Source organism: Tachypleus tridentatus, chromosome 13 (genome assembly GCF_004210375.1).
Source record: "Tachypleus tridentatus isolate NWPU-2018 chromosome 13, ASM421037v1, whole genome shotgun sequence".
In the NCBI taxonomy this organism is placed as follows: domain Eukaryota; kingdom Metazoa; phylum Arthropoda; class Merostomata; order Xiphosura; family Limulidae; genus Tachypleus; species Tachypleus tridentatus.
Window position 1 is genome coordinate 67101060 of NC_134837.1, and position 72089 is coordinate 67173148.

A 72089-nucleotide genomic window follows, 5' to 3' on the forward strand; every position below is an offset into this window, starting at 1 on the left:
CCATCGTTTGAATGATTTGTGAGGACCAGAAGTATTAGTGAACACAAAGTTGTTGTAAGAGGCAAACTTCGGGAGTTATAGTCCTCTTTCTTTTGATTTAGTATTGCAGAACTGTCTGCAGAGATCTTGCCAGTATGTCTGTGCATCCTTACCGACTTTTGTATTTAGTTTCCTTGTAAGACAAGGACGTCCATTTTGGGTGATTTCGCGCATTAGGTCCTGCAGTTGTTTGTAAACGTTTTCTATCTCATTGTCGTCGTAGTAGACGTTGGGGCGTACACTGTATTATTGTGATGTTTAAATGGAGATGTCCTCAGGTGGTTGATGGTGAACCTGCTGTAGGTTGTGCAGCAACCATAACAGTGTTCACGACATTTCTGTGTACAAGAAATCAAACGCCATATTCATGTTTATCCTTTTTGCCACTGGAGTAAACCTTGTGTTTGATGCTTCCCAAAAATGTTTCCTACACATCTCACAGAGTTATGGAGATTCCAGAAGTATTTGTCTACTTCATATGTAAGTTCTTTCAATATCCATGCGGCTGTCAATATCCTCAAGTTTTGTGTACCGATGAAGACGTTGTTTCTTGCACGGAACTTGGTGATAGAAGGGTCAGGAACATACTTATAACCTCCAACTGGGGTGGGGAGGAAGTGGTGGTCATTGTTAACTCGTGCTGCAACCGATCTGTAATGAGTTCATTATTGGTTGTCACATTTGGTGTCTTATGCAGTTGGAGCCTGGTGGCGTCCATCTCATTCCCTGGTTGTTTGACCATAGCCGAAACCCACCATACAGTGTAACCATTGATTTCATCAAGAAAGACGTCCATCCAGTGATGTCATGTTACTGTCACACGTTTTACAAACGGTTAGCAGACTTATGGAGGTGAGGGAACACGTAGTAAAAGTAAAATTGCATGAAATAAGATATCCAGAGCTATAATTTTCAAAAGCATGATTACCGGTGGTATAATCTCCAGGACTATGATTAACAGTGGTATAATCTCCAGGACTATGATTAACAGTGGTATAATCGCCAGGACTATGATTAACAGTGGTATAATCGCCAGGACTATGATTAACAGAGTTGCAGTTAATGTTGGATCTCATCATCTATTTGTCAATATAGAATATTCATACGTTGCCACAACACCTATATTCGTAATGACGAGAAACCCACTTGAAGTGAAAAATCTATCTCAAGACGGTTGACATGGATATTAACACTTTTATTAAAATAAAGAAGTAAAGTAGAAAACAACGTTTTTATCTTTTTAGTTCATCTTCAGGTTAATAAAAAAAAAGTTTAACAAAAGATGACCTAAAAATGTCGAAATGTTGTTCTCTACTTTATTTTAATAAAAGTTTTAATACCCATACTAGCCGTCTTGGAATATATTAGAACACCTATATGTTTATGCAAGATATTCATACAGTTAACATACTTATAACCTATAACTTATATCTAACAACTGTTGAGGTGACGATATTGAGTGAAACTTGAACTAGTGATATAACTAAAACTGTTAAATTCTAACGTCAGTATCCAGGTGCTACGTTCATCGATTTAGATGGATATTTTTTCTGTATTAAGTTGAACATAAAACATACTTGAAATTATATATCTAAATTATATAGATAAATTATCTAATTAAATTATGTAGCTTAATTATACAGTTAAATTATGTAGTCACATTGTGTGGCTAAATTATATAATCAGATTATGCAGTTAAATTATGTAATTACATTGCCCGGTCTAAATTATACAATTAAATTATGTAGCTTAATTATATAGCTACATTGTTTGGCTAAATTATATAGTTAAATTATGTAGTTATATTGTCTGACTAAATTATATAATTAAATTATGTAGCTTAATTATATAGTCAAATTGTATAGTTACATTGTGTGGCTAAATTATGTAATTAAATTATATAGATAGCTTACACGTTTAAATTATGTAGCTAAATTATATAAATAACTTCTATAGCCAGATTATGTAACTTAATTTCCAAAAAAAAACTTCATTTATCTTCCTTTCGAACTGTTTCTATCTCTAAGATTATCGAATCAATAGAGAAAACAGAAAAACAACTTAAAAATGGTTTCATATCAATCATACTAAACGAATTTCGTTACAAGTAATTTGTTTCGCCTTGGAATTCTCGTGCCATGAGAGCTTTCTCTCTGTTTACGTAACTGCGTGGGCTCGTTCTCAATTTTCCATCGTTACTTACAATGATATTCCAGTTTAATCACAATTGTGCTTGTCGTGTCAGTAGCGTGAAACATAGTATTTACTACACAAATCAATTTCGAATTTTCAATAAAGTTCACAACGATCTATATCTAGTACCAGGTATCAAGTCACATAAACAGAAGGCATCGCTGAAAATTAACTTACATAAGATATGGTAATTTAAGTCCATAGTATCTTGTATGATCCTGAAATACATATTACCTGTAGTAACCTGTATGATCCTGAAATACGTATTACCCTCTATGATCCATAAGATACGTATTAACATGTATGATCACCAAACGTTTTTTTTCTTATTCGGAATATTTATTTTATTTTTCATCAGATTATGCGTGTGTGTGTTTTTTTAATAGCAAAGCCACATCGGGCTATCTGCTGCGCCCACCGAGGGGAATGGAACCCCTGATTTTAGCGTTGTAAATCCGGAGACATATCGCTGTACTAGCGGGGAGCTTCAGAGTATTCCCACAACTCCATTACAAGATGTCTGTATGCAGCCCTCCTTAATTTCGAACAAACAGATCCAAGAGAAAGCTCTTTATTAAAGGAACACTACTCTCTCTTGGGCTACCCTTATCTGAACATGTAAACCATCAATTACAGGATTGAAATGAACATGGTTGAATCGGTAAAGAATTCGTTACTTTTTTAAATTCTAACATAGGTTTCAATGATGGCAAATAGAGAATAAAATATTATACTAAGTAACCTGATATTGTACAAGATGACTCGTGTATATCTGAGAATACTAAAAATATGTAATCTAATCATGATACATACAGAACTGGAACCAGAATATGTCCTATAATCAGTGTTAAACACAGAACTGGCACTAGAAAATATGATGTAATCAGTGTTAAACACAGAACTGGCTCTAGAATACATGATGTAATCAGTGTTAAACACAGAACTGGCTCTAGAATACATGATGTAATCAGTGTTAAACACAGAACTGGCTCTAGAATATATGATGTAATCAGTGTTAAACATAGAACTGGCACTAGAAAATATGATGTAATCAGTGTTAAACACAGAACTGGCTCTAGAATATATGATGTAATCAGTGTTAAACACAGAACTGGCTCTAAAACATATGATGTAATCAGGGTTAAACACAGAACTGGCTCTAGAATATATGATGTAATCAGTGTTAAACACAGATCTAGCACAAAAACATATGATGGAATCAGTGTTAAACACATAACCGGCGCTAGAACATATGATGTAACCAGTATTAACTCCATATGTATATTATAGTAACTTTGTAACTAAAGTACTAACTCTAATATGTATACTTTTTATTTCTAAAGTACCTATCTATCCAAACAGCAGGGCAGTTTAAGTTATTCAGTGATTAATACCAGATGGATAAATTACCTATTAAACTACTCAGCTATTGCTACAATCGATTTCACAGTTTTGTCTTACAAATTTAAGACAACTTGACACCACTTCTTTGAGTTTTCCATAGTAATAAGTATTGATCTCTGTATTGCATGTTAAATTCACTAAGATAACCAAATCTGTTCAAATACTTGATAATGATATTAATGAAACGACATTTCAGTTTGTTCTTCAACAAGACGTGTACGTTTAATGTAGCGACAGTTCTTCTTTTAACACTCAGTATTTGTTTATCCAACCATATACTATAATAATTTGTTCCTAACACAATATGGGAAGAGTACTTTATCACCAGTGTCATTAATTATTTTTAAGTCATACAAATAAATATATATTCACAAACAAGTAGAAGGTATTAATGCTAAGCGTTGTAGAATAATTTTGATGAACAGTATTTATTCTGACCTTATTTTACCACCACTTTAAAGTAGTATAATTATTTACTGCATCTAGAAGAAAACAATGTTCTGAGTTGAGTCGTGGCTTAACTCCTCTCTTATAGTTACTGGTTTCAGAAGGTTTCCTTTATTTAAATAAGGCTGTGGATTACTTTATTGGGTCCATTCATGACAAAATATCTCTTTACAGAACATCCCGTGGGTTGTGGTTATAGATTTATTTTATAACAATACTCACGTCGAAGAAAATGTTCAGAACGAGTCAGATTTCCCAAAACGGAGTATATAAGTAAATAAAAACGTTTCTTCATTTGTTTAGATTTGGAATGAAACGTAAAAACTAGGTATAAGTTTAGCTCATCCCTTAGGGAATAACTGTCGTAAAAAACTTTTTGTAGCACAGAGTTCCCAGAATAACAGTAATAGCATGAGATCCCCAAATTTCTGTATAAATACGTACTGAGAATTTAACGCAAATACTGCACTGTTTCTATTGAATCTGGTGTGGAGATGCAACATAAATTCACTTATGTGTAACTTGCGCGAAAAGAAATAACGCCCCAACCAGAAAATGTTTATGCTCTCGTTTCTTCACAAGAACATTTCTTCTCATGTTTTGTTATCGATCTCTACTTACGAAAGATCCGGAACGGAAAAACAGTTGTATGGTAGTCGATCTTAGGTTTTAGCTCTTTCTGTTGATGGAAATGATATATCTCACTCTTGTGATATCCTTACTTGTTAAGGTTTACAACTCAGATGAATACAGTTGATACAGGATGCATGGACATCTCACTTCGGGCAACTTTGATTACACCAATACGGATCTTGTATTAACAGACGAAACCTCAAATAAAAAGACTGAAATACGGTGTTACTTATTGTTTTACCCATTGAAAACACTACAATCTACAGAATACAGTACTACTTACTCAATACGGTAATACTTAGTGAATACAGAAGGGTAGAAGTGATAGACTAGAACTAGAGGGAATATCTACTCCCGTTGCTAACTTCTAGGCTACTCTACTCCTACCGGTGAGTAACTGTTACACTTACAATACAATTATTGCTTCATGAGATAAAGAACGATAATTGTTTTTATGATAAAAGGAAGTGAAATCTTGAAGCAGATCCACAGTCCGGACATATTAGCTACTGGGTCATGACCCGTTCCGAGATAGCTGATAAACTCATTTTAAGATTATTTTGAAAAATGGCATGTATTCTGTATTTAAGTCTAACAGTTTTTCTTGTTTTCATGTGCAAAAATCTTACCGAAATCCGAACGACAATGATTTCCTTGAAAACAATTAACTTTCGTTAAAACTGTTGCTAAAAATGTGAAAACATTTAAAAATGAAATTATCAGCTATTTGCGAACGGGTCGTGGCCCACTGACTGACGTGTCCGCACTGTGGATCTGCTTCAAGAATTCACTTCCTTTTATCAAAAGAAACAATCATCATTCCTATTAGGATTTAACCTTTTAAACTACATTTTTGACTGTGAAAGACATCGGCCAACGTATAGTATGACAAAATGTATTATTCAATAAACTAAAATAATAAAACTATTAAGTAAGGATATATGTAGATGAGAGTGACGATTATTGAACGACAGTTTCCTAATCGTTTGTCTTCAATATGATGATATATAAATGACAAAGACAGACAATTATTTCCTTCTTTAACGTAATGCTACTCTCACATGGAAAAATAGAATAAATTCGGCCCTTACACGAGTCTCTTAAATGACAGCGATTACTCTAAAACAAATAAACAAAAATAATAAATGAATTGTATTTTGAGACGTTTTATAAAGAATCAATTAATAAACGTGACTCAGGAACAGGTATTATATTTTATAAAAGGAAATAGTGAATTTAAAAATGAAAAGAATTAGAGTTTCGAGTTTCGCAGAAAATATTTTGGTTTCTCCTTCGACAAGGCGTGAAACAAAATTGTTTTCCTGCAACTGTAGTCATACTTTACACTAAACATCACTTCTACATTTGTCTTATTTGTTCATACTTTTCTTAACACGTTCATGTATTTCACTGAAGGAACGATATTATTTCTTCCTCAATTATACTTATATTCCAGAATAGCAGCTACTTTTATTTCTCTCACTATACCTTTGTTTTACAAGAGAAACGTTTCCTCCAACTGTTGCAATATTTTACCAAACATTGTTATCTTTTCTTCACATATACCCATATTTCACCACACATTGTTGTCTCTTTTCAACATGTACTTGTATTTCACCAAACATTGTTTCCTTTTCTTAACAGGTACGTGTATTTCAAGAAACATAGTAGAGTTCTCCTCACATACGTGTATTTTACCAAACATTGTTGTCTCGTCCTTAACCACAGTGTATGGCACATTTATATACATTTCTCTTTATTGCTTTAAACAGACACACAATTTGCATACAAACAGAAAGTTAAACATCAAGGTAATTTTTTAACTAAGTAAGTACTGGTTTATTAGCTGACTAAAAGAAGACAAAATAAATATTAAAGAATTTGTAATAATTTAATGATTGTTACACGCGCCGGTTATTGTTCTATGACACAACTTTAACTGTTTAATAGTTTTTATTTGTAAAAGCTCAAGACTGACCTGGAATCAGGGAAAATTTAAAATATATGTAGTGTGTAATATATTATAGTTACGAAATCAGGTTGTTAACTGTTGTGATATAAAAATGAATTAAACAGATTTATTAATGAAAACCACACGAGTCATATTCTAATGCGCCATCAATGAGATTCTTAATAAACAAACTAATAGGGAGTCACTAAGATTTCGGTACTACTTTGACATCATTAAAATGTCGATTATACATAGGCACCACTAAGTTATCATTTTAACTTTGACATCACTAAGATGCCATTTTTATTTTGGATTCAGTAAGATGTCAGCTTTATATTATCTATCACTAAGATATCAGTTTTACTTTGACATCACTAAGATGTGAGTTTAGCTTTGGGACCACTAAGTTTATTTTAAATATCCTTCCTTCTCTCTTCTGGAATATCAAGATAGTAAATGTAAAACAATGACTGTATTCTGGTCAGCACATATACAATAGTTGGCGGTCCCTCGATAATCGAAAATCATTTAGAGAATGGGTGGATGAAACCATCAAGGCACCATATGATTCTTAAACAAAAATTTGGAGTTTTACAACTCAAACCGCTTAAGATGACCAACTAGTGTCTCTATCACTAGCCACCAATCCACTTTTTTCTTCATTCCCAGCCTTCACTGGTGTTTAAGGTGGAGGAACAGCAGCAAGATGTAGATGTGCCCTCAGACTGGGCCTCCGTGGACCACCGGGACGCTAGAGCATGATAGTTGGATTGGAGTGAACTTTTCATAGACCAGTGGTTCTACTTAGCTATGTAATAGTTTCGATGCTAAATTATATCAGTGAACAAATTTCTGACGTTTTGATTTATTATATTATCTCTTCTTTTTCGTATTATTGTTTTTGGTTTCATCTCTGCTTCAACATGTGCTTCTTATTTCGGATTATGTCGAGTTTAATTGTTAGAAATCAAAGTTGTTGTACCATACGTTGAATTATCTTTTCTAAGGCCTAAAACAGTTAAAATATATGTCATATAAAAATCTTTTGGCAGTTTAACTATTTGAACATTCGACTGGATTAAACATGATTTACAGTCATCTGTAACAAGAAAACCAGAAAGGATATCACTTAAATGATTTATTAAATTAAAGAAATCAGACAAAGGCGTTTGTGAAACGTGGATAAGTTTTCTAATAGATTCCAGGGAAAGTGACCAGCTGTAACAAGCAGGGCTGTTTTTTACTTCCCGTTCCTCAACAAATTGATTTCTGGAATTTTGTTCAGCGAGTAGAAATGAAACACTCACATATACTTTACAAAATATTTTCTATATCGTAAGATACTCTTTCATTTTTATGTCCCCGAACCCATAGAATTGTGGATTGTAGTAATCTTCTGTGAATTTCAAAAAGTTAATAGAAAATAACATTGTGTAGATGTGACCAAAAATTAACTAAGTCTGGTATATCTCTATATTTTAAACAGTACGATTTTTTGCTAAATACCTTGTATAAATCAGTTTTCGATTTTAAACACAGAATATCTTTGACTTAACCCTCCTATCTACCAGTTTCTGGTTTCAGAAGGTGAATTTAGAAAAAAGAAAACTCTGAGATGAGTCCTGGCTTAGCTATTCCCTAGCAGTTTCTGGTTTCAGAAGATATATCTGGAAACAAAGTATATCCTGAGATGAATCATGGCTTAACTCCTCTCTTATAGTTACTGGTTTCAGAAGGTTTCCTTTATTTAAACAATGATGTGCATTACTTTACTGGGTTCATTCATGGCAAAACACCTCTTTGCAGAATATCCCGTGGGTTGTGGTTATAGATTTATTTTATAACTATACTCATGCCAAACAAAATGTTCAGAATGAACCACCGTTCCAAAACGGAGTATATAAGTAAATAAAAACGTTTCTTCATTTGTTTAGATTTGGAATGAAACGTAAAAACTAGGTATAAGTTTAGCCCATCCCTTAGGGAATAACTGTCTTAAAAAACTATTTGTAACACAGAGTTCCCAGAATAACAGTAATAGCATGAGATCCCAAAATTTCTGTATAAATACATACTGACAATTAAATATAAATACTACATTAGTTCTATTGAATCTGATATGGAGATACAACATAAGTTCACTTATGTGTAACTTGTGCGACAAGAAATAACGCCCCAACCAGAAAATGTTTATGTTATGGTTTGTTTAAAAGAACATTTCGTGTTATGCTTTGTTATCAATCTTTACTTATGAAACAGTTTTAGCTATTTCTGTTGTTGAATATAGTATATCTCACTTTTGTGATATCGTTACTTGTCAAGGTTTATAACACAGACGAATACGATTGATACACATTACTAGGTGAACACAGAAGGATAGAAGTGATAGACTAGAGGGAATGTCTACTCTCGTCACTAATTCTTGAGCTACTGTACTCTGACCGGTAAGTGACTGTCACACTTATAAAACACTTATTGCTTCATGAGATAGGGAATGATAATTGTTTCTGTGATAAAAGGAAGTGAACTCTTGAAGGAGATCCACAGTCCGGACACGTTAGTCACTGACCACGACCCGTTCCGATATAGCTGATAAAGTCATTTTTAGATGTTTTCATATTTTTAGCAACAGTTGAATGAAAGTTAATTGTTTGCAAGGAAATCATTGTCGTTCGAATTTCGGTAAGATTTATATACAGGAAAACAAAAAACTGTTAGACTTAAACATAGAATACGTCTTTTTTCAAAATAATCTAAAAATAAAATACACATCTTGTTTTGACAACCTTATTTTGTTTTACTCTAGCACCTTTTGACACGACATTATTAAACTGTTTCATTCATATGTTGAAACAAACAATGTCACACTAGATGGAAAGAACGTTGCATTCAACATTAGTTTGAAACAACGTCCGACTAGTTGGAAAGCGTTGTATTCAACACTAGTTAAAAAACGTCCCATTACTTGGACAGAGCGTTGTATTCAACACTAATAAAAAAAAACAACGTCCGTCTAGTTGGACAGAACGTTGTATTCAACACTAGTTAAAAACAACGTTGCATTATTTTGACAAAGCTTTGTATTCAACACTAGTTGTGGTCGTGCTAAGAAAATATACATATTGAAATTTCTTCAGGATCGATTATTTTATATTTCTAAGGGAAAAATCTAGAAGTTATTTAAATGAAATTTCCATTTGATCGTTTAAATCTAATAATAATTTTATGACAAATTGATTAAGTCATTATTATATGATTATGTATTTTTAAAACACATATTATACTTTATATATTTTTTGCTTGGCTTATTTGTGTACTGTTTGTTATTATATCAAGACAAACCGTCTGTTGAAATTATCAGTGTACGGGTAAGGGGGGATTGGAGAATATTGTTAATTCACAAGAATCAGGGCTTGATTATTCTATATGATGTCACGCGATCAGACGATTCCCCGAACTTGTGCGTTCCGTCTCCATGATGAATTTCGTAATTTTCATTTTGATAAGACATTTTAGGTTCACTAGAAACTTCATGAGACAATCGACGGTAGTTTTCAAATAAAAAATCAGTTGAGATTACTAAATTAGTAAACAATTATTCAAACTGTTACAGTTTTTAATGTGACGAATTCTAAGGCCATAAATATTAAACCCGGCGATTTTTAATTTACCTGAAATAAAGATATTAAACATAAATTTGTTTCCATAAACGAGAAAAGTGGGATGAAGCTAAAGCTGATATAGTTTATTTTTCTGTAATTAGAAACTGAAAACAGTATATCTTTATTGAAGTTCATTCTGAAATAAAGAAAGTTATATTTTCTAAGCCTTTCTATGAACAGGATGTAATTAGTAATACAATAATGTTAATTCTAATCTTAGGATAAAGTTACACGCCACATCGATAGAAGTTACACTTGTCTGCTATTGCCGATAAGTCATTTTTCTCATATCTATCATATGGATGGTACAGAAGTATGTACAAGTCACTATGAGTCGAGAGCACGTAAAATGCGAGTCTAGGACTGTGAGATATGACACTGGGGCTTTGGCCTGAATTAAACACTGGGCGTTAAACAATGCGTTTGCTTGTCTTACAAAAACACACTACCAGTACTGTTCTCCTCCTGTAGGTAATTAGATCCAAAATACAACAAACACTGGACTCAAACATAAGACGTGTCAGGTGTGTATATATTTCTCGATGTCTCATACAACCCTTTCTTCATTTTAATTACAGAATTAATCTCACTTTTGGCAAAGTAAACCATTTTGATCATAAAATTATTGCTATTTCAACACTTATCAGTTTGTCAGTGACATTTGAGAGTACATTTCGAATGAGTATTCAAGTTACCAACTTACCCGTTAGTCCACTATTGCTTCCAAATACAACAAGTTATTCAGTGCAACCATTCATTATGTTAGAATTAAACAATATTGTTATTAAGTGCAACCATTCATTAAGCTTGAATTACACAATATTGCTATACAGTCCAATCATTCATTATGTTTGAATTAAAAAAAATATTATACAATCAAACCAATCATTTAATTTGAATTAAGCTAATTCATTATACAGTCCAACCGTTCATTAAGTTTGAACTAAGCTAAATTATTATACAGTCCAGCCACTCATTAAGTTCGAATTAAGCTAAATTATTATACAGTTTAACCATTCATGAAGTTCGAATTAAGCTAAATCATTGCATAGTTGTCCAACCATTCATTAAATTTGAATTACACAATATTGTTATACAGTCCTTCCCTTTATTATGTTTGAATTAAACAAGATTGTTCTGTAGCCCTAAAAGTATGCAGACTGTTATTATAAGTAATCTCATTGAAATATGGGTCGGCTGGTAGTTTTACTTACGAGTAACTAGCCTTGTCAGTGATTCTATCAAACAAACGTTTTAATTGAGTGAGTTTTATAATCGCGATTTGAACACCTTAAGTACCAGGTTATAACTAAATCGGAGAATCAATGAATACATTGGGCATTTTGCGAGTATAAGTTTCAGATGAAGAAATGGTGTTTTGTGTTATAGTTAAGTGAATTGATTGTCCATTATTAATTTTGTGTATAATGAAAAAATATCAGTTTCGTCATATACGCTTATATTTACTCAAAATACAAATGAAGGTGAATTATCGTTTTAATACAACTAGGGTTTTATAGATACAGTAAACGAGAAAAGGAAATAATAAATGATCCATGAACATAGCGATAAAAAAATAGAATTGTGATTTTCTTACAGCAAAGCCACATCAGGCTATCTGCTCAGCCCACCGAGGGGAACGAACCCCTGATTGTAGCGTTGTAAATCCGGAGACATACCGCTGTACTAGCGGGGGCAAAAAAAAAAGAACTTGCTATCTCACAAACTGATTAATTTGGAGTATGAAAACCCATTATTCGGACCTTCCTGGAATACACCATATACCTCAGTAACCGTAAGTCAAGAAGTTCAGCAACACGGCGCCATCTGAAAAACAAAAACTATGATTGATAGACATCATATGAGAAGTTTGAGACTCATTTTAAAATAATTTGCAGAGTGAGTGGATGAAATAGTAAACAGAAATCTGTTTAACTTGCTGCATGTTTAAGGATAATAAAATTAAAAATGTTAAACAAATTTACTATTAACAACTTTAACAACTTCGAAAAACTGGTGACCGTCTCAGGAAAGAGGTTTGAAGTGTTACATCAGAAGAAAGTTTCTAAAGAAAAATTTAAAAGTGTAAGTGAGGAAGTATGAGAAGTGTGGAAGAACCGGTTAAAGCATTGTTATTGTGCTGGAGAGTGGTTCACTGATAAATCATGATAATAAAAGAAGTATTCCTGTCAGGAACTGCATAGATGTTTTTAGAAAGTAAGAACTACCTACAAGCAAATAAACTCATCGGTAAAGAAAATAAAACCATTTGGAAAGTGGGTAAGTGATTTATGGGAACCTTGTAGCTTGTTGACATTTATTCTACAGATCTTTGGCGATATAAGAAAGAAATCTCCCTTTAGAAATGAAACAAAATCTCGGATTGATGCGAAGTTATAAAGTTCCAGAAAAAGATGATTGAAGGCCATTTACATTGTAAAAAGATATCACTCTCCTGTGTTAGAATATTACCCTTACTGTAAAATGATATCACCTTTACTGCATGAGGAAGTTATCCTCACATGATATGTAATTAAAGAAGTGTATGTACTGGGAATATATTTCATTAGTAAACACACACACGAGGTCAAACTAAATTCAAATCGTTATACAGATTATAGCCAAAAAATCTCTACGAACTGCATAAGACTTGAATAAATGGATAACAAGGAGGGAAGCACAAGACAACTAACCATAAAGTGCAAGAGAACAGAATCTATTATGACGAGTGGTTCAAGTTAAAGGTTATCCACAGTCATGATGGTCTTTTGAAGTACAAATCGGGCAGTTGGCTAGCTTAAGACAAGACAGTCAGAGGTAGAAACACCAACCGAAAGACCCGAAGTTCCTGTCACAATCACTTCTAGTTCATCAAAGAGGGAACCACACCTTACCTGATAGAACTACCCAAAGTTTCTGTCATAATTACTTTTAGTTCTAAAGGATGGAACCACACCTATTCCAATTGAAGAGTGATTGTCCCAGTTTTTCACCGTAAGCCATGGAATGAAGAAAACAAGAAAAGACAACAAAATGTTTCAGTTACTGGACATTTTATGAAAATCAAACTGAAGAGAATATTTTCTGTGTTAGCCAAACCTGTCATTGTTGCCTAAGTTTCAACAATTATAATGTTTATTAATTGTCAAGAGTTACTTTATTTTGTGACGAAGAAAGCTCAAGTTTTATCTCCTATTATTTTGTATGAGGGGCTCCATGGTCAATATTGTAGCATTTTAATCTGAATTTTAGCAATGTCATAAGGCAGCTTTAATGTTTGAAACTTTCTTTAAAGTTTAGGAAACAATATGAGTTGCATATGAAAACGTGAGTTAGGCGAGGGTTAGTGAGAGAAGTATTAAATTAGTTAGTTCAATGCTGTGAATATTTGTTATTGTTTGACAAAGAAACAGGGGAAGAAATCACGAATTAATCAAAATTTCTGTTCAGCAACGTTTTATATTTTTGTTTATTTTTCAAAATAACTGTCTACATAAAAATACATGAAGGTTACGAAAAATTGTACACATTTTTTGAGCTGTTTCATGTAGTTAATGGTGCCTTTTAATGTAACTGTAACAACAATACACATCAAACAAACTATAACAACGTTAATTAAACTAATAACAAATTAGTGAAAAATATTTATTTTTTAAATATGTCAAATTTATTAAACAAGGTTAAAACTTTTATAGGAATTGATTTTACAACGAAATTATCTCTGAGCCTAAAATATGGAGGTACGGAATAATCAAAATAATGTAATTAGAATCCACCCAAAGTCTGTTGAAAGTTAATACCATCAACCTGTTAATAAGACTTCTAACTTATGTTTGACAAAACTAAAAATGTACCTCATTAAATTAAGAGAAAATAAAATTATATATTAACAGTTTCATTGTTATAGGGTTGGTTGGAATGATTTATGTTAGAAATATGATTATTTGATATTACAATAGCGTGATATTCGGGTTCAGGCTTTACAGTAATCATGTTGCTAATTTCGGTCGGTAGAGAGACACTAGATAACCAACTGTATTTTACGCATTATTTACTTAAGAAGAATGCTATAATACTTACTTTAACACAGTAGCTATTTAATATAGTGGCCACTCTCTTTCAAATAGTTACTTTTAGTAAGACACACCAAACATGAAACCAAGTGCATATGGTACCAAACACTATACCGAACATAAAATAATAACTTACATGGGAAAGATATCTATATGTTTACCATAAGTTGAAATTAATCACACCGATTTAAAGACCATAAAAACAGTTCTTTAACTTGAAGACACAGAAATAGTAATCATTAGTATTTTACCAAACTTCAGAAGTACTTTCGGCATATCCTTCATCAGGAGAATCTGTCGGTGGACGTGTACTGTCCAGAACACTTAACTCACTTCTCTTCCGGTCCAACTGTTCTCATGAAACAGGAGGACCAACGAAACTCTCGCTCTCATCTCGCAGTATCCTAATCCTTGTTAATTCTGGATTGTAAAGGTCGCTGTTCTAACAGTGTGGGTAGTAGACGTTATCTCCGACTCCAAAGTCGTTCCAGGAGTCAGGAGCATTGAAACAGTCTTCTTTATTACAGGACAAGCATGTTACCTCTGAACTCTGAAGTAAGTCTAGTTGTGTCTGTTGAATGTTGCGGAACGGTAAAGACGAGACTGTTTCACTTGTCTTAGCAGTCTTGCTAACAACGTCTGGTGTTTTTCTATCTGGACCACTACTTCCGCTCTCTTGCCCTTTCTGGACATCATGTTCGCTCTTCACGACATCATTTTTATTTCTGGATATCAAGACCTTCAGACAGCTAGTAGTGGACAATTTGTCGCTCGTTGAAGCTGCCACAGACCTCTTTCGAATGATGAATATAAAAAATGACCCCAAAAGTATCGTCATCAGCAAGAAGATTCCAATGACCGCTCCAAGAACTTGACTTTTAGTCCAACTGGATAAGTGAACTAAATCGACAATAATGGTGAAATTTTTTCGAGAGATTCCAGCATAATTTTCAGCAACACAAGTGACAACATTCACGTCTGTCTGTCTGTCTGTGAGGGTGAGAATACTGATCTGGACGTCGTTCGAGGTTTTGTACTGAACAAATACATTTGGATAGGAGGACTTTTTCAGAGGAACAGTCTCTATTTCCCAATATACTGTAGCCCAAGGCGAGGATCGCACGTTACAAGAAACGGTAGCATTTCTGCCTTCATTCAAAAGAACCTCCGAATTATTTGTAATGATTTGTGGAGCACAGGCAAAGGCATTCAAGTCTAAAACATTCCACAATTTGCCGGCTAGTCGGAGTGGATCATTGCAGGTTGGAGGTACACCGTAAGGAACGTTATTAACTGAAATCCATGTCACTAAGTTACGAATCCTGCAATCACAGTTCCAAGGATTGGTTTGAAGATGAAGCATGTCTAACGGAGGAAGACCTTGAATGACTTGTGGTGATATTGTATTTAACATGTTTCCATTTAACTTTAACTTGTCAAGTCTCTCAAGGCCAGCAAAGGCATCTGGCTCGATATTCGATATCTGGCAATAACTTAGGTCTAAGCTACGAAGACGAGACACATGCGTGAAAGAGTTATTTTGGATATCTTTAATAGGATTGTTGTTGAGTACTAGACGACGGAGAAAGGGGATGTCTGCAAAAGAAACTGAGGGGACACTCACGAGCAAGTTTCTGCTTAAGTCTAGTTCAATCAGATTTGTGACTTGGTAGAAAGTGTCATCTGCAACTCCAACCAGGCTGCAATCCGACACGAATATTTTCTGCAAGTTTACTAGTCCTAGCTGTTGAAACACACGACTTGGTAAATATTGCAGGTTATTGCTACTAATTTCCAGAACCTGTGTACCAGGATTTAGTCCCTGGGGTACGTTCTGTAGATTTTGAGATTCACAATCTGCGGTCTCTTTCCCATGTTTCCACTTTGTGGGACACTGACCAATCACAGTGGAGTTGAAAACACAAGAAAGATACAACAGTAGTTTAAGAACAAGTAAATGTTCACACATCATAAACTGAAGTAACTAACCAAGCTAACAAACTGAGCGAAGAGATTTACTGACATGATCCGCTAGGATATTTTTACATGAATTGGAAAAGCCGCGAGACATTCTACTAGGATATTGACAAGATTCCTAGATTTTAAATCGGAATAACCTCAGAACTGTATTTCTCAGCATCAGAAAACTCTTCAATAGCTTTACTCATCAGGAATATTCTCAGACTTAACAACAGGAACTTGAATATTCTTCAACAGTAGTCTGATCCGTATGATACCAGAGTTAACACTACACAGGTAAGATTTATTTCAGCATGTGAGTATAACACAAAGAATATTCTACGCAAACCTTACGGAAACACGTGGTGAAGAGTTGAAAGTTGTTGTGGTTGATGTTGACACATGGTGAAGAGTTGACAGGTTTTGTTTCAGTGGGTAATCTGTCAGATGAAATAGTGATCATATGAAATTACGATTCACTTAAGTACATGCAATATCGGCTACATGTAGATATAAATTTACCAACAGTTTGACAGTTTTTACATTTAACTCATTTCGTTAATAATTTTATCCCTCAGAGGGACGATAGTATGGATAAGTATGGATGTTGATATTAATATACATATGAAGTATTCAAAAACATAGTAGCATACCTAGTTAACAGAATAAATAACACTTTTGTAATCACACTTACTGGTGCATATTAACAGTAGAAAAGTTAATATAGAATCAAAAGCTGCAGTTAAACACCGAAAATGATACATTTTTATTTTACTAAGTGATATATTTTAAACAATTTAGTGCCAAGTACAGCCTCTTTAATAATAACACATTTATTTTTCAACGTTGACTGTAAGCTATTATCTCTTATAGACAATTTTAAGACCTAGTCGACAAATAACATTCGGCTTTTAAATTCAGAGATTTACTCACTTATGGTACTATGATTAACATAAAAATAAACCTACTTGTGCAATTTAGCAATTCATTACTCAAATATATGAACATATGTGATAGATAATCATGACCCAAAAACTTTAAATAAACAGTTTGTTTCACTGAATAACTGGAACTCCACCAACTAAAAACAGTTTCAATGTTTTAACTGATTCTCGAATTTATTACTGAGCTTTGTTTCTAGATTCTTCATAAATATCTCACTCACTAATATCTATTTAACTGATGTATTGAGGCTGCATCTCCAGTTTCAGTCTTATAAGAATTTTTATTCTTTTGGCTTAATTCACAAGTCTCCAAGAGAAGATATTTTATTATCCTATGAACAAGTCATGTAATCTCTGGTTCTGGTCAGCTGAAAGACTTTCACAGCTCAGGTTATAAAGCTCTTGTAAGTGAAGTATTACACTACCCTTATGTGACAATTTGATTTATTACTTCTTTCCTTAAAGGTGACTCCTTCTCTACAGCTGTAGGAGTAGTTGGAATAGATGAAGAACAAATATGTTCATGTATACCAAATATTGTAACAGACTGCATAATAGTTTGGAACTAATGGGCAGTGCAGTAAAAGTATTGTTGACTTAATCTTTGCAATATCTAAACCGTTTTTCAGGTGTTTTATTAATTCAATAATATTACTTGCTACTCAATATCTCTTTCCTGAGCTTCTTCGACTTTATTGTTACACCCTTTTAATACTTCGATCATGTTTTCTGTATTTCAATCTCATAGTTGTAATCCTTCTGTATATGTCGCTTCATCAGTCTTGTCTTCAGACAGATCTTTGTTTTCAATTGTTTTAAAATATTGAATAATCCTTCTTTTAACTCTTCTGCTAAATTCTTACCTTTTACGTATTCATCTTTCTTTAAGTTTTTTATATATTTCTGCCTCGTTCTTTCTGTCTCTTTCTTCTTCATTTAATTTTTGGTTTCTTACTTTATGGTCTTCTTTCGTTTTCCTAAACCCCTTTAACTTTCACGTTCCATATATTTTTGGTAAAATTTTATCTCTACTCTTGTTCGCGTCACAATCTTGAAATTTAAAACTATATTTTAGTTTCACCATAATAACAGCCATTACACTGACACAACTGCTGTCCCGTATTTTCTCGTTGAACGCGTGATTTTGGAAAATTAAGTAAAAATTTAGACAGAGTTTGGTCTAAATACTGATAACTAATTAATTCATTTCTTAAACGAATGCTTGCTACAGCCACGTTCTTTTTGAGGCCTAATATCATAAACGACTTTTCAAGGTAAAGTTCACATATAAACGTAGCCCTAGCTTTAAATACAATGTTTCAATATAAACTTGATGACGTACGACTAACTTAAATAACTCACCATATCACAGAATATATCTGCGAGCTCTTGATGAATAAGAGTTCTGACAATGAATTAATTGACTGTCACTGATAAAACTGACCATTTACTGATTATTTATGAACATTCAATGACTTCTCATTCACCGATTAAATGTATTTAAATAGTAGATACCTTTTTACAAATTACAGGAATCGTAACCTTCATGAACTATCTTATCCTTAACATTATGATACCTATAGCAAATATCTAAATTAAACATTAGTAGTGTTTAATTTGCGTAAATATCTCGGAAAAGTTAAACATCAAATTTCTATAAAACTAATTTTTTTCTAAAAAACATACGGCTTCACCTTAATTAAAACCGACTTCAATATCTCCAAATAACAATAAACACTTGATAAACTCCTCACAGAAAGAAAGGTGAGGAACAAGGCAATTATAAATTAGTAACAAGTTATACTAGATATCGACTTCAACTATTTCTACTGATTTATAATAACTCTTCAATATTCTCAACAAACAGTACTGTTAAATTGTGATGTTAAATTATCAGCATAATAGGTCTAATACTAATGTTTTGTGATCATCAGTTTAATAAGTTTAATACTAATGTTTTGTGATCATCAGTTTAATAATTTTAATAACAATGTTTTGTGATCATCAGTTTAATAAGTTTAGTACTAATGTTTTGTGATTATCAGAATAATAAGTCTAATACTAATGTTTTGGGATAATAAGTATAATAAATTTAATACTAATGTCTTTAGATTATCAGTATAACAGGACTAATACTAAAGTCTTTTAGATTATCAGTATAATAGATATAATACTAAAGTCTTTTAGATTATCAGTATAATAGATATAATACTAAAGTCTTTTAGATTATCAGTATAATAGATATAATACTAAAGTCTTTTAGATTATCAGTATAATAGATATAATACTAAAGTCTTTTAGATTGTCAGTATAATAGGAATAAGAGTAATGTCTTCAGATTATCAGTATAATAAATGTAAAACAAATGTTTTGTGATCATCAAAGTAACAGGTCCAGTACTGATGTCTATTAGATTATCAGTGTAATAAGTATAATACTAATGTTTTGTAATTAGTAGTGTAATAGGTATAATACTAGTGTTTTGTAATTAGTAGTGTAATAGGCATAATACTAATGTTTTGTAATTAGTAGTGTAATAGGTCTAATACTAGTGTCTTTTAGATTATCAGTATATCATGTGTAATACTAAAGTTTTCTGATTATCAATATAATAGATCTATTATTAATGTTTTTAGATTATCTGTATAACAGGTCTAGTACTGAGGTCTGATTGTATCAGTCTGATCAGTATAATATTACTAATAATAATGTGATGTGATTATCAGTATGAAAGGTCTAATACTAATGTCTTTAGATTATCAGTATCATAATTCTAATACTAATGTTTTACGATTATCATTTCAATATGTCTAATACTAATATTTTGTGATTATGAGTACTATAGGTCTAATACAAATGTCTTTAGATTATCAGTATCATAGGACAAATATTAATGTTTTGTGATTATCAATGTAACAGGTATAATACTGATGTTATGTTAATATCAGTATAGTAGGTCTAATACTAATGTTTAATGATTATCCGTATAATACATCTAATACTAATGTTATGTGACTATCAGTATAAGATTATCAGTATAATAGGTCTAATACTAATGTGTTGTGATAATCAGTATAAAATGACTAATACTAATAGTTTGTGATTATCAGTATAACAGGTGTAATACTAATGTTTTGTGATTATCAGTAAATAGGTGAAACACTAATGTTTCGTAATTATCCGTATAATAAGTCTAATACTAATGTTTTGTGATTATCAGTCTAATAAGTCTAATACTAATGTTTTGTGATTATCAGTATAATGGGACTAATACAAATGTCTTTAAATTATTAATATAATAACTACGTTTTATAGTTAAGTTGTTTATATAAGAAACAGAATAGAAACTAATTATAATTAAGTTTTGAACTTAACATGTTTATATAAGAATCAGAGTAAAAACTAGTTATAACTACGTTTATATGTAAGGTGTTTATATAAGAAACAATAAAAACTAGATATAACTACGTTGAATACTTAAAGTATTTATGCCAGAAACAGAATAAAAATTAATCATAACTAAGTTTTGAGCTTAACCTGTTTATATATGAAACAAAATAAAAACTAATTGCAACAACGTTTTATAGTCAAGGTGTTTATAAAAAAATGGAATAAAAACTAATTATAACCAACTTTTATGCTTAGGGTGTTTATATAAAAAATAGAATAAAATCTAATTATATGTTTACCTTTTATACTTAAGGTGTTTATATAAGAAACATAATAAAAACTAATTATAACTACGCTTTATACTTAAGGTGTTTGTATAAGGAACATAATAAATACTGATTATAAATACGTTTTATACTCAAGGTGTTTATATAAGAAACAGAATAAAAACTAATTATAACTACGCTTTATACTTAAGGTGTTTATATAAGAAACAGAATAAATACTGATTATAAATACGTTTTATACTTAAGGCGTTCACATATGAAAGAAAATAAAAACTAATTATAACCAAGTTTTATACTTGAGGTGTTAATGTAAGAAACAAAATACTAATTATTAAATAGGAACATAACATAAAACAGCTGATAACCAAGTTGTACAGTTACAACAGTTAAAACAAGAAGAACATAAAACTACTGATAATCAAGTTGTGTAGTTACAATAGTTAAAACAAGAACAACATAAAACTACTGATAACCAAGTTGTATAATTAGAACAGTTAAAACCTAAACAAATGATAAAAACTAACACTAACCGAGTTGTTAATACACTTAGGCTATTACTTCTGTTGTACAATAGTTTTAACATTTTATTCATACGTTTTTAACAGAACTGTTTAATGTTAGTTGATTGTAGAGGTGTGGGGTTGTGTTAGGCCTGTGCTTGTTGGTCGTGACTGTCATCTATTTCACTAAGTTTCACAACATTGTTTCAAGAATTAATTTGTATGAAGAGATTTTTACTGTCGTAATCGTTGGTGTTAATAATTGTTAGTGTTTTCTTTATCCTGAGACAGATGCTCAAGGAGATTCGTCAAGGAACATTCTTAATGTGATTCTTCACGTGAAGTCAATCACTGTTGAGTTGTACAGTTCTCAGTGATTTATCTACAGGGTGGCCCGTAAGTCTCTACCCATCCATATGTTATAATAAACAACGTTATAATACTAATGATGAGTTGAAGGCAACTGTTACCGCGGCATTTGGAACAATAACCCCTGCTATGTTGAGGAAAATGTCTCACAGAACATGGCATCGCATAATATTATGCAGCGAGAATGAGGGACAGCACACAGATACACTGGATACATAAGATATATGGATGAGTAGGGACTTACGGGCCACCCTGTACATGATATTACACTGTTAAGAAGTAAACCGCGTTCTGATCTGTGGAAACAGAAAGTTTCCACAAAGTCTGCATGATTCTCGGTTTCGTTTGTTTCGAATTTCGCGCAAAGCTACTCGAGGGCTATCTGCGATAGCCGTCCATAATTTAGCAGTGTAAGACTAGTGGGAAGGCAACTAGTCATCACCACCCACCGCCAACTCTTGGGCTACTATTTTACCAACGAATAGTGGGATTGACCGTCACATTATAACTCCCGCACGATTGAAAGGGCGAGCATGTCTGGTGTGATGGAGATGCGATCCCGCGACCTACGGATAATCAGTCGATTGCTTTAACCATCTGGCCATGCCGGGCCTACGTGATTCTCGTCTTACTCGCTTGTATTACTTGAAAAGTATGATATTTGAAACCAGGGATAACGACTGTCAAAATAATATAAGAAATAGGAAATAAATAACGTTAACAATTTAATGCAATAAATATAAACAATTAAAGTTTAATGTGATAAATTTAAAATAAATAATATTATGGGTATAATAAATAAAAAACAACCATAAACATAGAATATAACACATAAGAAAGAAATAATTTAAAAAAAGTTAATATAGATTTGTTGTTAAATGCATAGCTATACAATGGATTATCTGTGTTGCGTCCACCACGGATATCGAAACCCGGATTTCTGAGAGTTCTTAATAGTAGTAGCAGAAAACATAAGTTGGAAGTAAATAATAATAATAAAATATACTAATTAAAACGTAAGTAACAAAAGACTTAATTCAATAAATAGAAACGAAATAGCTGTAAAAATTAATTTAATAGCTACGACAGAACTGTTTGTTAGTTTTAATGTTGTAAGTCTGTAAACTAATTGCTGTCCAACCAGGAGATAATAAGTAGGAAATAAAAAAATATAATTTTAATGTAATAAGTAGGAGAGAAGTTTGTTTGTTTGTTCTGAATTTCGCGCAAAGCTACACGAAGGCTATCTGCGCTAGCCGTCCCTAATTTAGCAGTGTAAGACTAGAGGGAAGGCAGCTAGTCATCACCACCCACCGCCAACTCTTGGGCTACTCTTACCAACGAATAGTGGGATTGACCGTCACATTATAACGCCCCCACATCTGAAAGGGCGAGCATGTTTAGCACGACGGGGATGCTAACCCGCGACCCTCAGATTACGAGTCGCACGCCTTAACACGCTTGGCCATGCCGGGCCATGGAAGAGAAGTAACTATAAAATAAGTTGAAAGGAAATGTTAGTGAAAAAAACACAGTAATAAATACGAAACTATAAATACTTTTATTTCAATATAATAAACATCAAAGCTATAAAACATATATTGTAATACAATAAGTAGGAAACTTACGACAGCCTAAATTATATCGTTTTGTACAAGTTTAAGTTGTTTTTATATGAACTTTAAATAAAGTTTCACAAAATCACGAAGTATTAAGCAAGACAATACTTAAACAATTTACATAAATATTGTATTTATGGTTACACGAAGTATCACCAGTCACTGCGGTTACGGTTACACATAGTACAATTTACTTGGTATAAGTATCATCAGTCACTGCAGATATGACTCTAGTTATAGTTACATGCAGTATAATTTACATGATATAAATGTCACCAGTCATTATGAATGACTCTAGGTATGATTGCACGTAGTTTAATTTACACGATATAAATATCACGGCGCAGACAGCCTAGTTGCTTTGCGCCCTAAAGCACCAAATACTGAAATATCACGTGTCACTGCACATGACTCTAGTTATGGTCACACATAGTATAATTTTCATGATATAAATTATCACCAATCAGTGTAGACGACTCTAGTTATAATTACACGTAGTATAATTTTCATGATATAAATTATCACCAATCAGTGTAGACGACTCTAGTTATAATTACACGTAGTATAATTTTCATGATAAAATTATTACCAATCAGTGTAGATGACTCTAGTTATGGTTATACGTAGTATAATTTTCATGATAAAATTATTACCAGTCAGTGTAGATGACTCTAGTTATGGTTACACGTAGTATAATTTAGCTTATATAAATGTCACCATTCATTACAGATGGCTCTACTTATGGTTACAAGCAGTTACATTTAACTTATGTAAATTTAATTATTCATCATGATTAATTTTAAGTACGGTTACATATGGTTCATTGTAAACGTTACTAGTCATGGTAGTTATTTTAACTTTTAAAAATGTAGTTGAGGACGGCTTTGGTCTTATTACCTGTCGTTGTGAGGACTATTATACAAACAGTCAAGAGTTTATTATCGTCACATTATTCAACATATAATTTGCTTTCAGAATCGAAGGACATGATATTCATAATTTTATTTTCTTAAACCTTTATTTTAACAGCTTTTTATTTCAAGCATCGAACATATTGTGATAAAACATTTTACTAGATACATTCACCTTTCGTAAGGTTTGACCCGTTAGTAAACATCGATATATGTTCGAACGAAAACGTCAAATCTACATTCCATAAAAAGCTACGTAAAACAAACATAAGTAGCGAATCTGTTAACATTGTAAAGAAATAGAACAGATAACAAATAGTTCCCCACAAATACTAAATAATCGATTCTTGAACGATACATAATGCGATTTATAGTGTGAATAGTTAGTTATACATGGATATAATACACCCAGGTACTGTTTTACAATTATATATTAATGTAACTCAATCAATCAACATGAATAATGTGGAATCATGAATCTGATATTAACACATACATGCAATAGTGTATATATATCTTAAAACTAATAGAAGGAATATATCTTACTGTTTACAATGTCTCTCTGTATATAAACCCAGTATTTTAGCCTAAGCACATGAAACAGTACATATTTATTGAATTATTTGACCTATAATACAGTTAGATTCATATGATAAGGTGATGTCTGTCCTAATACGTAACGTAGATGTTCAATATATCATTATTGGGTGCGACTTCTTTTGAAGTGTGTTTGTTTAAATACATATACATACATATACTGGAATACTGCCCATCAATTATGACGAAAAGAGTGCTACCACCCCCACTTTATAGTATACCCTAATTTCACATTTCACAGCTAACTGAAATAAATACATTTTGCTGAATCAAGCTTGACCAATAAAGAGGGAGAAAGTGCAATCAAGGCAGTCAAATGTTGATAAATTACTTTATAAGTCAATCAAAATTAATCCCATTCTTAAATTAATTTATGGCGTATTTATAGAATAACTATCGGTAAATGTCAGTTAGATTAATAACTTATTACTTATACAACACTACGTTCAAACAACGGTTTTCATGTCATGTTTCTTAGCAACACCAGTATAATCTAATACTGTTGTTAGTCTGTGTACTGAAAGTATAAAATCGAATGTACAGACTAAACCTAGAGAAAGGGGTACACGTACCTTGGACAGAAGTTATTTAGTTCATGATTAGTGAAAGACTATCTTTGGACATGAAAATTTGCTTTCTTTATAAGTAATTGTAATAAATGTAGAAACGTCCATAAAAACTGAAAACATAATATGTACAACTGAATGTTTGTATGTATCTCATCATAGACCCGAAAAGCCTACACAACAAATCTGACAAAGATTCATCAACAGGGGGCGAATTAGTAGTAAAATAAGCAAAAACACTCATGAAAACCTCTAAACGCAAAACTGGAAATGTGTATGTTTTTCCCCATGACTCTATGGGATAGTTACATGGAAGTACAAGAGACAGTAATATTATATGTATTTACATTACTTAATTCAAAATCTCTGTTGATTGAAAACGTTTGTTGGTCATACAACAGAAAAATGGCTTTATTCAGAACCGATTTAACTTTAAAATTAGATCAATATTCTTACTTCATGATCAATTTTATGCACTCGGCTCTCGGATAAATAATCCCACACTATGTCTTTACTTCAAGCTTGTTATATCAACATTCACTACACTTACAAGGTTTCACGTCCACTTCTCAGCCTCCTTACACCTTCGTCAATAAAACTGTAATATGTAGACAGGATCTGAACTATTTCTTCTGTATAAATGCATTTTGGTTGTTATAATTCCTCCTATTTCAAGACATCAAAATAAATCAAGCGTAGCGTTACGTGATGTTGTCCACATCAGCTTTAATATAGGTTAGATACAGACAGATGGATATATGCAGCTTTACATTAATATATACTCTGTGATCATATATAAGGAATTCAAGCACGACAAGAAATATAAAAGAAACAAGAAGATATATTTCAACTACGAAATTTCCTAATGAAGCTGTTCCAGTGGTAGCGGTAAGTTTATCGTCTGAAACTGCATTTCGATACCCGTGGTGGACTCAGTATAGATAACTCTTCATCTGTTTTTGTATTAATACTAAATATAAACAATATTAGGAAGTTACACATGGCATAGAGAAGAAATATTTGAACAACTTCATGAAAAAGTCAATATAAACAAAGGAGAGAAAAACGTGATATATCAAACTCTATCGATATACAGGTGTAACACACACACAAACAAAGGAGAGAAAAACGTGATATATCAAACTCTATCGATATACAGGTGTAACACACGTAGAACAGATAAAAACGTGATATATCAAACTCTATCGATATACAGGTGTAACACACGTAGAACAGATAAAAACGTGATATATCAAACTCTATCGATATACAGGTGTAACACACGTAGAACAGATAAAAAACGTGATATATCAAACTCTATCGATATACAGGTGTAACACACGTAGAACAGATAAAAACGTGATATATCAAACTCTATCGATATACAGGTGTAACACACGTAGAACAGATAAAAACGTGATATATCAAACTCTATCGATATACAGGTGTAACACACGTAGAACAGATAAAAATGTGATATATCAAACTCTGCGTTATATAGGCGTAACACACGTAGAACAGATAAAAATGTGATATATCAAACTCTGCGTTATATAGACGTAACACACGTAGAACAGATAAAAACGTGATATATCAAAGTGTGTCCTTGTAAGGACGTAACACATATGAAATACACAACTGTAAACCCACTAAGTTCACTATATTAGACCCCACAGAATAATCGACACAATTGGGTATCAGGTTTCACAAGATGTGACAAATGAAACTGAGCTTAGACCTAACCAGAAGTAATATGACACTACTATACGATTCAAGAAGTAACAAATCATCTGCTAGTGATATATATCTGACAATAAGTAATGGAAAGAAGTAACAAATCATCTACTAGTGATATACATCTGACAATAAGTAATGGTAAGGGGAATTTATCCTACTTCTAGTTCGATGTTCTAAATTATGAACAATTATGTTTGAGTCTGGCAGTCTTTTTAACTAATGTGCCAAACACTGTGGTCATTCTGTCCCAACTAACCCACTATAAACGATATATCTTATGTTATATGGTCAACCAGCCCCAAATAACTCATTGTAAACGATATATTGCATGTTATACGGTCAATCTTTCCCAAGTAACACTTATAAAGGACACATTATATGCTATACAGTCAATTTTTTCAATGAACTACCTATAAACAACACACTGTTGTTATATAGTCAATCTGTCTGAAGTAACACCTTATAAACAACAGAGCAAGCAAGAAACGTGGACATCATTTATCGAAGAAGACATTTAATAAGTTGGTAAACAACGATTTATAACATAATGAGGTAGGTATATACTGATATTTAGATAGGAACTTAACAATGTCTAGGTAGGTACATAATGATGTTTACGTAAGTACATACTAATTTTTAGGTAGGCACTACTAATGTTTGGGTAGGTACTACTAAAGTTTAGATAGGCACATACTAATGTTTAGGTAGGAACATACTGATGTTTAGGTAGGTACATATCAATGTTTATGTAGGAAGATACTAATGTTTAGGTCGGTACATATTAAGATATTATTGGACGGGAAGTAAACGTTTCAATAATTGTTGTCTTGTTCTATTCTCATGACCAATAATTATTTGTATTTCTTGAAAGACCCGTGAATCAGTTACTGTATTATGTTTTTTTTTCTATATTCATGCAATTAGTTTACTAAGTATGTGTATTCACAGTGTTTTATAGATACCAAAGTTTTAATTCTTCAATTTGTGTAAATATTTAGATACTTAGTCGGCAATTCTGTTTGTCACAATACTTTTTCAACATATTTTTAACACTTTACTACCAGACATCAGATGCAGTTAGGGTCGTTACTTCCTCACTTGCCTTCAACTCAGAGAAAGGAGTTTGTTCTTTTCAATACACCGTTACTTTGATAATACTGTTTTATTTCTAGATTTTTGTACAAACGACGTTTACATAGGAAACAGGATACACGGTACAACAGTTACATCGACATAAGTGGTATATATTTATGGAATTATTTTAACCCTCACTCAACAACACAAGTGGTTTATACTGCTATTGTGTAATTATTTTAACCCTCACTCATCGACACAGGTGGTTTATATTTATGTAAGTATTTTAACCCTCACTCAGTAACACTTTTTTATCAGATTATCACATGTTTTTATTTTAAAATACGATTGTACTTCAACTCTATATCTTCTATGGTTCTTCCAATGTTACCATGGTAATAAGTTCAATAATTTTCTCAGTCCAAAGTCCAAAATGGATTTCAGAAGTTTGTCACACACACAGGGCTTCTTGACGGGTCGCCATTTTCTGAAGTCTGTCACACACACGAAATGTCTTTTCGGTTCGCCATCTTCGTGATTTTAATCAAATATGTCTACTGTTTCCCTTGATTATAATAAGCAACATGAGTTGGAAATGGGATACACTCAGATACATATATCCATCCCTAACCATCGATAATATCTTTAGATCACTGGATTGTATATTAGCCTTAGATAGGATCCACTGCTCTCCCTGATTGGCGGTATCGTGAGTTTCTGATGGTGGTTGAATATGACAAGCTTGGAATTACAGTTTTTTGAACATTTCTTACTTTTGGTTTACAAAAATTTATATAGAAAATATATGAGAGCAAGCGTCGAAGTGAAGATTAACACAATAATCCATCATCAAAGACCAGAGAAGGTAAAGTTACAGCAAACGGACGTGAACAATACGATTATAATGTTCGGTTAAACCTGTGAAGTATTAGAAAACCAACAAGCTTAGAAGTGTTATATCAAAAAAAAGTATTCCATAGACATTTAATTTGTCCACTACGGTTTGAAATAAGAAGAATGTAATAACTTTTATTTCAGATGTTGGTAACATCTGCAATTTGTTTTTTATAATAAATATAGAACCGTTATGAAGTTTCGCATATTGAAAATGGAAAAGCAAAGTTTTAGGATAATATCTGAGATAAAATTATCTAGTAGTTTATATAATACAACTACTTTCGTTATTTATAAAGTCAGATTATAACTAGTCAATTGAGATGAAGTAGCCAGAAAGTAGTAAAGAGTAAAGACACGGAAATTATTATTCAAGATGGAAAAGGCGAAATAGTGAGGTCTCATCAAAATTGACGGCAAAAACACGTTAGGCACATTTAAGTATTCTGGAAACTCTTTAAACTTGAGGTAATTTATTTATTTATGGTTTAATGATGTACCAAGTTGTAGTTCTGTCCTCCCTTTTGTAAGTCTGTCAGTGGGACATGTTTACGAACTTACAATGCTATAATACAGAGTTCCATTCCCCGCTATGGACACAACATATAGCCCAGTGTGACTTTACTCTAAAAAACAAACAAACTTCTTTCATGGTTGAGAAACATGGACTCAATGTGGAAGACAAGCTGTTGTTCTGTCCTCCCTTCTGTATAGCTGGGATATATCGACTCCATGTGGAAGACAAGCTGTTATTCTGTCCTCCCTTCTGTATAGCTGGGAAACATGGACTCCATGTAGAAGACAGACTGTTGTTCTGTTCTCCCTTCTGTGTGGCTGGAAAACATGAACCCAATACAGAATATACCCCAATAAACTAGAGCACTGTCACAAGTGTTTCTTCCGTTCAATCACGAGCGTTTGCTAGTAAGACGAAGACACAAAAATTGTGGTTCAGCGGTGAGCACGTATGGCATCGAGACAATGCTCCATAAAGCTCAGCTCAGATGGACTGGTTATGTGATCAGAATGTCTGACCATCACCTTCCCAGACAGACGTAGTAAAGAGAGCTGAGACAAGGAAAAGAAAATTATTGTCATTCCAATAAGCAGTTCAAGAATTGTATGAAGTAAAGACTCCAGTGGTACAAAATTGTAAATTACGCTCTAGGGCAGGGATTCAGAACAAATACTTTTGTTGCAGTTTAACTTGCAAACTATTCGAGGAGGAGAGATGGAACATCGTCGACACAACTATGTGTCACGAAAAAGGTTTTTTTTATTTCCACTTCTTATATCCATGTTTATCAAGAATTTTACTCATTAACCCAAATTATGACATGACAAAGAAGTTGGCCTCATCATCATAAGTGATGAACTTCTACTGGAATGTAAATGACAAGGATGTCCAAAAGAACGCAAACTGTAACCAGAATGATACAACACATTGAGTATACTTAACAACTATAGTCGGTTGAAGGTTCATGATCTTCAGTTGGTTTACTGTAGTCTGTACTTCTACACAGAAATGTTTTGATTATATTTATTCTTTTCCTATCAACGAATTTCTTATTCGTTTGTTTAAGTTAATTTTTTGTGGCTTCTCTTAACATTTCAGGAAGTTACAAAAGAATATTGTGAGGTGTCCTGTTTGCTTAAATTATTTTTCTATCACTTGAATTTAAGTTCTTAGCTGCATTTGTTCTTGTTGGAGTCACAGTCTACTATGTTAGTCTATAAATCAATCTGTAAATATTCCATCTGATCTCTCTTCAAACTATGCTTGAACCAGAACCAGAACTGTCATATTCCAACTGATGTTACAAATAGCATATCATTCACTTTTGACTCTCACAAGAAATGGTCGTGAAGTTACGCCTTAAATTATGCAACAATTAGTTATCAATTATTGTGTATTTGATATAATCATAGTGATGACGTATCAATAATATGACTGTTACAAAGAAATTTGGTTTTGTGATAAGTTGTTACTGACACTGCTTGTAGATCACACATTGATTTCTCAAAGCTCTGCTATAGGGGCTCAAACACTTTTAGATTAAAACTAGAAACTTAAAGAAGTTTACTTAATACCTGAAAATGTCAGGTTCATCTTTTGTACAACTCTTGTACATGGTGGCTAAACGATCACAGACCTCCCCCACGATTCAAGTGTCGCTCTTCCTATCCAAAGGATGTGCTGCCATAAACATTGTTATCCTTAAAGTGAATTACAAAACAAAGAATTACTTCAATAACTTACCCGGAGCTTCACTAGCTTCATGTATCGGGCATCAGACTCTTTCATTCGTAATAACGTTCCATATGATACATTATCAGTGTACAGCACTTATCGACTATCAGAGATTTGAATATGGGCTTGGAATCTCTACAGTAGGTGTCTGTGATTTGTTGGTAATAGATTCAAACAATAAACAGACAGAAAATAATCCACTTGTTTTAAAATGATATATTAAAATCAGTCTTGTCCACCAAAACCGACTTACCAGTACACAGCAAATAACGACTTATTTCACATTATTAGTGTACAATACATACCGGCTTATCTGTCATTATCAGTGAACAGTAAATTTCCAATTATCTCACACTAACAGACTACACGATATGCCTGTTTGCCTTACATTAACAAACCAAACGAAATGGGTATTTCTCTGACCTTAACAGATCACACAACACACTAAATTGTCAAATATTATGAGCCCACGCAACAAACCTGATTATCTAACATTATCATACGACATAGCAGACTATCTAACATTATTGCACCACACGACATACTTATCTGACATTATCACACTACACATTTCTATCTAACATTATCATACCACACGAGACAACTGACTATCTAACATTATCCACACGAGACAACTATCTAACATTATCATACCACACGAGACAACTGACTATCTAACATTATCATACCACACGAGACAACTGACTATCTAACATTATCATACGACATAGCAGACTATCTAACATTATTGCACCACACGACATACTTATCTGACATTATCACACTACACATTTCTATCTAACATTATCATACCACACGAGACAACTGACTATCTAACATTATCATACCACACGAGACCACTGACTATCTAACATTATTGCACCACACGACATACTTATCTGACATTATCACACTACACATTTCTATCTAACATTATCATACCACACGAGACAACTGACTATCTAACATTATCATACGACATAGCAGACTATCTAACATTATTGCACCACACGACATACTTATCTGACATTATCACACTACACATTTCTATCTAACATTATCATACCACACGAGACAACTATCTAACATTATCATACCACACGAGACAACTGACTATCTAACATTATCATACCACACGAGACAACTATCTAACATTATCATACCACACGAGACAACTGACTATCTAACATTATCATACCACACGAGACAACTGACTATCTAACATTATCATACCACACGAGACAACTGACTATCTAACATTATCATATCACACGAGACAACTATCTAACATTATCACACCACACGACACATCACATAACATACCTATTTAACATTATTATACCACACTACATACCTGATGATCTAACACTATCAGGCCGTACAACATACCTGATGATCTAACACTATCAGGCCGTACAACATACCTGATGATCTAACACTATCAGGCCGTACAACATACCTGATGATCTAACACTATCAGATGACACACAATAACTTATTATCTAATATTGTTAAACCACACAGCTGATTAGAGAAACAACTGATGGTGATATTTTGCTAACTTAACGTTCTCTGTTATTCAACTGTTTTAATTAAAGTATTATTTGACGGAAAGTGAACTTACCGTCTTGTTTCTTTCGTAAACAGTAGCAAAGGTCAGACGAAAAACAGAATCACAGGAACATATCACAGCACGTTAAAACACAGAAATATACTGATTTTTAATAAGTAACACGGTGTTCAAACGTTTTTGGATAAGGTTATATAACTGAGACCACGCCTTCAAAATACCTCTACGTGACTGTTTTCAATTATGAAGTTATATATTTGTGTATTATTTAAAAAGCTTGAAAAGCAATCTCTGAATTTTGATTGATTGTGTCACTTCACCTAAATATTTATCAAATGTGGAACTGGAAGATTCATCACTAAACTGGACTTCTTTCATAAACATCACTCCATATTCAGACTTGTAGTCATGTGTTAAAAGGTAATCTATTTAAACTACTATTATATGTCATAAGCTTCTTACGGAGGACATAATACCACTCGTTACTGTAACCAAGCGACGGAACCGCGAAGATATATCGCCTAAAGAGATGCTTTCCTCCGCTTGATAGCGTTGGTGCAAATGTGAAAAAGAATATTGTTGTGTGACGTGTTACACTGCGGGAATCTTCTATTCTTTACTTCGAGGGTAGGTTGGTATATGACACCGGGCACAATTCGTGTGTCATCGAGTGAGAGGTGTAGAAGTTTACCTGTTTTGTGAAAGATAAAGTGAAAAAAATTATATAATCATTATTCTGTCTCAATCATGTGACTTTCACGTGGGTTGTAGCTGTTTTCTTCACCTGAATGTAGTGTAGATTGGTTTGGTTTGTTTTGAATTTCGCGCAAAGCTACTGAAAGGCTATCTGCGATAGTCATCCCTGATTTCGCGGTGTAAGACTAGAGGGAAGACAGCTAGTCATCACCACCCACTGCCAACTGTTGGGCTACACTTTTACCAAAGAATAGTGGTATTGACATTCACCTTAAAACGCCCCCACGGCTGAAAGGACGAGCATGTTTGGTGTAACGGGGATTCGAACCAGCGACCCTAAGATTACATGTTGAGTGCCTTAACCACCTCGTCATGCCAGCCGAATATTAGGTAGAAACATGTTGCTTTAGGATTTAAGCTTTAAAGACTGGTACACAATGTTCACTATTGGTATGCCGTATGATAAATCATTGTAACAGTACTAAAATATTTATCATAGTGTAACTGTATAGTGCTTAGCTGTAACTAAACACTAACTGGCAACAATGACAATATGGGGTGTTTTACTCTAGAAACGGCCCGGCATGACCAAGCGTGTTAAGGCGTACGACTCGTAATCTGAGGGTTGCGGGTTCGCATGCCCGTCGCGAAACATGCTCGTCCTTTCAGCCGTGGGGCGTTATAAGTGACGGTCATTCCCACTATTCGTTGATAAAAGAGCAGCTCAAGAGTTGGGGGTGGGTGGTGATGACTAGCTGCCTTCCCTCTAGTCTTACACTGCTAAATTAGGGACGGCTAGCTCAGATAGCCCTCGAGTAGCTTTGTGCGAAATTAAAAAAAAAACGAACAATCAGTACTCTAGAAACACTGAATGATAAATCATTGTAACAAACCTTTTAATAACCTACGATGGTCCACCAGCAAACCACTAATGTTTGTCTGCATTCCGTGAGTTATATTATAATCCTATTTAATGTTAATTTCATCAACAGTATTGGTTAGAAAGTTTAACGTCTCTTTTTAATATTTATCTTATTACGTTTTAAACTTAAGTTATGAAACTTAGTTTATAGTGTGAGCTTAAAATGAGATTTTAGGAGTAGTCTGAACTTTCTAATCTAGCTCGACAGAGAACCTTACTATTAAGATAACGACCGAAGATATCACTCAAAGAAAACAGACCACTAGTGTAACAATGTATTTAAAGTTTTATAAATGAAAACGTAACAGCAGTTTACTGGTTACAAAAAGTTTAGTTATAGCTATTGATTGTCGTACTTAGCTTATTTTGATAAGAACTTCATTGTAGGATAGTTTACTGTACCTCTAATAATCAATAGTAACAATACAGTATTAGCCAATAAGACTTAGCTGCTACAGAGGGATTGTGAGGTTTGCTGTAGCCATAGAACTACGGGCAAAAGTCGGTAACCCCAGAGCCTCCTAAACAAGGGATATGGCGAACCATTGACGGAACAGGATGGTGGAACACCTGGACTGGTGGCATAATTGAGTAACAGCAGAGAAGGCATGCTTTAGTTACTTTTGAACTCTGGAACTGACGGAATCAGAGCCATTAACTAAGTACAGCCACTGGTTCTAGGAGAAGGTTAATCCAAAATAAAACCCAGATTGTTTTCCAGTCAACCATCATATCTAGCATTCAGGTGAACCTTGGAGATTCAGTCTGAGAGCATATCTACACCTCGTTGCTGTTCCTACACCTCAAACACCAGCGAGGGCTAAGAATGAAGAGAAAGTCCTGCTGATAGTGACAACAGGTTTGAGTCATTAATTGGACATTGCATGTATGTAGTTTGAGTAATGGCGACGGACGGACAATGTGGAGATAATAATCCAATCTCTTATTGAAACAAGAACAAAACTGTGGCAGGTATTTAGTTTTTGAGGATAGGTTTTTCAAACTGGAGTGTTCAGGGATAGGATTATCCACTTTGCCCCGCACGCGGATGTGTTATAGCAATTTCGAGAGAGTTAATGCTTAGGATATCTATGGTTTTTAGTGTTTGCTAATTGGAGGATCTGTCACAAGATGGATCTGACAAAGCGTAGATAGAGGTCAGAACCGTGGATAAGATAGTAAGAATATTAGAAGAAGCAAGTCGGCTGATTTCTTATTGAAGTGAGCAGATAGTCCTATTAAAGGATGGCTGTGACTGCCTTGGAAAGAAGTGATAAACATAATCCACTCAAACCAACCTGGCTGGGCTACCACACTCAACTGGCCTCAAGTTTTCTGGTCGAGAAACGGAAACTCAAACTTGCAAATTGGAATATCAGCATGCTCTTATATCGAGAAAATACTTTCATACCTGAATGACGTAGTGCTATGGTTAATAGGGAACTGATCTAAATAACGTACTCCTATAGTTAATAAGGAACTGATCTGAATGACGTACTGCTATAGTTAATAAGGAACTGATCTGAATGACGTATTGCTATAGTTAATAAGGAACTGATCTGAATAACATACTGCTATAGTTAATAAGGAACTGATCTGAATGACGTACTGCTATAGTTAATATGGAACTGATCTGAATGATGTACTACTATAGTTAATAGGGAATTGATCTGAATGACGTACTTTTATAGTTAATAGGGAAATGTATAAATACAGTATTAACATCACTGCACCTCAAGAAACTCACTTTAATGTAACAGAGGAAGAGGAAGAAAAGAACTACACCTTCTTTTGGTTTCTTGTGGATAACAAAGGGAGGGGTGATGCTGAATTAGGATTTGAAAGTGTCAGCCAAGGTACCAACAATGACAAACAAAACTGACATTAAAGAAGTCTTTTTTCTAACCTTAAGGAATCTCTTGGGTTAAGTTATTAGTAGTGACAAACTTTTAGCACTTTAGTCCTGGTAATAGATACCATGTCGGACAACACATTAAGTCAAGTCGAACTTGTGACTTGAATAAAAATGATTGGACCTGCTTAAACAATGGACTTGACTGGTCCACCTGCCAACATTTTCAAAAAGTATAGAATTACTTTTAAAACCAGAATGGTTTCTATCTTTTTGAATGATGTTTTCAAGCTAAAGAACCACCTTAGGAGTTCAAGGATGTCCTGTTTTTAACATTTCACAAACGTAAAGGAGATCACATGACTGTGGAAATTATTGAGGTATTTCGTTACTTTCAATCACAGGAAAACTTCTGGTCATAATGATATTTCAATGGATTCAAACATTGTCCAAACGTGTGCTAACAAAAAGTCATTGCAGTTTTCAAACAAACAGAAGCAAAATCGATATGATCGCCTTGGAAAAACCTATCAAACAAAACATGCCCGTCAAATCTTTTGACAGTTTAAAAAGGGAGCTGCTCTCTGCCCACAGAAGGTTTTTGAAATTATTCACCAATGAACAAACAGGTGTTACATAGGAGTGTCACATAAGAAACCTTCCCAGTAGTATCGAACGAGTTTGTGTATTGGCTACAACATTATTCATTCTGTTTCTAGCTGCTATTTTGAATTGTAATTCTCCAAACTTGCAGAAGGAATTTGAATCCCCACAAGAATCAACGGCCGTTTGTTTAGTCTTGTAAAAGTGAGTGCTCGCGCTAAGACAGAGGCGCTGTCTGTTAATGTGTGTTCAATCCGACAGATGGTCTACAAACGATTCTAGACAATCTTCCAAATGTCTGTTGTTTAGGGGCCTTCAATAGTCATCACCTAACTCCCATTATGTACAGCTAACTGGTCTTCCCTCTGACCACAAGTTAACTGTCATTAACCAATCACTCAGCTCACAGAAACAGGCTCGATGCTGAGTTTGACCACAGGATCAAGTGGCACTTGTATCTTTCGGGCGATTAAACAAGAAGGTCAGTTATAAACTGGCACATGACTAAATCACAAATGGAAATTATGTCAATCCGTGACATAGAGCTCCTGACTGTATTCGGTGGAGATTTATACCCTTCATCATTGTCATAAAAAGATATTGTCCAATGTAGAATTTATAAACTTCGGAGTGATCCTGAATATATCTTAAGAATATTGAATCATTAGCGAACAGGAGTGCACTGATATCTCCAGCTTGAAAGTTACACTTCTTTAAAAAATAATTGTGGTGTAAGAACATAGAACTCCAAAGTTCAACTTCAGTAGTCAAAGCTAATGTATGATCACTCTAAGTGGCAACAATTCATCAAGGAGATTCATTACTTCCCAAGACTTGCATGGCTTACTGTTCCTTTCACAGTACAATGCAACACTTATGACAAGTGATGTGCGAACAGTTTTTGTATCCGATCACGAGAAGAAAAGTTGACAAACCAAGGTTAATGGTTTCTTCCACCCCGTCTCAACGTCATTTTCGATTAAATAAAGACTGCTGAACCCTCTACTACACTTTACTATCAACACAGTGTATGATAAAATAACAGTACTTATGAACTATTGTAGGGCCCGGCATGGCCAAGCGCGTTAAGGCGTGTGCTTCGTAATTCGCGGGTTCGCGCCCGAGTCGTGCCAAACATGCTCGCCCTCCCAGCCGTGGGGGCGTTATAATGTGACGGTCAATCCCACTATTCGTTGGTAAAAGAGTAGCCCAAGAGTTGGCGGTGGGTGGTGGTGACTAGCTGCCTTCCCTCTAGTCTTACACTGCTAAATTAGGGACGGCTAGCACAGATAGCCCTGGAGTAGCTTTGTGCGAAATTCAAAAAACAACAACATGAACTATTGTAATGATGTATGTTAACACATCACGGAACTCCTATTGAATGCTAATTAACTGTAACAGTACTGGTGAATGGTTTTAAAACACACGAATGTAACTACACTGTAACAGTACTGATAAATCATAACAATAATAAATTCTGTTACAATGTTCTATGATTACACACACCCGCGATGGTTTTATTGTCTTGAAAGGTTTACATCTTCTATATTAATTCCTGTATGTTGAATTCGAAAATTATATCAATATTTATCAGTCACGTACAAATAATTCATAGAACATTGAATGTACTTTAATACAACTGATTCATTTTCATTTGGTCAAAAAATGTGACCCTTAAAATATTAAGAACAGCTGGATATAAATTCATCTAGAACAGGTAACAATCTTATCGAATGTTCTGGAACTCAAACATAATAATAAAGGAAAAGTTCATTGTAGTAAACAAAATAATAAACGAGTTCAGCAAAAGTTTTTTTTTAATTACTGATTTGTAAATAATCCTTAAATGATAGGAAAGAACAGTTTTCACGATTTGCATGCCTACAGTGCAGTAAGTAATTCAAACAAACAAAAACCTCCCGTTACTACACTATACACTACAGTAACTAATTTAAACAAACAAACAAATTTCTGTTACTACAGTATACACTACAGTAACTAATTCAAACAAACAAACCTTCTGTTACTACAGCATACACTACAGTAACTAATTAAATCATATGTAACCTCTGTTACTACACTATAGTATTATGTCTAACGAAACATATGTAACCTCTGTTACAACTCTACAGTATTGTGTCTAATGAAACATATGTAACCTCTGTTACTAAACTCTACAGTATTACGTCTAGTGAAACATATGTAACCTATGCTACCACACTATAGTATTTTGTCTAATGAAACATTTGTAACCTATGCTACCACACTATAGTATTTTGTCTAATGAAACATTTGTAACCTATCCTACCACACTATAGTATTTTGTCTAATGAAACATTTGTAACCTATCCTACCACACTATAGTATTTTGTCTAATGAAACATTTGTAACCTATCCTACCACACTATAGTATTTTGTCTAATGAAACATTTGTAACCTATCCTACCACACTATAGTATTTTGTCTAATGAAACATTTGTAACCTATGCTACCACACTATAGTGCCACACTATTTTTGTCTAATGAAACATTTGTGACCTATCCTGCCACACTATAGTATTTTTTGTCTAATGAAACATTTGTAACCTATGCTACCACACTATAGTATTTTGTCTAATGAAACATTTGTAACCTATGCTACCACACTATAGTATTTTGTCTAATGAAACATTTGTAACCTATGCTACCACACTATAGTATTTTGTCTAATGAAACATTTGTAACCTATGCTACCACACTATAGTATTTTGTCTAATGAAACATTTGTAACCTATGCTACCACACTATAGTATTTTGTCTAATGAAACATTTGTAACCTATCCTACCACACTATAGTATTTTGTCTAATTAAACATTTGTAACCTATCCTACCACACTATAGTATTTTGTCTAATGAAACACTTGTAACCTATGCTACCACACTATAGTATTTTGTCTAATGAAACATTTGTAACCTATCCTACCACACTATAGTATTTTGTCTAATGAAACATATGTAACCTATCCTACCACACTATAGTATTTTGTCTAATGAAACATTTGTAACCTATCCTACCACACTATAGTATTTTGTCTAATGAAACATTTGTAACCTATCCTACCACACTATAGTATTTTGTCTAATGAAACATTTGTAACCTATCCTACCACACTATAGTATTTTGTCTAATGAAACATTTGTGACCTATCCTACCACACTATAGTTTTTTGTCTAATGAACATATTTGTGACCTCCTACCACACTACAGTATGGTGTCTAATTTTGTCTGATGCTACCAACATTTGTGAAACCTATCCTACCACACTATAGTATTTTGTCTAATGAAACATATGTAACCTATCCTACCACCACACTATAGTATATTTTGTCTAATGAAACATTTGTAACCTATCCTACCACACTATAGTATTTTGTCTAATGAAACATTTGTAACCTATCCTACCACACTATAGTATTTTGTCTAATGACCTATCCTGCCACACTATAGTGTTTTGTCTAATGTAACCTATCCTACCACACTATAGTATTTTGTCTAATGAAACATTTGTAACCTATGCTACCACTACCACACTATAGTATTTTGTCTAATAATGAAACATATGTAACCTATCCTACCACACTATAGTATTTTGTCTAATGAAACATTTGTAACCTATCCTACCACACTATAGTATTTTGTCTAATGAAACATTTGTAACCTATTTGTAACCTATCCTACCACACTATATAGTTTTTGTCTAATGAAACATTTGTAACCTATCCTACCACACTATAGTATTTTGTCTAATGAAACATTTGTAACCTAACCTACCACACTAGTATTTTTTGTCTAATGAAACACCTATAGTTTTGTTGTCTAATGCCACACTATAGTATTTTTTGTAACCTATAACCTATCCCACACTATAGTATTTTGTCTAATGAAACATTTGTAACCTATCCTACCACACTATAGTATTTTGTCTAATGAAACATTTGTAACCTATCCTACCACACTATAGTATTTTGTCTAATGAAACATTTGTAACCTATGCTACCACACTATAGTATTTTGTCTAATGAAACGTATGTAACCTATCCTACCACACTATAGTATTTTGTCTAATGAAATTTTGTCTCCTACCACAATAGTATTTTTTGTAACCTATCCTACCACACTATAGTATTTTGTCTAATGAAACATTTGTAACCTATCCTACCACACTACCACATAGTATTTTGTCTAATGAAACATTTGTAACCTATCCTACCACACTATAGTATTTTGTCTAATGACCTATCCTGCCACATATAGTATTTTGTCTAACCTATGTAACCTATCCTACCACACTATAGTATTTTGTCTAATGAAACATTTGTAACCTATCCTACCACACTATAGTATTTTGTCTAATGAAACATATGTAACCTATCCCCACACTATAGTATTTTGTCTAATGAAACATTTGTAACCTATCCTACCACACTATAGTATTTTGTCTAATGAAACATATGTAATTTGTAACCTATCCTACCACACTATAGTATTTTGTCTAATGAAACATTTGTAACCTATCCTACCACACTATAGTATTTTGTCTAATGAAACATTTGTAACCTATCCTACCACACTATAGTATTTTGTCTAATGAAACTATTTGTAACCTATCCTACCACACTATAGTGTTTTTTGTCTAATGAAACATTTGTAACCTATCCTACCACACTATAGTATTTTGTCTAATGAAACATTTGTAACCTATCCTACCACACTATAGTATTTTGTCTAATGAAACATTTGTAACCTATCCTACCCACACTATAGTATTTTGTCTAATGAAACATTTGTAACCTATCCTACCACACTATAGTATTTTGTCTATGAAACATTTGTTTCCTACCACACTATAGTATTTTGTCTAATGAAACATTTGTAACCTATCCTACCACACTATAGTATTTTGTCTAATGAAACATTTGTAACCTATCCTGCCACACTATAGTATTTTGTCTAGTATTTTGTCTAATGACACATATTGTAACCTATCTAATGAAATTTGTAACCTACCACCACACTATAGTATTTTGTCTAATGAAACATTTGTAACCTATCCTACCACACTATAGTATTTTGTCTAATGAAACATTTTGTCTAATGAAACATTGTAACCTATCCTACCACACTATAGTATTTTGTCTAATGAAACATTTGTAACCTATCCTACCACACTATAGTATTTTGTCTAATGAAACATTTGTAACCTATCCTACCACACTATAGTATTTTGTCTAATGAAACATTTGTAACCTATCCTACCACACTATAGTATTTTTGTCTAATGAAACATTTGTAACCTATCCTACCACACTATAGTATTTTGTCTAATGAAACATTTGTAACCTATCCTACCCACACTATAGTATTTTGTCTAATGAAACATTTGTAACCTATGCTACCACACTATAGTATTTTGTCTAATGAAACATTTGTAACCTATCCTACCACACTATAGTATTTTGTCTAATGAAACATATGTAACCTATCCTACCACACTATAGTATTTTGTCTAATGAAACATTTGTAACCTATCCTACCACACTATAGTGTTTTTGTCTAATGAAACATTTGTAACCTATCCTACCACACTATAGTATTTTGTCTAATGAAACATTTGTAACCTATCCTACCACACTATAGTATTTTGTCTAATGAAACATATGTAACCTATCCTACCACACTATAGTATTTTGTCTAATGAAACATTTGTAACCTATCCTACCACACTATAGTATTTTTGTCTAATGAAACATTTGTAACCTATCCTACACACACTATAGTATTTTTGTCTAATACCTAAACATATTTGTAACCTATCCTACCACACTATAGTATTTTGTCTAATGAAACATTTGTAACCTATGCTACTACACTATAGTATTTTGTCTAATAAAACATATGTAACCTATCCTACCACACGAAAGTATTACATCTAGTGAAACATATGTAACCTATCCTACCACACTATAGTATTTTTGTCTAATGAAACATTTGTAACCTATCCTACCCACTATACTTTTGTCTAATGAAACATATGTAACCTATCCTACCACACTATAGTATTTTGTCTAATGAAACATTTGTAACCTATGCTACCACACTATAGTATTTTGTCTAATGAAACATTTGTAACCTATCCTACCACACTATAGTATTTTGTCTAATGAAATATTTGTAACCTTTCCTACCACACTATAGTATTTTGTCTAATGAAACATATGTAACCTATCCTACCACACTATAGTATTTTGTCTAATGAAACATTTGTAACCTATCCTACCACACTATAGTATTTTGTCTAATGAAACATATGTAACCTATCCTACCACACTATAGTATTTTGTCTAATGAAATATTTGTAACCTTTCCTACCACACTATAGTATTTTGTCTAATGAAACATTTGTAACCTATGCTACCACACTATAGTATTTTGTCAAATGAAACATTTGTAACCCCTCTGTTACTACATATCAGTGTAGTAACTAATGAAGCATATGTAACCTTTCTACAATGTATAGATACATATAAAAATGTAAAAGTAGAGTTCTACATAAAAACTGGTTTTCTGGTCGTTCAGTCTGAAAGTGAACAGCTGGACAAAAGACTCGATAAAATGAGTAAAGTGAGTGTAGTGGTCTTTTCAGTTGTTATGGCTGTAGAGACTGAGATGTTACTTTTAATGTTCTGTGCGTGTCTAAAAACGAAGACATGACATGAACAATAGAAGCCAAAAGCATTAGTAACTGCTATAAATGTCTGTTGTACATTTTATCATGAATTAGAGAGAAGCAGTTCTTAATTTCTAGCCGATGTTTTCTGAAAAATCCAGAATCTCACGTGAATTTCCTTAAATGTAAAGACTGATGGGCAATTATATACCGTGCATGAGAAATGACATTAAACTGACGTGTTCTATTCTTTGGTGTTAATACTTTCATCTTCCAAGACTTAAATTACCTGTCAACGAGAATTCAGAGTTTTTACCTATTAAATAAAACTTAGGTAGAAGGTGTTATAGTGTAACATGTAAATTATGGAAAGAATTTGATTGGCAGTTGCGTTACAATGTTTCATGACAGAAACCAATCTCAGCTGCATTCTAGAAACTTCGCAACATGGAGATAAAGTAAAACATCACATAACGTTACTTATCAATTTCTGTGTAGGAATATTCAAAACTGTCATGTGAAACAAAGTATGGAATAACAACCATACAAATTAAAAGGAAAGAGTGGGATATCACTAAACACTGTTACCATAGAAACTCTCACACTGAACAAAATAAATAACGAGAACCATACAAATTATGCGGAGAGAGTGGGATATCACTAAACACTGTTACTATAGAAACTGTCACACTAAACAAAGAAAATAACATCGACCATTCAAATAAAACGGAAAGAGTGGGATATCACAAAACACAGTTGCTATAGAAACTGTCATACTAAACAAAGCAAATAACGAAAACCATACAAATTATGCGGAAAGAGTGGGATATCACAAAACACAGTTACTATAGAATCTGTCATACTAAACAAAGAAAATAAAGAAAACCATACAAATTATGCGGAAAGAGTGGGATATAACAAAACACAGTTACTATACAAAACGTAAACCTAACAAAGTAAATAACAAAAAAGGAAAGAGCTGGATAAATAAACATTGTTATTTTAGAAACTATCATACTAAACAAAGCATCTAACAACAACCATACAAAATAAACGGAAATAAACTGTCATACTAAACAAGGTAAATAACAAGAAAGATACAAAATAAACGGAAAGCTTGGGATACACTTAAACACGGTTTCTTTAGAAACTGCAATACTAAACAAAGTAAATAACAACAATCATGCAAACTAAACGGAAAGAGATGGATATCCCCGAACACTGTTAGTATAGAAACCACCATAATAAACAAAGTAAATAACAACTACCATGCAAATTAAACGGAAAAAGTGCGATATAAATAAACACTGTTACTATAAAAACTGTCATACTAAACAAAGTAAATAACAACAACCATAAAAACTAAACGGGAAGAGTGGGATATCACTAAACACTGTTACTATAGAAACTGTCCTACTAAACAAAGTAAATAACAACAACCATAAAAACTAAACGGGAAGAGTGGGATATCACTAAACACTGTTACTATAGAAACTGTCCTACTAAACAAAGTAAATAACAACAACCATAAAAACTAAACGGGAAGAGTGGGATATCACTAAACACTGTTACTATAGAAACTGTCCTACTAAACAAAGAAAAATAACAACTATACAAATTGAACGAAAAGAGTGGGATATCCCTCAACACTGTTCCTCAAGAAACTATTATAATAAACAAAATAAATAACAACAACTATACAAATAAAACGGAAAAAATGGGCTATAACTAAACACTGTTACTATAGAAACTTTGAAACTAAACAGAGTAAATAACAACCATACAAATTAGACGGAAAGAGTGGGATATCGCTAACCGCTGTTACTACAGAAACTGACATACTGAACAAAGTAAATAACAGCAACCATACAAATAAAACGGAAAAAAATGGGCTATAACTATTCACTGTTACAATAGACACTGTCACAATAGTAAAGAAAATAACAAGAACCATATAAATTAAACGGAAAGAACTGGGTGTCACTAAACACTGTTACTATACAAGGTGTGATACTAAAAGTAAATAACAACAATAAAACAAAATAAATGGAAAGAGTGGGATATCAATAAACACTGTTATTTAAAAAATTTTTGTTCTAAACAAAGTAAATAGCAACAACCATACAAAATAAACGGAAAGAAACTCTCATACTAAACAAAGTAAATAAGTAAAGTAAAGTAAAGTAAATAAAAGTAAAGAGTGGGATATGAATAAACATTTTTGCTGTAGGAACTACCACACGTAAGAAAGTAAATAACGAAAGCTACTCAAAGTAAATGGAAAGTGTGAGATGTCACTAAACACTGTTACTATAGAAACTGTCATACTAACCAAAGTAAATAACAACAATCATACACAATAAACGGAACGACTAGTATATTACTAAACACTGTTACTATAGAAAGTGTTGTACTAAACAAAGTAAATAACGTTAACTATACAAAATAAACGGAAAAGTAGGAAATTTAAAATAGAAATCTTTAACTAATAAATCAGAATAATAATCAGCTATTTGTCATGAAGATTATAAGGTTTTTATGTAGTATCTTTTGTCAGATTAACACGAACCTAATATAAATATATGTTTAGTTTGCATCTCAGTAATAATTTTTGTAAATTAAACTTGAACCATAACTTTGTGTAAATAATATTGTATAACAATAATACTTTAAATTTTCAACTGTACTTTACGTTTGCTTGTTGAAAATGAAGAGAATAAAAAGATAGAAATATAAAAGTGTATACGCGAAGCATTATCTGATAATGTGTTGTCCTTTGGAGATTTTCTTGAACTTTCTGAGCAGCTCCTCTCAGATTTGATGGAGCTCTATAGTCAGCTTCGATATTTTATTCATTATTTTGACCTCTACGTTATTGGACATGACCCATGCTTCTGTTCACGTGGTTTCAGCAAAGTTGTTTGCAAAAGCAACAAGTGAGGAGGTGCTGAAGGTAGTGTAAATAGTTCTTTATTTTTTGGACAAGTGTTCAGACGTCTAGAGACTCAGTTTTAGGGTTTAGGGTTGGTATCCCCGTCGTACCAAATATGCTCACACCTTCAACCGTGCGAGGATTCATAATGATTCGATCGATTATACTATTGTTCATTGAAGGAGTAGCCCTGCTCGTCTTCTGTTAAATCAGGGACCACGAGAGCAGATAGCGTTCGTGTAGTTTTGCGCAAATTTCAGACACACCAACGAAACTTCAAATATCTGGTAATGTTGAAACTGACGATACTGGGTTGTATAAATATTCTCACTGATAAAGTTAAAGGTATATAAGAATTAGTTATATCTGGTACATAACACCTACATTCTAGGCCAACACAGAATGAGCATAACATTCGTAGTCAGAGTACTTGACTGCTCTACAAACACAAACACCACATCCAAAAGTCAATTCACATTGATGCTACAAATACTGTTACAACTTCATATTAAAAAAAATGTTTATGTTTTCTCTTCCACAAAGCATCCATGATTAGCATCTTAGAGTACAGGAAGTAAGTATTACATGATATGATTTACATAAATTTTACTAATACTGTATTAGAGTAAACTCAGTAAGTAGTACATGGTATTATCCACATAAATTCTACTAATACTGTCTTAGAGTATACTGAGAAAGTATATATTACAGGGTATGATCCACATAAACTCCACTAATACTGTTTTACAGTATACTGAGTAAAATGAGTAAGTATTACATGGTACGATTCACATAAAGTATACTAATATTATCTTTGAGTATTGTAAGAAAGTATTACATGGTATAAAAAACATAAATTCTAGTAATACCGTCTTAGAGTATACGGAGTAAGCTAGTATTACGTGGTACGATGCACATAAATTCCACTAAATCTGTCTTAGAGTACACTGAGTAAGTAAGTATTACATGGTGTGATCCACATAAATTCTACTAATATTGGCTTACAATATAGTAAGTATTACCTTATACGATCAACATAAATTCTACTAATACAGTTTTACAGTTTAGTAAGTAGGTATTACGTGATATGATTCACCAAAATTTTACAAATAACGTCTTAAAGTATAATGAGTAAATAATTATTACATGGCGTGATACGCATAAATTATACTAATACTGTCCTAGGGTATACTGAGAGAGTAAGTATTACATGATATGGTCGTCATAAATTCTAATAATACTGTCTTAAAGTATTGTAAGTAAGTAATCCGTGGTATGATGCACATAAATTCTATGAGTACTATCTCAGAGAACACTCAGTCAGTATTATATGGTATCATCCACGTAAATTCTATTAATACTGTCTTAGAATACACTGAGTAAGTAGTGTTACGCGGTATGATGCACATAAATTCAACTAATACTGTCTTAGAATACACTGAGTAAGTAGTGTTTACACGGTATGATGCACATAAATTTAACTAATACTGTTTTAGAATACACTGAATAAGTAGTGTTTACACGGTATGATGCACATAAATTTAACTAATATAGTTTTAGTATAGTACGTAAGTATTACATTGTATCATTCACACAAATTCTACTAATACTGTCCTAGAATATACTGAGTAAGGAAGTATTGCATTGTATGATCCATATAAATTCTAATAATACTGTCTTACAATATAATTAGCAAGTATTACGTTATATGATTCACATAAATTCTGCTTATAGCGTCTTAGGCTATACTGAGTAAGTATTATATCGTATGATGGGCATAAATTTCTCTAATACTGTCTTAGAGTACACTGAGTAAGTCGAATTACATGGTATGATCGATATAAGTTCTATTAATTCTGTCTTAGAGTACTCGGAGTAAGTAAGTATTACATGGTGTAATCCGCATAAATTCTACTAATACTGTTTTAGAGTATATTAAGTGATTATTACATGTTATGATCCATATAAGTTCTGCTAATACTGTCTTAGAGTATACTGGATCAGTAAATATTCCATGCTGTGATCCACATAAATTCTACTCATACTGTCTTAGAGTATACTGAGTAAGTAAGTATTACATGGTATGATGCATATCAATTGTTCTAATACTGTCTTAGAGTATGCTGAGTAAGTTAGCATTACATGGCATGTTGTACCTAAATTATACTAATAGTGTCTTAGAGTGTACTGAGTAAGTATTATGTGGTATTTTCCATATAAATTCTACTGTTACTGTCTGAGATTATAGTAAGTAATTATTACCTGGTATGATGTACATAAATTCTTCTAATACGGTCTTACAGTATGCTGAGTAGGGAAGTATTACATGGTATTATCCACATAAATTCTACTAATAACGTCTTACAGTATAGTAAGTAAGTGTTACATTGCTTGTGGACACTGTTTAAATGTATTACTTCGTCTGTGAGAATTGCTTGAAGTACAGTAAATATGATATATCAGTGATATATTGTAGTAACACTGCACAACAAAGTTATTGCTTCTTGAACAATGTTGGGTGTTCCTTATAGATTTTTGGCTGCTGATCACGAAAATCACATCCAAATTTGCCCATCACGTACCGTTTCATCGAAATCTTTAGTTTCATCGGGACATTGCTACAGTGAAAAACGATATAAGGGCAACTGGAATTCGTCAATGCTTGCTGACTACTGTTGGACACAGCAACGTGATGCACCGAACATTGAACACAAACAAAAATCAGAGGCAAAACACTTTTAATTATGTTGAACTTAATAGTGTATCAGAAACATAAACGCAATTAAATACGTTATTGCCGGTAAACAGTTAATTGTCTATTTCTCAGAGTTCATTCGTGATGAAGCAAAACTAAACTATATTTGTGTATACCCATCAGGTGCCTGTTACAATCAGCAAAAACTTTTCAGGAAGCAAAACTTTTCAAAAAAATTGTTGTACAGTGTAACGTTTCATCAGAGTATGAGATTCAGCCGATGTGATTAAATAATTCATAATGGCCAGAACATAGAGATTAAGTTATTCAAGTTGTAGTCAAGAACTTAAAACTGAATTTTATCCTTTCTTCTCGGAACAATACACACACTGTACAGTGAAACACCATTCAGGTTTTCAACATGAACACATTCATAATAAGAAGCAGCAAAACACTTGTATAGAATATTCTACAATCCTTACATTAGCTGGCTACAGCCACAGGAGTCTGGGGCTTTCAATTGCTTACTCTAAATATCTTCTGCAGTGCCATAATTAATTAGAAATGTTGCAATGGCTTACCAATTACACAATACAAATGTTCTGTACATTTGATGAATGGAACATACTTCAGTGGTTGGTTATAAACAGTATCCAACCATGCTATTGGCTTGATCAAAATGAATAAGAGATCTATATATAACTTGCTATTTTATCTAGTATACGCGTAAGATAACTGTCCTTATTAACAGTAACTATTGACGAACATACAACTATATACATTTTGAATCTATAAGTATATGATTACAATACAACTAAGTGAAAAATACTGATATAACTTCACTATGAGTTATATCAAAAAACTGATTTAATTTAACTGTCAATTATATTAAAATACTGATGTAACTCCACTATCAAATATGTCAAAAAACTGATATTAATTATATTAAAATATTGGTATAACTCCACACTCAGTTGTATCAAAAAACTTATATGATGTAACTATCAATTATATTAAAACAGTGATATAACTGCTCTACCAGTAAAATCAAAATAAAAGATATACTGACAGTAAAGTTTTAACAATATCATGGATATACTAACAGTAGAACTTTAACTGCATCTTGGTTACTCTAACAGTAGTTAGTACTTTAACTATATCATGGATATTATAACATTAGAACCTTAACTATATCATGGATATACTAAGACTAGAACGTTAACAATATCACGGATATTCTAACACTAGAACCTGAATTATATCGTGGATATACTAACAGTGGAACCTTAACTATATCATGGGTATTCTTACAGTATAACTTTAAGTATATCATGGATATTCTAACACTATGTTATTACAATATTAACATCAAATTCATGGTTTTCTTATTCCTACTTAACAATCAACTTGTGTTACTTCAACTACATATTAGATCTCATTATATCTCTAGTGTTATCGTTCAATTGGATTCTTCATTGCATTATATATTGTAATAAATAGCACTTGTATGTTTCTAGTTGGTGACGACTGACTGTTTTCTCATTCTTACGACCATGTAGCCCGATGTACACCCATTCAAGCACAGGTTGATCTCCTGCTCTTTGTACTGTAATCAACTTGTTTCTGTATTCATTAACCAATAATTTTAAATGTGATGGAAGCAGTGAAGCCAAATTAAGTCTAGCTTCACACCAGTTTAACTACTTGTATAGCTTTGGGTACTGTGACATACAACTTTAACCTGATTTCTGTAAAAGAAATAATGTTCCATCGAAGAGTGTTCGAGAGATGGATATTTAGTCGAGTATGGAAGTTCGACAGGCTTACATTTAGTTAAATATTAATAGTTAGTAATGAATATGAATAGTACCCGAAGACTTGAGTTGCCGAAACACTGGATCATATGATAGAAACTGAACTAAGATAGAAAAGTATTATTGTCACTTTTATTACTACCTGTTTCATTGTATACAGTTAGTGTGTGTCCAGCCATTTGTACTAATACTTTACAGTTAGTGTGCATTTGGTCTGTGTCTTGTCACTAATAATATGACCTGTTGCAATTGTAACTGATGTACTATTCTGTAATTATTTTAATGCCTATGATTGTTTCTGTATAGTTTTCCTTTTTGCATGTGACGTATATTCTTGACTGTATTATACAAGTTACGCCTGCTGCGTAAGTGTTTATTACAAAATAAAATTTTTACACGTGAAAGTGTAAAAATCAAATACTTGTTTGACGAAAGCACGCTAGAATATTGTCGAAAGTTCTACAAAATCACATAATTCCTATAAAAAAGCGGGTAGCCGAAGGAAGAGAGAATACTATACTAGGAAGCTATAATTGAAATTAACATCTATTAATTGGAAAACCATAGATATTTGACCAAGAACGTTGATAGGTTTCGAACCTTACAAACTATTAAACTTCAGCAAATTACTTCGAACGTTTGTACAATATTACTTCGAATTTAAGATGCACATTTTTTCATATTTTCCTGAGCTAAACGCTAGGGGGTGTCTTAAATTAAGGGTATTATTTTTCATTCTTCGAAAATCTCGTAAACATAATTTTTCTGGAACAACAAAAATTTTCGAAAAATCCTGCATTAATAAACAGATTGAAGTATATTTTAAAAAGAACTTGGCTTAGAAAGACTAAAAAACATGTACAAAACGTCAAATTTGCTGATGTCAGCGCCTAAAGCGGTGTAGTTGAATATCACCGTCCTCAGTTTTTGTCTGCCTTTTTTGTTATTCAGAGGCTATTTCATTGCGTTTTTTACTCATGGAAAAGCGTTTTACGTACAATGACGAATTTCAAATAAAAGTTATTTTGTGAGCCATACAGATTGGGAATCGTGCAGCTAGTAAAAAGTATACAGTGAGTGAGGCAATGTACGTCGTTGGTATGATATGAAAACCAAGTTGTTTTTTTGCAAGAAAAGTAATAAGTCATTTTCTGGCCCAAGAAAAGGGAGATACCTGAAACTGATGTCGCCGTTTTAACGTATTTTAGAACTACGGCATAAAGGACTGTCTGAAACGAGAGAAGTCTTAATGTTAAAAACAAAAGTATTTGCAGGAGACAGTGTTATTTCTTTCAAAGCTAGTCGTGGTTGGTGTGAGTAATTTATGAAAAGAGAAAGTTTATCACTATAGCGAAGGACAACACTTAGTCAAAAATTAAAGATGGAACACAAGATGGCATTCTTTGGTACAATAGTGACTCAACCTATAAAGATACTTCAACTTCAGAATACAGCAGTGAGTCAAAAGAAAGGTCGAAGTAACATTTTGATTAGATAACGAAACGTTAATGTAGTGAAAATTCTTAATTTCTTGTATAGTTTATTATATTTCATTTTGAATATATTATTAACATTTTGATTTGTTAATAAATTATTTAAAAAAAACATATATACTTTTTTCTAATCATCATTCAGACTTTTTTTTCCTGAAAATTTCTTTTAAAATGCAGTGTGCCTTATATTAGAGGGCGTCTTAAATTCGAAGTAACGCGGTATTTATACGTAGATATTAAATATCTTCACCGGTAAGAAGTGGACTTGTAAGCGGTGTGAGCGAGGTGTGTGACGATATCAACTTACAATTAATTTGTTCATTCCGGACCTGGATCGTCCAAAAAAAAGAGTCCTAGACTAGACATAAAACTCATTACTGTTTGTAAGTCTTTAAACTCTTTTATATAAACCATCATTCGTAATAACTATTAGCAATAAAACGTTATTATAAGTTCTACTGTTTTCATGTTTGCATATTAAAATATATTTGCGTTAAAAAGGAAAATTGTGTGTATCAATCTTGTTGGAAAATAACAAAAGTTTAATACTTATTTAGATTTAATTAACTACTAAGTTCAAATTAAAATTGCGGTTATTTGAGACAGTGATACGAAATGTGCATAACATAAGAAATCCGAGATTCGTCCGAAATAAATTATCATACGTGATACAACTTATTCCTTTTTATCTGTGTCCCCTCACTTCTAATACGTGCTTGACATGAGCAGGTGGTTAAGGCGCTCCACTCGCAATCTGAGGGTCACGGGTACGAACCCCGTCACACCAAATAAACTCGGTCTTTCAGCTTTTGGAACCTTTTAATGTTATGGTCAATCCAATTCTTCGTTGATAACAGAGTAGCCCAAAAGTTTGCAAGATAACTAGCTGCCTTTCCTCTATCTAGTCTTACACTGCTAAAGTTGGAACGGCTAGCGCAAATAGGCATGGTGTAGCTTTGCGTAATTTTATGTAAACTAATAGTACTTGGATATGTACAAGTGATGTGTCCATTTATTTCAACCATTATCATCCAGTGTAATAACAATGGTTTTATTCCCAATTTTGATTTCCTTGGGTTTTCATGACTGTTTGATGTGGAGTAATAGTTTTTATTTAAGTGGATATTTTATATTGTTATGTTCGTTTTGAGCTCAAATAAAGTGCTATATCAGATGAAGAAAGAAAAATATTCGTTGATTTAACTCTCAGATAATCAGTGAGAAAAGAGGTAAACGTCTCAATGTTTATGGCAAATTAATTCTTGTTTACTAAGACGTTATTAACACGGATTAGTAACAGTGCCATCTGGCTTGAACGATGGTAAACATAACAGCTCCGTATGTAGGGATTAACCTTAATACACGGGTGTTTACGAAGGAGTTGATGTCGTTTCTCTCCATTATCTAAAGTAATACCACATTATCTGAGAGAGAGAAACTTACAGCTATCTATATAATTTCCAGTGAAGACAAACAACCAGTAAAACATCGCCTGGAACATTAAACTGTGAAGGATTTGTAGTATGTTCATGTTTCATGTTAACAAACACACTTCTAATCATCAAAATCGTGTTCAGAACTATATTAATATTAGACCAAAATTTAACAGGGACTAGTTTTGAAACTAAATTGGACATAGGAATTAACCAGATAACATAACATTAGAGATATTCGAGTTAAGTTTCTATTTAAGCTTCGTAAATATTTATAAAAAACATAATAAGAGACATTTCAGTTGAACCGACCTAAAGAAATAAACCAGAAACACATGAGCTGTCGGATAATTATTTCTGTCAAAGTTACTTTCAGAAGACATTTAAAACAGAGAACCACACTGGAATGGCAATTTTGACAACCATCTGTTTCTAGCGTGGTTAAACTCACGTGTTAAACAAACAGCTCAGATTGCTACGATCATATAATAATTAATTCTGTCATGCCAATAGTACAGCTTGTAAGGTCGTTAATATACGGTTCCTGTCATTTCTACTATTTCATATTACACAGAGAATAAGAAATGATGTAGTTCTTTCTCTTGCTTGTTTTATATCACATCATACATTTCATTGAAAGACACACAGGTAGTGAACTCTCAGTTCTATCCTGTCTGGTTTTATACCACATAATGCTGTACAGAAACACACACGTATAACTCACAGTCCACTTTGTTTCGTGTGGTTCTGTAGAGCATCATTTTTTACTCGTAGTTTCAAGTCTCTCGTCTAGTGATGTATGTAACTCGTCCTTAATTCTCATAAGATTTACGTAAAGAACGTAAAATTTCTGTTAATCTTGTCTGCTTTCTGTGTTAGAGGGTATCTTTCACGCCCGAACCCACCCTTTCTTAGATATTGTGGTTATAAACTTGTACTAAACATTTATTTTATACATAACAAAGTAGCTTGATTAATGTTGTGTTTTGAAGAGTTACCGACCGTTTGTTCTTACACTGGACTGCTGTTCGAGTCCACTTTAAGATGACAAATGACTTCTCTTTTTAAACAGTAAAAGAAAGATTTACACGTTGTTTCTTTACATCAGAAATTTTGTCTTTATGTTTACGTTGATATGTATCTTTAAGGAAGCAATAACGACTATTTGCTTTAGAAATCTTTGTTTAAAAAACACGTTTAATGGAAAATTGTGTCACTATGTAAAACAGGTGTCTAACTGAGTATTGGTAACAGTTTTTTATAGTTACCTATCGTTTTCTTTCGTACTCTCCATCCACGGACACCTCAAGTAACATTTTGTATGCACAGTTTACATACCATTATATACTAATGTTATTGTATACATACACGGTGTACTTACTGAGTAAATACCTGATTCGTAACAACAAGATAGCATATGTTCGAACAAACATGAACGAGTTGTTATTATTGTTTGTATAAGTAGTTTTTAACATTTATTCGTCAAAACACTTGTCTATGCAAGACAGTATGCTTTTGGTTTAATATTTTTAGAAACACATCAAAGCTTTGTTCCGACAGTTTCTCTGTACTTGGTGTAGAGTCGTGTCTAGTCATGTACCAGAACCTGATGATATATGGTATGAAATTGTTTGACTGTCCAGCAATGATTTGAAACAAATGGACACTAACAGTAGGGTACCCAATGTAATGTATCAATAATCCTGAAATGTCATGAGACTACAAGGAACTTTGGTCTATGAATTTCGACAGGTAGAAGCCGAAAAACTACAGCCTGAGATTTATAACTGTGTTTTTATTAGGTTAACACGTCCATGTCAAAAGAAGTCTTACAACAGGAAGGACATGAACACATTTAGGGTATCCAGAAGAACACTGGACAGAAAACTGGCCAAACAAGAAGGGCTAACTGCAAAATGATATAAATCAGAACTTAATGGCATCACCGGGTTACCTAGGCAAGACATCATTCCAACTTACTGTTATAACATTGGTGATATGTCATCTTTCCAGATGAAATCTGTTTCTAGCTTGTTAAATCTTATTGGAGGATATGTGTTCTTCGTCGGACTGGAGAAAAAATTGTGAATGCATCCTCCAGAAAGTTCTCTTATTGTTGAGTTTCCAAATAAGTGCTTAGAGAAATCAAGTTACACCAGAAATTATTAAATTATAGAGTACGATGTAATGCAGAAGTGTTTTTTGTTTGTTTCAAATTTCGTGCTAAGCTATTCGAGGGCTGTCTGCGCTAGTCGTCCCTAAATTAGCAGTGTAAGACAGGAGGGAAGACAGCTAGCCATCACCACCCACCGCCAACTCTTGGACTATTCTTTTAACGACAAATAGTAAGATTGACCGAAAACTATAACGCCCCCACGGCTGAAATGGCGAGCATGTTTGGTGTGACGGGGATTCGAATCCGCGACACTCAGATTACGAATCGAACCTTAACTTAACCCACCTGGCCATGCCTGGGTATAAAGTAGATCAGTGAATAGTTAAATAAGACAAGTATATATAATAAACAATGAAAGTGTAAATTACATAATTATATAAAATACATAGGTGAATATTAAAATAAGGTAAGCATATATAAGAAATAATGAAAGTGTAAATTAGATAATTGAATAAAGTAGATAGAGAATACACAGATAAGGGAAGTATATATTTTAAAGAATGAAAGTGTGAATTGAATACTCTTAGAAAGTAGATAGTGAATACTTAAGTGAAACGAACATATATAACACTGTGTAACACAAATTTTGTTCCTGGATAGTATGTGCTATTTCTTAATTACTTATGTTGTAAAAGTACAAAAAATGGCCACTATTTCCTTCAAGCTTTGCTTTTGTGACCTGGATAATGACATTTAGAAATTCACCTATTTTCTATGTAAAAACGGGCAAATTTGCTCATCTTCATTCTGAATAAAACAACATACGAGTCAAGATTTACTAAAGAGAAAATAGGTGTTTTCCATTTACTTTAAGCATAAGCAATTGGGAAATAACACTTTCCGAGCAGCAGCAAGAAAAAGTAAAAGTTTTGTTACATAGTGTAATGAACAATACAAAGGTAAATTAGATAATAAAGTAAAGTAGATAGTGAACACTTAAATAAGGCAAGCATATATAATAAACAACAAAAATGTAATTTGGATAATTATATAAAGTGAATAGTGAATGCTTTCATAAGGCACGCATATATAATAAAGAATGAAAGTATAAATTAGATAATTAATATGAAGTAGATAGTGAATATTTCAATAAGGCAAAGATATATAATAAACAAGGAAAGGGTAATTTAGATAAATGTATTAAGAAAATAGAGTATTCTGAGTAAAGGCAAACATATATAATAAACTGTGTGTGTGTTTTTCGTATAGCAAAGCCACAAAGGGCTATCTGCTCAGCCCACCGAGGGAAATCGAACCCCTGATTTTAGCGTTGTAAATCCGGAGACATACCGCTGTACTAGCGGGGGGCATATAACAAACAAATAATGAGTAAATTAGATAATTATATAAAGTACATAGGTGAATACTTAAATAAGGCAAGCATATATAATAAACAATGAAAGGATGAATTGGATGCATTTATAAAGTAGATAGCGAATATTTAATTAACGCAACAATACATAATAAAGAATGAAAATGTAAATTAGATAATTGTATAAATTAGATAGAGATTACTTAGATAAGGCAAGAATATGTAATAAACAATGAAGGTATAAATTATATAATTCTGTAAAGTTCACAGATGAACACTTACATAAGGTAAGCATATATAATAAATAGTGAAATGGTAAATTAGATAATTATTTAAAGTAGTTATTGAGTACTTAAATAAGGCAAAATATACAATAAACAATGAAAGTGTAAATTAAATAATTATATAAGGCAGACAGGAATACTTATATAAGGCGAGCATATATAATTAACAAGAAATAGGTAAATTAGATAACTGCGCAGGTAAAGTTGATATAGAATACTTAAATAAGGCAAGTATATGTAATAAACACCAAAAGTGTAAATTAGACAATTATATAAAACATATAGTGAATACTCAGATAAGGTAAGCATATATAATAAACAATGAAAGAGTGAATTCTATACAATTATCAAGTAGATGGTGAATACGTAAATAAGAAAGCATATGTAATAAACAATGAAAGGGTAAATTACGTAATTATATGAAGTAGATAGTAAATACTTGGATAAGGCAAACAATGAAAGTGTAATTTAGACAATTATATAAGGTAGACAGTAAAACTTAAATAAGGCCAGCATATACAATTGACGAGAAAAGGGTAAGTTAGATAACTGCATAAAGTTGATGGAGAACACTTAAATAAGGCAAGCGTATATAAAAACCACAAAAGTGTAAATTAGATAAGTATATAAAGCAGACAGTGAATACTCAGATAAGGAAAGCATATGTAATAAAGATGAAAGATTGAAATGGATACACTTATAAAGTATATACTAAATACTTAAATAAGGCAAAATTATAATAAACAACGAAAATGTAAATTAGATAATTATATAAAGTGAATAGTGAATGCTTAGATAACACAAGCATATATAATAAACACCTAAATGGAAAATTAGATAATTATGTAAAGTGAATGTCAAATACTACTTAGTTAACGAGAACATATATAATAGACAATGAAAGTATAAATTTGGTATTATATAAAGTACATAGTGACCATTTAAGTAAGGCAAGCATATATAATACACAATGAAAGTGTAAACGAGATAATTATATAAGGCAGGTAGTAAATACCTAGATAAGGTAACGTATATAATAAATAACGAAAGGGTAAATAAGATAAGTGAATAAAGTAGAAAGTGAATACTTAGAAAAGGCAAAAATATATATTTAAGAATGAAATTTTAAAATAGATAATTATATAGTATAGATAGGTAAATACTTGAATAAGGAAAGCATATAATCACAAACAAGGAAAGGGTAAATTAGAGAATTATATAAAGTAAATAGAGAAGGCTTAGATAAGACAAGCATATATAATAAAAATCAAAGAGTAAATTAGATACACTTATAAAGTAGATGATGAATACTTAGATAAATCAAGCATATATAAAAAAACAATGAAAGTGTAAATCAGATAACTGAATAAAGTGGACAGTGAATAATTAATCAAGGCAATCAAATAAAAAAAAAAAATTAAAGTATAAGTTAGATAATTCTATAAAGTAGACAGAGAACACTTAGATAAGGCAAGCATACATAATAAACAATGAAAGTGTAAGTTAGGTAATTATATAAAGTAGATAGTGAATACTTAGATAAGGCAAGGATATATAATAATTATGAAGGTGTGTATTATATAACTATATAATGTATATAGGTGAACAGTAAAATAAGGTAAGCATGTATGATAAATAATGAAAGGGTAAATTAGATAATTTACTAAAGTAGTTTTCAAAAACTATATAAGCTGAATACTTAGATAAGACAAGCAGAGGTAATAAACAAAGAAAGTGTAAATTAGTTAATTGTATAAAGTAGATAGTTAATACTTAGGTAAGACAAGCATACATAATAAACAAAGAAACTGTGAATTGCTGTGTGAGTGTGTGTTTTCTTATAGCAAAGCCACATAGGGCTATCTGCTGAGTCCACCTAGGGGAATCGAACCCCTGGTTTTAGCGCTGTAAATCCATAGACATACCGCTGTACTAGCGGGGGGGGGGCGTGAATTGGATACATTTGTAAAGAAAAGAGTGAATACTTAAATACGGCTAGGTCATAATAAACAAGGAAAATGTAAATTATATAATTATATATAGTGAGTAGTGAATAATTAGATAAGACAAGCAAATGTAATAAACAATGCAAGTGTAAAGTAAATAGTGAATACTTAAAAAGGGCAAGTAAATATAATATACAATGAAAGTATAAATTAGATAATTATAGAAAGTAGGTACTGAACACTTAAGTAACGTAATTAAATATAATAAACAATGAAAGAGTAAAATAGATAATTATATAATGTGGATAGGTGAATGATTTGATAAGGAAAGTATAATTAATAAACAATGAAAGTGTGATTTGGATAAGCATTTAAAATAGATAGTGAATATTTGTATAAGGTTAGAATATATAATAACCAAGTAAAAGGTAAATTAGATAATTATATAAAGTAGTTAGTGAATACTGAAATAAGACAAACATACAATAAACATTGAAAGTATGAATTTGATACTCTTATAAAGTAGACAGTGAATACTTAGACAAGACAGGCATGTATAATGAACAATGAAAGATAAGTTAGATAACTGTATAAACTACATGGTGAATACTTAGATAATGCAAGCATATATAAAAACACATTCAACTTGTGAATTAGATAATAATATAAGGTAGATAGTATTTTGGATGATAAGAAACACACTTGAAATAAAAATATATGCTCTTAAACTAAAGATGGCCGAGGAAGGCTGAAACGTTGTTCTCTCCTTATGAATAAAACTTTGAATACCCATATCAGCCATTCTTAGGTATAAAGTAGATAGTGAATAATTAGATAAGTTAAGCACATTTAATAAACAATGAAAGTGTAAATTTGATACACTTATAAAGATGATAGTGAATACTTAGGTAAATCAAGCAAACATAATAAACAATGAAAGTGTAAATTAGACAATTGTATAAAGTAGACAGTGAATACTTAGGTAAATCAAGCAAACATAATAAACAATGAAAGTGTAAATTAGACAATTGTATAAAGTAGACAGTGAATACTTAGGTAAATCAAGCAAACATAATAAACAATGAAAGTGTAAATTAGACAATTGTATAAAGTAGACAGTGAATACTTAAGTAAAGCAAGAGTATATAAAAAATAAAAGTATAAATAAGATAATTACATAAAGAGAATATTGAATACTTAGATAAGGCAAGCATATATATTAAACTATGAAAGTGTAAATTAGACACACTTATAAATAAGATAATGAATACTTATACAACAATCGTATATAATAAACAATGAAAGAATAAATTAGAAAATTATATAAAGTAAATAGTGAATACATAGATGAGGCAAGCATATATAAACACAATGAAAAACCCACGAGAAACCCACTTGAAATAAAAATGGATCTTCCTAACCTGGTAATGACCTTGGAAGGTAAAAATATTGTTCTCTTCTTATGAACAAAAGTGTTAATGCCTACATCAGTCCTTCTTGGATACAAAGTAGGCAGTGAATACTTAAAGAACTTAAGCAATAAACAATTTAAGCAATATAATAACCAAAGAAAGTGTGAATTAGATAATTATATAAAATAGACAGTGAATACTTAGATAAGGCAAGCATATAATAATAAACAAGAAAAGGTTAATTAGAGAATTATATAACGTGGATAGGTGAGTATTTAAATAAAACAAGAACATATAATGAACCATGAAAGTGTAAATTATATAATTATATAAAGTAGATTGTGAATATTTACATAAGGCAAGCATATATTGTGAAAAATGAACGTATAAGTTACATAATTATATAAACTCGATTGTGGATACTTAGATAAACAAAATGAAATTATATATTAGATAGTTATATAAAGTAGATAGTGATTCTTGATGACGAGAAACCCACTTAAAATAAAAATGTATGTTCTTTACCTGAAGATGACCTAGGAAGGTCGAAACGTTGTTTGTTCTCTCCTTACGAATAAAAGTGTTAATACCGATATCAGCCTTTCTTAGGTACAAAGTGGAGAGTGAATACTTAGAGAACATAAGCATGTATAATAAATTATGAAAGTGTGATTTACATACACTTATAAAGTTGATAGTGAATACTTTGGAAAAAAAAAGTAAATATAATAAACAATGAAAGTGTAAGTTAGGTAATTATATAAAGTAGACAGTGAATACTTAAATAAGGCAAGCATATATAATAAACAGTGAAAGTGTGAATGGTTACATTTATTAAATAGATAGAGAATACTGAGAAAAGGCAAAAATATATAACATACAATAAAATGTATATTAGATAATTATATAAAGTAGATAGTGAATGCTAAGATAAGACAATTAAATATAATAAACAATAAAAATGTAAATTATATAATTTTATATAGTAGGCAGTGAATACTTAAATAAGGCAAACATGTATAATACACAATGAAAGTTTAATTGCATACACTTATAAACCAGATAGTAAATACTTAGATAATAAAATTATATCTAATCAACAGTGAAAGGAGGATATTAGATAATTATGTAAAGTCGGTAGCGAACACTCAGAAAAGGAAAACATATAAAAGACAATGAAAGTGTGATTTGAATAAACTTATAAAGTAGATAGTTAATACTTATAAAACACAAGCATATATAATAAACAGCGAAAGAGGAAGATAGATTATTATGTAAAGTAAATAGTGAACACTCAGATAAGGCTAGCATATATAATAAACAATGAAAGATAAGTTAGATAATTGTATAAAGTAGATAGGGAATACTTATATAAAGCAACGATATATAACAAAGAATGAAAGTGTAAATCGGATACACTTATAAAGTAGATAGTGAATACTTAAATAGGTTAACCACATACACCATGAATGTGTAAATTAAATAATTATATAAAGTAGATAGTGAATACTTACTTACAGCAAGCAAATATAATAAATAGTAAAAGTGTAAATTTGATTACAATAAAAAGTAGTTAGTGAATACTTAAATAAGGTTGTGAGTATTTAAATAAGGCAAGCATATATAATAAACAATGAAAGTATAAATTTGATAATTGTATGAAGTAGATAGTAAACACTTAGATAAGACAGATAAATACAATTAACAATGATGGTGCAAATTAGATAATTATATAAAGTAAGTAGTGAATACTTAGGTAAGGAAAGCATATAGAATGAACAATAAAAGCGTAAATGAGACACAATTATAAAGTAGATTGTGAATAGTTTGGTAAAAACAGCTTATATAATGAGTGATAAAAGTGTAAATTAGTAAATAATATAATGTAAATTATGAATATTTAAATAAGGCAAATATATGTACAATAAATAATGAAAGTGTGAATAGGATACACTTATAAAGTAGATACGGAATACTTAAAAAGAGCAGGCATATATTATAATGAATGAAAAAGTAAATTATGTTATCGTATTAAGTAGATAGTTGAATACTCAGATAAGGCAAGAATATATAATAAAGAATAAAAGTGAAAATTATATAAGTATATAAAGTAGATAGTGAACACTCAGGTATGACAATAAAATATAATAAATAATGAAAGTGAAAATTAGATAAGTATACAAAGTAGATAATGAGCACATGGTAATACAAACCTATCTACTAAAGAATGTAAAGGTAAATAAAGTAATTATACAAAGTAGATAGTGAATACTTAGAAAAGACAATTAAATATGATAAACAATAAAAGTGTAAATTAAATAATTGTATAAAGTAGTTAGATTCAATAAGGCTAGCATATACAATAAACAACGAAAGTTTGTATTGGATACACTTATAAAGTAGATATTGAATACTTAAATAATTCAAGCGTTGGTAATAAACAACGAAAGTGTAAATTAGATAATTATATGAAATGGATAGTGAATAGATATATAAGTCAAACATATATAGTAAACAATGAAAGTGTAAATTAGATAATTATATAAAGAAGATAGTATATACTTAAATGAGGCAAGGATATATATTAAACAATGAAAGAGAAAATTAGACACACTTATAAAGTAGATAATGAATACTTACATACAGCAAGCTTATATAATAAACAATGAAAGTCTAAATTAGATAGGCATATAAATAGGTAGTGAATACATAGATGAGGTAACTATATATAATAAACGATGAAAGTGTAAATTATATAAAAACATAATGTAGATAATTAATACTTACATAACATAAGAATATATAATAACCATGAAAGACTAAATTAGATAATTATATAAAGTAGACTGTGAATATTTAGATAAGGCAAGCATATATAGTAAACAATAAAACTATAAATTAGATAATTATACAAAGTAGATAGTGAATACTTAGATAAGGCAACCATATATAATAAACAATGAAATTGTAAATGAAATAAATACATAAGGTACATAGCGAATACTTAAGTAAGGCAAGCATATACAATAAACGATGAAAGCATAAATTAGATGATTATATAAAGTAGATAGCGAATACTTAGATAAGGCAAGCATATATAATAAACAATGAAAGTTTCAACTGGGTACTCTTTTAAAGTAAATAGTGAATACTTAAGTAAGGGAAGCATATACAACAAACGATGAAAGTGTAAATTATATAATTATATGAAGAATATGGAAACACTTAGATAAGTCAAGGATATATCATGAAGAATGAAAGTATAAATTAGATAAGTATATAAAGTAGATAGTAAATACTTAGACAAAGCAACTATATATAGTAAAGAATGATAGTTTGAGTTGTATGCTCTTATAAAGTAGATAGTATATACTTAAGTTAATCATATATAATAAGCAATGAAAGTGTAAATTAGACAAACTTATAAAGTATATTATGAATACTTACTTACAGCAAGCATATATAACAAAGAAGGAAGTGTAAATTATATAATTATATAAAGTAGATAGTTAATACTTAAGTAAGGATACCATATATAATAAAAATGAAAGTGTAATTTGGATACATTTATAATGTAGATAGTGAATACTTAAATAAGGCAAGCTTACATAATAAACAATGAAAGTGTAAATTATAAAATTATAGAAAGTAGATAGTAGGTATTTAATTTAGGCAACCTTATATAATAAATAATAAAAGTGTAAATGAGATAATTTTATAAAGTACATAGTTAATAATAAGAAAAGGCAAAAATATATATAATAAACAATGAAAGTGTAAATCAGACACACTTATAAAGTAGATGATGAATACTTACTTATAGCAAGCATATATAATATACAATGAAAGTGTAAATTATACACAGTTACAAAGTAGACAGTGAATACTAACTTTCAGCAAGCATATATAATTGACAATGAAAGTATAAGTTAGATTATTATATATAGTAGATAGTGAATTATTAGATAAGGCAACCATATAAAATAAAGAATCAAAGTCTAAATTAGATAATTGTATAAAGTAGATAGTGAATTTTTATTTAAGGCAAGCATGTATAATAAACTATGAAAGTATAAATTAGATAATTATATAAAGTAGGTAGTGAATATTTAACTAAGGCAACCATATATAATAAAGAATGAATGTGTGAATTGGATAGTTAATGTTTACGAGAGTATATAAAAAAAACTTATTTCCATAACAATATGTTAGGTAGATAACTAGATGCATTTTACAAAATAGTGAGAAATGGAGAATTTAATAATTTTCTGAAGTGTCAGAGAACAGGTAATACTGGTTGTTAAGTCTTGTTGGATAAAACAGAATCCTTTTAAAGTAAACCTTTCCAGTTTGACAACATTTAGATTTATAAAAAATGATGAAGACCAACCTTTCTTTTATTAATTATAGTTATAACTTCTATAATGCATTAGCTACTATCTCAATTTGTTAATTTTTGACATAACATTTAAATAATTATTAATATGTTCATAAATTTAACCAAAAGAAATTACGGGAATTGTCGTCGATGATTTGATCAAACGAGAAGTATTGTTTGCTACATCGTCCACATTACACACTATATAGTACACAGTGTATGCTGCATATTACATAGTACATTCTACCTGGTACCCATAAGATAGTACATAGTAAACACTGCATAATACCTGCTACCTAGTGTACACTACATAGTACATAGTAAACACCACATAATACCTGCTACCTAGTGTACACTACATAGTACATAGTAAACACTGCATAATACCTGCTACCAAGTGCACACTACACAGTATACAGTAAACACTACACTACATACTACATAGTTCACACTGCATACTACATAGTACTCATTACATACTATATAGTACACACTGTACACTGCAAAGTACAAAGCAAACATTATATAACACATAGTAATTCTACATAGTACACAGTACTATAACACTATATACTACATAGTACACACTACGCACTACATAGTTCACACTGCATACTACATAGTACACAGTACTATAACACTATATACTACATAGTACACACTATGCACTACATGGTTCACACTGCGTACTACATAGTTACTCATTACATACTATATGGCGCACGCACTATGCACCGCAAAGTACATAAAGCAAACGTTATATAACACATAGTAATTCTACATAGTACAGTAAACACTATACACTAAATAGTACATGCTACATAGTACACAGTACTATAACACTATATACTACATAGTACACACTACGCACTACATACTACATAGTACTCACATAGTACTCACTCATACTACATGTGGTACATAGTACACACTACGCACTACATACTACATAATACACACTACGCACTACATACTACATAATACACACTACGCACTACATACTACATAGTACTCACTACATACTACACGTGGTTGCATGGTGCGCTACATACAGTAGTACTCACTACATGGTCACATGGTGGTGTGTAACACTACATACCACATAGGACACACTACATACTACATAGAATATATAATACACCTATATAGTGCACACTACGCACTACATAGTACGTATTACATCGTACACCATACATACTAGAGTACACAATACGTAGTACATCGTATATCATACAAACTATATAGTACATATACACACTATATATTATACAATTCACACTACATATTACACACTACACACCACATAGTACTCACTACATATACATTCTACATAGGTGCACACTACACTACATAGTACATCGTACATCATATATGCTACATCGAACATAGTACATTGTACATCGCGCATACTATATAGTACATAGCATACACTACACAGTTGACACTACATATTATACAATACACACTATATAGTACAAAATGCACACTACATAGAGCACACTAGATACTACATAATACACAGTACAACTACACTACATACTACATGTACATAGTACACACTACATAATACACACTACATACTACATAATACACACTACATACTACATAATACACATTAGATGGAACAAGAAATGTTGCCCATACATGTTTTAAAACGCAGGTCAACAAGAAATGTTGTCGATCCTCTATATCAGTTTAGAACAACGCCACATTGTAACAAAAATATAAAAACAATCGACAATATGCAAATAAGATCCTCAAAATTTTTGTTCAGTATAATAACACCAGGAGCTGGAATGAGTAATATCTAACTTGTGGCTCAACAAAAGGCCTTTAAGGTAAAATATGAAATAGAGTCTATGTTTACATAAATATATTATAACTGAAACGTTTCTATCAGAAGTTCCCACTGAAACCTAAAAAGATTGGATAAAGTTCTTCTATTTTTGTTTATTCAATGTCATTGACTTGGTTTTTGCTCTTAGTAAATATTGTTATCGATACGTGTTTAAAACAAGTATGTAACGTAAAGGGTCTTTCTGTTAATTAGAGAAACAACAATAACAACGAAGTCTCGGAGGTTATTACAAGATATCTGACAGATGCAGCGACCAGTAGCTTCAAGCCTTCCCACATAGATTATAAATCTTTACCGAATCTTTCCTTACACTTGGTGAACCTTCAACAGTTTGACGTAATATTCTACGGTGGCGAGTGTTTTTTTATATATTTTTACAGCTGATAGTTTGCATCAGCTAGTTGAGTGCAGTGGCATGTTATCAGTGTGAGATGATTAATTGTTCATGTTGAGAATGAGCGTCCACAATGGTTATTAATGACAGCTCACTGCTTCCTCTCACACACCCGAAACTTGTCGTCGAAACGATCTAATTCTAACGAGGAAAGTTCTTTGTTGAAGTTATCGATATTATAGAACATTTCAAGTCCACTGTATACAGTGGTTTCTTATCGAATAATTGGTCCAGGCTCGACATTTCGTTGTCTGGAGAGGATGGAACAGTACCATAATATAACTTCAATAATAATAAAAACAAGTAAAATCTTTAAAACATTTAAAATTTCTAAAACCCATTAAACTTTTTTTAAAAAGTGTGATCTTATAACCACTATCGATATATTAAATGTTTTCAATCTTAATAACCCATTGTTTTGTAACGGTCGAACAATCTATCAGCACCAACCGTCAGTCACACCAGACGATATTAACAACCCCAACTGAATTCATTCGGTCATTTGGTTCTTTCTTTCTGCTTATGGAGAAATGTTTTTGAATATATAACGACCTTAGTAAAATTTCAAAACCTGAACTATATATATTAAAACATTCTACTCATCTTTGCTGAATGAAAGATATTATTTTTGTTTTCTCATTACCATCACTGTTAAATATTCATTGAAAAGGAACTCCGGTTTTAACAGTTACCAAACCGCCATCATGACTTCATCAAGGATGAAAGAGTAAACACGTTCGGTGGTGGGACTCTAACCACTGACCGGCAGACGATGAGGATGGCGCATACTAAAAATAATATTCTTTATTTAATATATAAACTTATTTATAGATTGATGTATTTCATGACGTGTTAAAACGTCACACCATAAAAAATATTAAATTTTAACCATCAAACGCCAGTCTCATCACGGTGAAATAGTGAAGGAAGTAAATTATCAAAGATAACGGACTATAATTCTAATATTATCTTACAACTCTTACTTAGCTTACAGTAAAATAAGGCAGGAGTACATAAAAATATACAGATAGTACACACTACAGTCAATATGATCAACAATTTTATATATACAGTTAGTACACACTACAGTCAATATGATCAACAATTTTATACATACAGTTAGTACACACTACAGTAATATGATCAACAATATTATATATACAGTTAATACACACTATAGTCAATATGATCAACAATATTATATATACAGTTAATACACACTATAGTCAATATGATCAACAATATTATATAAACAGCTAGTACACACTACAGTCAATATGATCAACGATATTATATATACAGTTAGTACACACTACAGTCAATATGATCAATAATATTATATATACAGTTAGTACACACTACAGTCAATATGATCAATAATATTATGTGTACAGTTAGTACACGCTACAATTATTTTGTTCAATATCGTTATATATACAGTTAGTAGAAACTACTGTTAATATGACCAACAATACTATATATACATTTAGTACATACTACAGTTTATATGATAAACAATATTATATATAAGATTACTACACACTACAGACAATATCATCAACAATATCATGTATCAAAGTAGTACACACTCCAGTTAATATGATCAATAATATCACACATCAAGCTAGTACACACTACTGTTAATATGATCAGTAATATTATATAATACAGTTAGAACATACTAGAGTTAACATGATCAACATTATTATATATACAGTTAATACACGCTACAATTATTTTGTTCAATATCGTTATATATACAGTTAGTAGAAACTACTGTTAATATGATCAACAATACTATATATATGGTTAGTACGTAGTACACTTCATATGACCAACAATATCATATATAAAGTTAGTACACAGCGCAGTTAATATGATCAACAATATCGTATATACCGTTTGTAGACACTACTGTTAATGTGATCAGCAATATTATATAAATAGTTAGTACACAATACATTTCATAAGATCAACAATATCACATACAAAGTTAGTACACACTACAATTATTTTGATCAACATCATTATATATACAGTTAGTACAAACTAAAGTTAATATGATCAATAATTTTATATATGAAGTTATTACACATTAAGGTTAATATGACCAAAAATATCATATATATAGTTAGTACACACTACTGTTAATATTATTAACAATACCTTATATACAGTTAGTACACAACAGTGTAAATATGACCAACAATACTATATATACATTTAGTACATACTACAGTTTATATGATAAACAATATTATATATAAGATTACTACACACTACAGACAATATTATCAACAATATCATGTATCAAAGTAGTACACACTCCAGTTAATATGATCAATAATATCACACATCAAGCTGGTACACACTACTGTTAATATGATCAATAATATCACACATCAAGCTGGTACACACTACTGTTAATATGATCAATAATATCACACATCAAGTTAGTACACACTACTGTTAATATGATCAATAATATCACATATCAAGCTAGTACACACTACTGTTAATATGATCAATAATATCCCACATCAAGCTAGTTCACACTACTGTTAATATGATCAATAATATCACACATCAAGCTAGTACACACTACAGTTAATGGGATGAAAAATATTATATATACAGTCAATATACACTACAGTTTATATGATCAACAATATCATATATCAAGGTTGTACACACTACAAATGATAAGATAAACAATATCATGTATACAGTTAATACACACTACTCTTAATATAACCAACAATATCATATATATAATGTTAGTGCATACTACGTTTAATATGATTGACATTACCATGTATATAGTTGTTACACATTACAGTAAATATGATCAACCATATTATATATACATATAGTACACAGTGTAGTTTATATGATAAACAATATCATATGAACAAATAGTAATATAATTAGCTATATTATATGTACAGTTAGTACTCCCTACAGTTCGTATGATCAACAATGTCAAATATACAGTTATTACACACTACAACTATTTTGATCAACATAGTTATATATACAGTTTGTGCAAACTACAGTTAATATGATCAACAATATCATATATACAGTTACTACAGACTACTGTTAATATGATTAACAATATCATATATACTGGTAACACACTACAGTTTACAAAATCAACAATATCATATATCATGGTAATACTCACTACAGTTAATATGATCAACAAAATTGTATATATAGTTAGTACACACTACAATTAATATGATGAACAATATCATAAATCAAGCTAGTACACGCTATTGGTAATATCATGAACAATATCATATATGCAGTTAGTACACACCACAGTTCGTATGATCAAAAATAATATTTATACAGTTACTACACACTACAGTTGATATGATCAGATATCATATATAGTTAGTAAACATTAGAATTAATACGATCAACAATATTATATATATAGTTAGTACATACTACACTTAATATGGTAAACAATATCATATATACCGTTAGTAGAAATTACTGTTAATAAAATCAACAATACTATTTATAGAGTTACTACACACTACAGCTAATGTGATCAGATATCATATATAAAGTTACTACACGCGACTGTTAATATGATTTACAATATTATATATAAATTTAGTACTCACTACAATTAATATGATCAAGAATATTATATATTAAGTTAGCACTCAGTATAGTTAATATTATAGATAATCACATACATCACGTTAGTACACATTACTGTTCAAATGAACAACAACATCATATATAGTGTTATGTTATTATTACTCACTACAGCAAATATGATGAACTATATAACACATATCGTTAGTACACGTTCATTTTAATATGATTAACAATACCATATATAGAGTTGGTACACACCACAGTAAATATAATCAACAATATTATATATACATATGGTACATACTGCAGTTTATATGATCACCTATATCATATATGAAGCTAGTACACACTACTCTTATTATGATCAATAATCCCATATTATATACAGTTACCACACTACAGTTCATATGATCAACTATATTATATATACACTTAGTACACACTATAATTAGTACGATCAGCATAATTATATACACATTTAGTACAAACT

At 31.7% G+C, this 72089-nt stretch overlaps 1 protein-coding gene across 1 annotated transcript; it reads right to left on the reverse strand.

Annotated features, from left to right (window-relative positions):
• Positions 1-13847: 13847 nt before the first annotated feature.
• Positions 13848-33609, reverse strand: LOC143238849 (uncharacterized). Its single transcript, XM_076479425.1, has 2 exons — positions 33125-33609; positions 13848-16801 (listed from the first exon to the last, which is right to left on the reverse strand). The coding sequence occupies exon 2, from the start codon at positions 16372-16374 to the stop codon at positions 14845-14847; it is 1530 nt and encodes a 509-aa protein (XP_076335540.1). The 5' UTR covers positions 16375-16801; positions 33125-33609; the 3' UTR covers positions 13848-14844.
• Positions 33610-72089: the final 38480 nt, after the last annotated feature.

Bases quoted from the DNA above. Each gene is read 5' to 3' on its own strand.
- LOC143238849 (XM_076479425.1), bottom strand. From the start codon at position 16,374: ATGATGTGTGAACATTTACTTGTTCTTAAACTACTGTTGTATCTTTCT.